Here is a 70,388-nt window from a genome sequence, read left to right on the forward strand (position 1 = left end):
ATGACTGTATTATTTTAATCACCTAGAGTATAGAATCAAAAACTAAGAAAATTAAGAGATTGGATAAAAGAAATAAAGCAATCGAAAGAGAATAATTCTACCTTCTATAATAATTAATGTTAGTGGTCATTACATCAAAGATTAAAAACAAAAATATATAATTATCAATATATTAAAAGTTTGTAATATATAAGCTTTTGAGGCACTTTCATATTGCCACAAAATAGAAGCTTCTTCACTTTTAAGCCTCCAAATCAAACCACTGCTTTAAAAAAACAAAAAGAAAAGAAATTTCAACAACATTCTTTGCACTTGTATTCATGAGAAACCAAGTTTGAATTGCTAACTAAAATTTAAATAATTTTTGTTTTCAATTTTATCATGAATAATTCGTGTAAAATGTTTTCTTATTGTATGGCAAATTTTAATTATTTTCCTATTATATTGTCAATGGGTTCAATTATATGTATATATATATATATATATTATTCTAGTGATTTACCACCAACAAAATATCTTTCTTATAAAAAAATGTATATATATATGTGTGTGATCAGGATTGATTTCCGGTTTATTTTCAGGTTTATTTTCAGACATTCAACCATCTAATTATATATATTTTTTATTATGTGAAGTTAAAACCAGCCATGGCAGCATTAAAATAAATCAATATAAGAGATAAAATAGTTGTAACTAGGATATTTAATCCCGGTTTATTCTGACAAAAATTCAACTATCTAATTATATGATTTTTTTTTTCTCACGTGAAGTTAAAACCGACCAAGATAGAATTAAAACAAATAAATACAAAAGATTAAAAAAGAAAACTTCAAACAAAACATGGTTAAGTTTATAGGATGTGTTTTTTTTGGGGGATGGCTAAGCATGAAGTTAAAATAAAGAAAACTTCAAAGATTACAAAAAGAAAAACAAACAAACAAACAAAACATGTAGTTTCACCATTGGTTTTATGTTGAAATGAAAAGCAAGACAATTTATATTTATATCTTCTTATTTATTGCTACCTCCACAAGGACCACAACCATTTAATTTACTCATAAAATAATTCATGCGATGTCAAGCAGCCGCATCTCACCAACCTATTTTATCTATACTCATTATATAAACAACAGGCTAAGCACAAAGTTTTAGACTATATATATATATATATATTATATAATTCATATGACTCGATTTTGATTTAATTAATATTAATTAAAATAATATAAATATTATTAATTTAAGAAAGATATATGATTATTTTATGAAGTTCGAATCGATCCTATATCGATTATATTTTGCAATTATTTTTTTTATTAATAATTAACATTTTTAGAATTAATTATAAGAAAAGCTGATGAGGGTTACTAAATTAACCCTGATGTAAAAAATTATAAAGATGATTATTAAACTAGGTAAGATTAATTAAATAAAACACTAACATGCTAATGTAACTTTTTTTTTAAAAAAAGGCGATATTTATTTGAATATATTTGGAATTTAACTACGGTTGATGAATTTATATTAAATGAATTATAGATCAAAAATAATTTATTTATTGCATAATAATATCATCAGAAAATATCACATGTTTAAAAATTGGTTAAATATAAACACTAGTAAATCTTGTATAAATATTAAGAAATTATAGAAATTTTTTATTTTAATAAATTATAGAGTTTGTGGTAAAATTAATAATATATATATATATATATATAACGAAGCATTATGTAATTTTTAAAAAATATATATATATTAAATTTGTTTGTTTAGATAACTTTTGGATGGACTTGTTTTTATCCCTGGCCTTTTATGCTATTTATTGTTGTTTATAAAAAAAATCAAATTATACTATATTTTGAATAAAGATAATGTTATGAGAATATTTTCAAAGTATAACTATTATTAAAAAAATTGATTTAATAAAACTATGTTTTCAAAAAATACTACAAAAGAAGGATCTTCATGCAAAATAATAGTTTGGCTTATTCCGATATTTATTCATGCGAAAAATTTAAAATATATATAATTATGCCAATTAATTATTTAAATTTTTAAAAAATAATCATGAATGAAGTTACTCTTAATTAATAATGGATTTTTCAATATTTAACCTAAAATTAAAATGCATATATTTATTAAAATTTCTCTCTTTTTCTACCACATGAAAATTATGTTTTGATTTAAAGGATTTTTTATAAAATTTTAATTATATCAATATAGTGCTCCGTTTGATCAGCCTATCTTGAGCTTGACTTAAAATTAACTCAAACTTAAAAATTCTTTTTTTCTCAGCTCAATTTTTAATTTTTAAAAAATTGAGAACCAAAAAAAAAAAAATTTTTTTTGAAAAATGGCAATTTATCTTATGCTTCAATTCTAATAACACCATCATATGTAACTTAACATTATAAAAAAAAAAATCACCCTAACATTAAAATAAAAATATTTGTGTTTAATGGAGCTATAGATGCAAAATTTTATATATATGTTTTTCAAGTGTTGTTTGTACAGTACATCATTTTAGCCCAAAAATTTTGGGCTGGAAAATTTTAAAGGGCCTTGAGGAATAAACCTTTTGTAAAAAGGGCCAATGATTGTTTAGTTGGATGAATATATTAGAGTTAAAATACAATATTTCCTTTCTTGTATTATTAAGAGTTTGTTTCATTTGTTACATGATTAATTAAGCGGATTTGATGGAGGTGTGAAGTAATTTTCTTATTTTTGAGATTTAAAGTTATTTTTAATTATTTGATGGGAGTAAACTTAAAAGATCTCTGAATTTATTGATTAATGTATAATTTTATTAAATCGCAAATTATTTAAGAAGATTGTTATTGCCAAAATGAGTTGATTAATTGAAAATTACTTTGAAGATAATTGAAAACACTTTTGCATAATTGAAGGAACTCCAAGTGTGAATGTTTAGTTATATGCGATGTTTGAATCTAGCTAATGTGTTTGGTAAATATAAATTTGTTTATGTTTTGACCATGATTGATTAGAGATTTAATTGAGTATAAATACTAGATAACTGGGAGCATTGGTGTGTGTGATGTGCATGTTGCAATCTGAAATTAACTCAACCATTTTCAATAGGTGTTTGGGTCAAATTATAACTTAATTATATCATCACATGAGTTATAAACTAGATTCGAAGTTAGTTAAGAATCAAGATGAATGAGGAATAATTAAAGGAACTCCAAGTGTGAACGTTTAATTGTAAGCAATGTTTGAATCTAGTTAATGTGTTTGGTAAATATAGATTTTTGGGGCTTTTACAGGTGTACTCCTAAAAAATTTTGAAATTACATATTTGCCCCTGAATAAAAGTTAATTGCATACATACCCTTGAATAATATACATAATTGCGTATATATCCTTGGGGTTCAAATTAGTTGAAAAACCATCCATTAACAAACAACAAATTTATAAAATTACCATTATACCATTGCATATATACCCTTGAAAAGTTTTTTTTAAGTTGTACAAAGGTTATTTTGGACTTTTTGTATATCTTAATCCAAGTTATAACCATAGTTAATCAAGTTTGATTACCGGAATCTAACAGTAGGGGCATATCCGTAATTGCCTATATTTTTCAGTAGTATATATATAACTATGTTTTTTCTGATTGTAAATATGCAATTATAAAACTTTTGAGGGGGTTATAACCAATTCTCCAGAGATTTGGTTGAATATAAATGCCAGGCAAATGGGAGCATTGGTGTGTGTGTGCTACATATGTTGTAATATGAAATTAACTTAACCATTTTCAATAGGCGTTTGGATCAAATTATAAATTATATCATCACACGGGTTATAAACTAGATTCGAAGTTAGTGAAAAATCAATATAAAAGAAGAATATTCAAGAGGTGGTTTGTGTGGATGACTATATAAATCTTTTTTCAAAGGTTCATTATTGTGAGAGGCTTGATTGAAAAGGTGTGAAAACATTGCCTAATCTTGAAAAGAAAGCTTTTTTTTTTTTAATCATTATCATGTCAAATTATTTAATATATAAAAAATGTGTTTGAATTTAAATATATTATTGTCAAATTTTAATTTTCCATAATAAATAATTGACTTTGAATATTTGAACAGTTACATTTTTTTTTTTTATTAATTAGCTATTAATTGAGAGGCAAATTTAAGATTGCTAAATTATGAACCTTAATAAAATATTGATCAATAGCGATTAACTATTATATTTGACATTTTCTAATGTTGATGACTCTTCAAATAAAAATAAATAAATAAAATGTAAAGAATTGTGGACTGAATCACTGAAATGTGTTGAAAGGTCTCACATTTCTTACTCGTAAAGATTTTTCAAACATTTTGTCAAACACGCATGTCAAGAATATTATCCAGGTCTCCTTGATATGGATGGTGAAATGACTTTTTTTTCTACTTAATTTATAAAAACATTAATTAAAATAATTAATTAAAATAAATAATAATTTTTGGTCAAGATTCATATTCTTTATCAACGGCCACTTTAGCGTCTATTGGTACCAGATTCTTTACGTAAGTTGTTTGTTTTGGGTATAACCTGAGATTACACTTAAAGCTCACTTAAAGTAAGGGCATAGATGATTGTCAAACTTGTGATTATACTCCACATATTCCTAACTTTTTTAAATGAGTTTTTGTCGCCTATTTGCCATCATATTTTTTTAAGGGTGAAACATCACATATAGGATTAAATTAGGATGGATAAAATAAATGGGAGCCTTTGGAGTTTTATATAATCTTAGATTGAAAGATAAGTTTTATAGAACAATTATTAAGTTAACTATAATATACAGGTCAGAATATTGACTAGTTAAAAAACAACATATATATTAAAGGATGATGAAATTAATTTGTCCAAAATAAATTAAGGGTAAAGTCTATTAGTAATATATTAAGAAAAAATCGGTTAAGATGATGTGGGTATGCTTGTAGATGACTAGTAGATGACTCCGTAAAGATGGTGGAAGCCTTATAAGTAGATGGTTGTAAAAGAGGTAGAGATAGAATGAAAATTATGTAATTAAAATTTTAATGTAATTCTTTGTCTTTTGATAGAACAACATGAAAGAGAAAGATTGATGTAGCAGATAATAAATAATTGGGGCTAACATTATTTTTTTATTGTTGTAAAATGAATAATAATCAATATGAATTGTTCTGTTTTAACTATTTAATTATAATAATTATTTTAAATAATAATATTCAAAATATTTTATAAATAAAAAAATCATTTATCATTAAACATCACTCATTATTTATCATTTATTTATTTTAAAAACATAATGGTTGTCACGCCCCCAACCTAGCATGCCAAGCCCGGCACACTGACAAACAGTCACATACCCATAAGACCAAGACTAAGTGAGCATGCAAGGCCTCAGAATCTGTCTCAAAATAGCATATATATATATATATATATATATCTAACAAAAGTGCCAATTTAAAGTAAAACTACAACATCTGGACACAAGACAAAATGAAACTAACAAGGTTCACAAAAAACAACAGAAAATACAACGCAAGTGTTTAGGTCTACTTGAATACAAAGCAGTATTAACTTGAAAGAAAGCTAGACGCGCTTCACTCAACACCCTTCTAAGCTATTCGCCAACAGGCCCTACGCCTAATCTGAAAAATGATGAAAACACATTTATGAGCTCAAAAGCCCAGTAAATGACCACTAAAAATATTGAGATCACAACAGTTTAAAAAAAACTCAGAATTTAAGTACAAATACTATAACATATCACAATACTTGTCTGAATACAATTCAAAACAAATCAAAAACATCCAACAGAGTCTGATTTTCAGATAAATACAGTATATGTCTCCCAATAACTATGGTCAAAACAGAATATCAGAATTCATTTGTTTACCTTCGGTGACCTGAGCCAGAATATCAAAGTTCATTGTTTACCCTCTGTGACCTTAGCTAGAATATCAGAGGCTGTTATTCTTCACCGATGAAACGATGCAAAACTATAGTTTCTTAACAGAATTACATGTCGACACTGTCAATGTTTAACCCCAACTGATAGAGTTAGTGCATAGTTAATTGGAGACTATAATTGTTATGACAAAATACCTCATGTCAGCAAAACAGTAATTAACAAAGTCCAGACAAAGCAAATACGGAATAAACTAAAAAGTAAAAATGCTACCAATTAGATGATCCCATTTTTATAATATCAAAATAATCAATTATTTAAACTAGAAGCAATAATTCAAAATTATAATTAATTAGAAAACTATATATATATAATTTTCAAGCAACTCAGAGAAATATAAATAATCAAAAATTAAATAAAATATCTGATAATTCAGAAATTAAATAATGAGAAATTAAATAAATTATCTGATAATTCAGAAATTTAAATAATACAAGTTAAATAAATATTTAAATATTTCAGATAATTATAATTCCGAAAAATGACATTAATTTAAATTTTAAATAATTTTAGAGATAATTTTGAAAATAATAATAATTAAACAAGTAATTTAATTATCCAAACTAAATAAATAAAATCATTAAATTCACAAATTTAGCTAGTGTCAAAAGATGTATATCCATAGTATAATTTATATGTGGTTACTTACCTGATTAGAGCCTAAAAAAATACTCCCAAACTTTACAACGTTGCCACATTGGCATGCCCTATATTTGGAAAGAGATCTATTAGCTTTCAATAACAATATGGAGGCTAATAAACAATAGTATTAAAACAAAAAGATTTTTAGAAGGGTACAAATGTAAAAATTTTAAGCTATTATTCTAGGCTGCCAAATATTGATTTTTGGGAGGGTACAATAGCAATTACCCACTCTAGAGGCCATATCAATAATTCCAACATGATCATTGAATACTAAAACCCTCATAACTTCACATACATTTTTCCAAATCACAAATGTCAAGATTTTGGGAATAATAGACACCTAAGACTATGACATATCCGAAATTCACACAACTTAGAGTACGACACAATTTATAACATTCAATTGAATCTCCAACTATTTCTGTAAGCTTGTAATTCAGACATATCCCTTTCAAATATGAATATCTCTCAATATAAAAGTTCAAAAGCAATAATATTTTACGTGCAGTCAGATAACCCAGTAATGCATCACTTTCTTATTTTATGCTTTACCAGATAGAACATCTAATACCATGAAAAACACCAAACAAACTTCAGATTCTGCACAATAATATCATTGGCCACAACTACACTAATAATGCTATAACTTTTAAAATACTCATCCAAAGAATCTAAATTTTGATAGGTATCTAGAAAACATCAAACTCTATAACTTTGTTATATTACTCTTCTCCAAACTCCATGTACAAGACCATCAAATTGTCTAAGCAATTTTTATGTTTTCTGCGGAAATATTATTTGAGTACAAGTATAGTAATAAGGCCATAACTCAACCATTACAAAGGCATCAATTCTGAAATTTCTCAAATCCATAGATACTGCTGACTTCTACAACTTTAATATATTACTATATCTAATTCAAACTCCTAAGTCATGGGAAAAAAATAAAAAAACTCCTCAAGGTCTACACAGAAGTCTTATTCGAGGCTATTGATTTTAAGGTCTATAACTTACAGAATACACATGTAGAAAATCTGAAGTTTTGCAGTAAACTAGATAAGGATAAGATCTACATATTCTGTATTTTTATCTACTCCAAATTTGGTCTCTAGGTCTTCCAAAATTAAAGAGGGATCTCTGCTATGATAACAATAATTTCTTAATTTTATCCTCAAATAAATCCAATCCTTATCATAAGAAAGAAAAGACAAAAGAGTAAATCAGAACCTTACCTCAACCATTCGCAATTAAGCACCCACAGAGGTGAGTTCCTTGCCTTCATCGCCAAAACCACGTTGAACCAATGAGAGATGTTAGATCTCACTTTTTCTTAAACAACACTATCAAAACATGAGGAGGCAAAAAGTGTGGAGCTGTCGAAGGAGATGTGGGTAGGGTTTCCAATAAAAGGTAACTAAAAAGTTACAATAAAAAAAAAATCTAAGTTTAAATCTAGCTGCTAGGATCTAATCAAGGAGTGGGGTCCACAATGGTAATATGACCACATTCACTCTTTCTGCCCAACCCAATTTTTAAACACATTTTTCATTTTCATTGAAACAACGCATATATATATATATATATATATGACAAATGCAATAAGCGAAATCAAAAAAACATGCAAGTATAAAAGTGTACTAGTTAGAGTGGCTTAACGACTACTACCGATTTATTATATGGGACGGTAAACACATAGGGCAATGAAGGTCTGCCATGTGGCCCAAAATGATATATTAAGGATCTCCCTATAATGATAAATCCTTTCTACTATACAATTTTGGATTGATGGAGAATACGACTTCTCCGACAAAAGACCCATATTAGGACCCACTATATAGTGAATATATAGTACTCTATAATATTGTGCTCATAGTGAATAATTAATACATAGTTCTCTATAGTATGAGACGCGAGATTTCGAACCTATGCTTGCCCATTCATGGCTACGGTGCTGAAGTCCCTTTCTCTGATTCTAAAATTAGGGAATTCCTTTTCACCGAGTCATAGTGCCTTATTACTAGACCATACTATTGCCCCCAATTGAGGGGATATATGAATTCAAAACATTATTAGTTTATATGGAAATTATTGGTCCCTTGAATATTCAGAGAAAAAATTTCCACAGAAATATATATATTTATATTCTTTCTAGAAGTTATTCCATGTGGAAGTTATTTGGTAGATCATAAGTAGGGTTTGAAGTTCCATGGTCAAAACTCAATTTTGATTATTGGAAGACTAGTCAAAGTTAATGAATTAGAAGCCATCACATCCATCTTGGAAAAATTTTAAAACTACTATTTTTTTTTAATTTTAATAAAAAAATGTCATTTAAAAAAAGAAAACGCAATATCTGGTCACATTCCTTAATCAGACCATTCAAACTTTACACAAGACTAGGAATTCAAAAAAGGTTGTACAGATCTCTTCCAACTAATAATAATAATAATAATAATAATAATAATAATAATAATAATAATAATATCTTTTATATTTTAACAGTGCCTATTTCAAAAAACTTATAGATTTAATTTATTAATTTATTAATTTAATTTAATATATATAAAATTACTATGTTACCTTGTCTTTATCATTTTCGCCTTTAAGTTTCTTTTTATTTCTCTGAGGAATATTAATTTATGTGCCTTAAGTTTTGATGGGGCATTAGTTTCAGATATTTGCATAATATTTATCAAAAATTACTTATATACCTTTTGAAAAATATAAAATTACTCCATCAGTGAAAATTACTTTTTTTTTTTGTAAAAAGATACACTTGTCATTCCCCTTTAATTATGTTTACACATGAGAGACCAAGAGAATTTTTAATATATATATATATATATGACCCAAATTTTGATTTTTTATTAATATTTATATAATTTTAAAGATAAGGGCTTTTCCTTAGAATGGCCTTCCGTATTTACTTACATATTTTTAAATAATTGATATTTGCTCATATATTTCAGGAATCAACCAAATAAGTTGACAAAAAGAACCAATCTCTATCTTATCATTTGTTTTTTATTCATCTCTGTTTGAGAGAATAAAAATAAAATATAAAAAGTAATTAGTATTTTTTTATATAAATAGATATTTATATTGATAGATATAAGTAATTTTGTCCATGCAAAAATAAAATCACAAATGATGCTCTTTTATTAAGATTATAAATGAACCAATGTGTTTATTAAGGTAAACAAGTGATTACTGAGCTCACAAGATAAATGAGCCAAACCTGAACATGACCAAACTCGGTTTAGTAAGACTTATGAACAACTCATTTATAACATCATTAAAAACTCGTTTATAAAAATCCTTAAGTGACTTATTTATAGTATTATCAACAAGCTTATTTATATGAATTCTTTATAAGTATTATTAATAGAATCATTTATAATGTCATATATAAATTCAATCGATAAGGTCTTTTATCTTAAATGATATGTGAATTTTAATGGAGCCGAGTCTAGCCTAGCCTTATAATGATTCATTAAACAAACTTCAAATGGCACTTTAGTGAATTAACAAAAGTAAAAAAAAAATTATCAAGCTAACAAGCCGGGATCAAACCTAATAAATAAAGCTTAAAATAAACTGGAGCTCCACTCAATCAGACCCAATTAAAATAGTATTGAGCTAAGCTTAGCTTGAATATAGCCAACTTGGCTCGACCTGGCTCATTTCATTTCTAGCCCCACATGTTGTGGGTTTTTTTTATTATTGAAATCCCTTATAAATTTTTAACTATCCAAAAAAAAAATATTCCACTCTTAGAAAAACCTCATAAGTCTTTTTTTTTAAATAAAAAATAAAAATAAAACTACTTTCTTAACTAATATTCAAGTAAATATATTTTTTTTAATTACCAATATATCCTTCCAATGCCCTCTTCTTAACAAATAATGTGATAACCCAAGAAGAAAAGGAAGGGGCAAAAATGGAATTTGTTCACAATAAAAATTGATTGTGTATTTAAAAAAACTTTTTTTTTCACTCTTTATATAATTCATATATATATATATATATTATATAAATAAAAAATTAATATTTATTTTCTACACTGTTGGCAGCTTTCAATGGCAAGCTTTTTTCTGTATATATTTTTCAACATCTCTGTGAAGCCATGAGCATGGCTTTGCCATCCTTTCTCTTTTGCCTGCCCTTCTTGATTCCAAATTGAATCCCTTTTTGCTCCTTTTTTCTCTTTTCAATCATTGATCTTGTTCTTGTTCTTAATTTCTCAATTCAATCCATTTCCTTGTTATGAGTTTCATGGATTTGTTGTCATCTGTGGATTGGGAGGCTGAATCATATCCAGATTATGTGGATTTTCTTGGTCTCCCTTTCATGGTGATGTTCTTCCCAATTGTGCGCTTCTTGCTCGATAGATTCATCTTTGAGGTGCGTTCTTTTGTTGTTTCTTTTGGTTTTTCTGGTCAAAGGTTGCAGCTTTTTTGTTGAATTCTTGTTTTCATGTTGTTTGTGGGTGGATTGTTAGGTTTTTATATGTTTTTCTGTGGTTTTTCATTGTTTGGTTTTGGAAAAATGTGAGCTTTAGATCCTTTGAGATCTTCCTTGATGGTGAAAACTTATTGGAAAAAAAAAAGCTACTGAATTTTAAATGCAATTAATCCAATTGAAGGCTTTGATTGTTAAGAATAGCAAGTGACCTTTCCCTTTCTTTTCCATTGATTTTTCTGTGAGTCTTTTGGTGTTTGTTGGGATTTCTTCTGCTCTTTGGTTTTCAGTTTAGTTTATCTACTTTTTGCTTTTTGCTCTTTGTTGTTTGTTGGAATTGATTCTTAGATCTGGGTTTGCTCTCTGATGTGCTAATTTGACTTTGACCTTGTGATCATTGTTGTTATCACAAGTTTTTGTTCAGGACATGTAAATGATTTGATGAGAAAGCTTGCTTTAGCCATCTTTTATATAGTATTGAACAATTGCATAAACTTCAAGTCTTTGTTGGCTTTTCTAATGTTTCCTTGGTCATTCAAAATCTATGCCAAGATAACTTATGTTGTAAATTTGCAAAAGCATAATCTAAATTGGAAGCAGATGTGTATATGATTTCTGTAGAAAGTAGCACGGCGCCTTATTTTTGGACAAGGGCATGAAAAGCTTGATGTTGAGACAAAACAAAGAAGGAAAAAGATCAATAAGTTCAAAGAATCAGCTTGGAAATGTGTTTACTTTCTTTCGGCAGAGTTCATAACCCTTTGTGTTACATATAACGAACCATGGTTTAAAAATACGCGCTACTTTTGGGTAGGACCAGGAGATCAAATATGGCCTGATCAAAAATACAAGTAAGTCGTTCTAGGCGATTGGTCATTATTCTTGTGAAACTACATTCTCCACGATACGTGTTAATCTAGAGTTCGTTTATCTTTCAGATTGAAACTTAAGGTTGCATATATGTATTCTGCTGGATTTTACACATACTCCATATTTGCTCTGATCTTTTGGGAAACAAAGCGTGCTGATTGGGGAGTTTCGATGTCCCATCATTTATCAACTGCTATTCTCATAATCTTGTCTTACTTGTTCAGGTATTTCTCTGACTGACATTGTGCTCATATCGTCCTTCATATTCTTTCCATATACCTGTATATTTTTGGTGTATTCTCACAAGTAAAATTTTCTTTCTTCATTTTGTAATGTTAGTGACCTTGTCATGATATTGATTTGTCTCACAATATCAACAAAGTTTATTGTTGTAGCTAATGCTGTGTTTATAAATATGCTTTATTTTTGCTCAATATAAACAAGAAAGTGCTTCTTATAGAATGCCATGAAAGCAGGACACCATCGTCTATTGCTGATAATGGGAGTACTTGCTTCTGTTTACTTTCCTACACAAGGATTAGATATAATGGAATAACAATGGGCCTTTGTATTTAATGTTGTGCTTGCTTTTAAAGTCCACACTTTTGAGGTAATTCTAGTAAGTTGAGCAAATACTAAGAGAACCACATCCCATCATTCATGGGTGGCTTTGAGATTATTAAACTACTAGATGAGTTTCAAAATTTTTTTTTATTTTGCATTAAATTATACACTTGGACACAATATGAAGTAAAAACATTGCAGTCCCTCTCACCTTCAAAACTTATAAGGTGTAGAATGTAGATGGATTTGATAATGGTTCACATTTTTTAAATGTATTCTTATTTGTTCTTAATCAATTATTAAAGTTTGTTTATGGCAATTGGAAATACTGTTCTTTTTTTAGTATTCTAACAAATTTCATCATCTTCACAGATTTGCTCGTGTCGGCTCCATTGTTCTAGCTCTTCACGATGCATGTGATGTGTTTTTAGAGACGGGAAAGATGTCCAAGTACAGTGGCAAGGAGCGGGTCGCTGTTGTTATGTTCTTTCTTTTTGTTTGCTCATGGGTTATATTTCGCCTCCTAATCTTCCCCTTTTGGGTTATTCGAAGTACAAGGTGAATAATTTATCATTTTTATTGCTTCCATTACAAAAATCACGCGTATCTTCAAATGTGAGGCACATAATGAGAAGTGTCATTGGTTTCATTAGTTTACAACAATGTTCATTATCTCGTATAACCCTTTTGATTAAGTGATACTTTAGAGTTGAACTAGCTATTAGAAAATTCATTCAAGTCCTCGGAACATCAACGTATATGAGTTTGATATTTACTGTCTTTTACCTCCTCTTGTAACAGCTATGAAGTGGTCTTCACTTTGGACAAGGATAAGCTCAAGATGAAAGGACCCATATATTACTATATTTTCAATTCTCTTTTGATATCTTTGCTTGTCCTTCACATATATTGGTGGGTTTTAATGTTCCGAATGCTTGTGAAGCAAATCCAAAACGGAGGCCGGGTAGGCGATGATGTTCGATCTGGTATATTCTACTCTATACTGTACTCGAGGCTTTTTCATTATATCGGTTGAGTTATAACTGGTTGGTTATTGATATGTTTTGCCTTTTGATCCAGATTCTGAAGATGAGGAACATGAGGACTGAGATGATCAGATTTACGTGTCTTGTGTTACCGGCTGAAATATGTATCGAAGACTGTTGAAGATTCGATCACCACCTCTAATGTAGTCATCGGAGATCTGCTTAGCAAAGAGTTCATCAGTTCGGACTCGCACCGTTATGCCAAGCTTATCTCCTTTGTGATTCTAATTTGATGAAAATTTTATCTTCTTTTTGTTTGAGATCATCATTCCATAGTGTTAGTGTATTTTTGTATTTGTATATTCATTCAGAATCAAAAGCAAAATTAGGGTTACTGCCATTGTTCAAGATTTTCAATTGATTATGTTTTGATCAGCTCTCCATTTTCACAGTTAGATATGATACCTGTACCTGTTCATTTGATTTAATCTCAGAATAATTTGCCATTCAACAGATTATGGACCAAATTTTATCAATAACGATAAGAGATTAAAAAAAAAAAAAAAAATTCCTCATATTTCATAACCTGTTAATGTATAAACATAAGCCGAGTACAATCGACATCAGTTGCAACATGGTGAAGAAAAATACAGAAAAAAGGCTAATGCTAAAAAACAATGGCAAGTTATCATGAATAGACATTGGATTGAATCCAATTGATGTTGAGCTTAAGATGAGAACTTGGAAATGAGCTTGTCGACATGGATGATAACATCGTCAATATGAGGTCGAACGGCAGGCTGGGGCTGGAGCATCCAAACAACAAACTGGTGAAGAGCTTCGGGATAGGGTGGGTTAGGCCCGGGTGGCCATTTTATTTGTGCATTCAAAATTGCTAACTGTAAGCTTCCCCCTGATTCCCCAAGCACGTACTCGAAAGGAGATACACCATACCTGTAATGTACAGCAAATTTATTTTTAAATTAAGAATTCTTGGATTCTCATTTCATGGATTGCTAATCGGTTATACGATCTCCGAACAAAACATCAGGGTTTTCATTGTTGACTAGCTCCAAAGTGACATTTTCTTAGAATAGCTGGAAATCCGGGATTCTCATTGTGCTTTAATGTGCCAAGATGTAAGTCTATATGTCCAGGGGTTTTTTGGTCATACCATAGAAACTATGTTCATGAAGCATATAAGCAATTGTATCAGGAAGGGAATAATGTATTTAAAATAGCCCTTCAAAAATGGTGAACAAACTACAGAGATAAGGAATACAGAAGTTAGAAAGTAAAAAAGGCAAGAGATGGAGGCCAAGAACCTTACATTATGGCATACAAAGTACATCCGAGAGACCAAATATCTGTCCTCTCATCAATCTTAGTGTTGCTTGGGCAATCCCACAATTCAGGAGCTCGAAAAGGCGCAGAACAATGTTCGGCTGCCCATTCCTAAACAAGGATTGAAAAAGATCTAATTAAATGATAATGCCATTGATGCATCTAAAAAGCGAGGCTTTTCTGAAACTCACCAGGAATTAGCCTCATCCATAAATAAATGTACAAGAAAAAAATGATGCAGTCCAAGACACATCTTTCACTGACTAATTACATCAACTTTCTCGCAGATAAACACAAGATGATCTTAATTTTACATCACAGAAACTTCTTAATAAAAAAAATGGTTTATGAAGAACAAAACAGTGTTAATGCAGCTGATTGAGGATGTGACCACTAATTAAATAATTATATTAGCTAAGAGCAGCAAGCTGCGCTTACTAAAAGGAAGCACCTGAAGTAAAGTAAACTTTGAACAAACAAATAAAGGGAACTAAAGAATCTGATAGTAATATTAAGACAGTCAAAGGAACCACATGTTGCCCTTCAAAGTTCAAGCAAGTAAAACAATGAAGTTGATTAGCAAAGAATTTCTAGTAATCTTCCTCAGATACACTTTGCAGGCACTTCAAAATATGAAATCACATAACTCTGGTTTTTCCCTGACTACTTAAGGATAAATGTGCCAAGAGGTCAACTTCACTAAACAATTATAAATTAGAATATGCTCAACTTAAAATATTTATTGTTTTAGAATGTTAGGAGTTAGGACATGGCCAGGCCATCAGTCTAGTGAGAAAATGCAAAACAAATGTAACACACAGTAGATGATGTCATTGACCATGAAAAAAATGATACAGTTAGCAGAGAAAAATATATGCAAAGCAAAAAACCCATACCTGCAGCTGCAGTGCTTCAGAACGAGAATAAATTTCCTTCCTTGCAGGTCGAGCACTTCCAAAATCCATTAAAATAGCAAGAGGTGGCTGCCCCTTTCTATGAGTTATGAGGACATTACCAGGTTTGACATCATTATGAGCATATGGAGGCTCAAAGCTATGCATATGCTTAAGTCCTGCACAAAGCTGTAAAAACTTTTGCCTTCAGTAAAGTGCTATTCCACTGCAGATCAGCTTTAATGCGGGAAAGGCCACATATGGATAATTAGAAACATAGATCATGTCATTTGAAATGTGAACACATTGTGGTCTTGTCAGATTGCACAGAGTCCATCTCAGCATCTTCAATTTAACTAATTTCGAATGCAAATATGTTGTAAATGCAGCTTAATAGGTCAACTGTGAATTTCAAATTTATAGATGATAAAGTTTTATGGCTCAGGATATTGGTGTTCAACAAAGAAATGATTCCATAATTTAATCAGCAAATCTAGTTATAATGATCCAAGAAAATAGCACCAAAATTATTATTTCAAAGTGGCATACGTAGAAGTAATAACCTGTCGAAAAATTTCAAGAACAGTGATTGTTGGAAAGAACTCCTTTTTCTCTTGCATGGTTTTCGCATTGTCCAGCAAAGTTCCATCCAAATGCACCGGGAATAACAAGTAAGCCTCATGATTCATTGATTCATTCTGTTTACCCTACATGAATATCAACAAGTTATCAGATCTAAAGTAAAGCAACAAACGTACAATATGGTGACATTTACAAGCAAGAAGTTTCTCTCTTGGGCCGTACTTTGTGTTAATCATAGTAAAGAAGATCCTTATGAAGCCAGTGCTGATAAAGACGAGAGAACATTACAAATATTACTGGAATTTTCTCTAACCATACACAGAACAAAAGACTTGCATTTGAGATTAATCACTGATTTTTCTAAGTAGTTAGTGATTGCTTGATGAGCAATTAAATGAAATCCATCATCATCTATGGGCAGGCAACGAGGACCCTTCTGTGATTGCAAGAAAAGAATTCGCCACTATACTGTCAGTTTGCTTAATACTTGATAATGCTTAGCAAACATAAGTTACCACTTTAAACACCTAACCGCTATATAAACCCATCCGCATCCGGATTAAACAAATATCATTGGTTAAGATCATTGGTAATTTGGTATTGAGTAAGCTATTTCTTTGCAGGAATACCATAGAAATTAAATAAATAAAAAAAAATACAAGATTAAAAGATATAAAGGGGAAAAATAAAAAAGAGGGTATTACTTTCGTTTTTTACATGATAAATAGGAAATCTCTTAAAATAATGGAATCTTCTCAAGTATGGTCACTCTTCCATTCAATTTCAAGTGTTAGGTTTGTTTAGAATATGCCGGTGGCACAAGCATGGTTGGTAAATTCAAAAATTAAAGTTATTTTACTAGTTGTCGAGCTCAACGAAAAATAATTAGCCATAAAAGAAAGGCATTCATTCATTAGGTATTATTAGCAGTAGCATCATTGATACCGCTAGCTTATGGGATTATGTTGGGAAAGGCACCTCTAATGTATTAAGTATATTTTGACAGATATTCATAAACCCAAAAAATTTATACAGCCAAGGTTATTAGCAACTATATCACAAGCCTGCTTACCATTGGCAGGAACATAGGAAAGTTAATGCATACCACATAATTTACTAAATAAAGAGCCACAGCATTTTCATCATGAAGACAAGATTTCTGAAAGCATTACCTTGACTGCAATAATTGCATGATCAAGAAGAGGGAGCAGATTAGGATGACTAAATAGAGAGGAGACACTAATCTCGTGTCTCACTAGCTCCAACTGCTCATCACTTTGGATGATGACTTTCTTCATAGCATATACCCCATCACCTAAAGCAATAGAGAACTATGGATGTGACTTCTTTGACATTCACAAGTTCATAAGTATGAAAGCTAATCCAAGTCTCACCATCTTTGTGATTCATGAAAAGTAAACCAAACATAAAAGAACCGTCAAGTAAAGAATGAAACAACCATGAATGGCTTTCGATGAGCCAAAAAAATATTTCAAAGTTCTTGTCTTTACAATGCAAAACAGTTTATTAGGTCAAGTTGACATTCCAAAAAGCCACTAACCCTGGTTGGATATGACAAAACAACGGATTTTTGTCACTAACCAAAGTGCATGCAAGTCTGATATGCAAAAAGTTCATCCCAATAATTCAAGTTCCGCTTCATAAACCCTAAAAGTGTCACCTTTAACAAGCTCAACCCAATCTCAATCCTACTCGCTAAACTCATAAATTACTTGTAAACTTCCGTTGCTCTTCAACTGGCTTCAAGATGGATAGATTTCATCATAAATATTATGAATCATTTCTCACGCGAATTTAATTTGGAAAAACGATCTTCAGCAATCAACAACCATATCAACAGAGATCACAGCACGCATTACATAAAACAAACGAATCACAATCCGGAAAGAACAAACCTTCAAAACCCCATCAAACAGCGCATCAAATCCGACGGAATTCAAGAGCTAGACACCAACAACCAATCAAAAAGGCCAAGGAACACAAACCTGAGATATGCGCAGGGTTGATGGACTTATTGCGGGCGAGGCCACTGGAGGAGCCATCGGCAGTGGCGGTGACCTCCTTGACGAGATAAACAAAGGCGAACCCACCCTCACCGAGCTGGCGGACGATGCGGAAGCGGTTCTGGTTGATCCAGACATCGCCGCCCCCATTGACAGCGTCGTAGAGAGCGTTGAGGCCCGAGAACGAGCAACCCATTGAGGCCTCCTCCTTCAATCCCTCTTCTCCTCTCGATCTCTTCTTCTTCTTCTTCTTCTTCGATTACGAGCAAGACGAAGTACGAACAGTGAAAGAAGAGATCTTGACGCAAAGCATTGAGATCTCATGACTTTGTATATAGACCTTTTTTTTATAAATAAACCCTTGCAAATGCAGATAATTAAGTTATAGTAATTAAAATTATTTTTATATTTATAAAGTCAAATGATATTTCCTTATTCAAAATTTATTCATTCAATTTCAGAATAATGAGGAGTTAATTCTGAGTAAATATTTTAAGGTTTCTATGTCTAATTATTATTAGAAAATTTAAAATTTCATCATACTAATCTTTACCAATGGACTAAACTCATATAGTTAAAAGATCAAGGGTATATCTGCACATACAATACTTGAAAAAAAAAAAATTCCAATTAATGGCATGAATAAGAATAAAAGTTCAAATGTTCCATTGTGATTTAAGATATAAGTCCATACCATTCACTGCCAAATATCATTACACTAGAAGTTAAAGATGATTTTCGGACATACTTCAGCTTCTGTAGTCTTATGTGTTTACAAAAATACTTAAAATCGATAGCTCAATCGAAAATGAGAAAAAAGATAGCAGCATTGCATTGTAGTTCAAGCATGGACTACGGGATGATCTGGTGATTTTCGATATAGTTATCAGAAAAGGGAGGATGTAACTTCTACTACATCAGCTACAACCTGTTGGTATTCTTTCTGCAGCTTCTCCTGAACATCTTGATCCAGTTCGCCCTTTGTCGGTTTTGTTTGGACCAACACGCAGCATGTCGGTCTTTTTGTTGTGCCGGCCGTTGCGAGATCCTGGTGAAAAAGCAACACGAAAACACTGAGCATTATCGAAGGATAAAATTAGAGGGTAGTGTTTGACATATTGATGTTTGCTCGTCTAACCTCCTAGATTTTATTATGTTCAATCCTTAGCTAGTAATGTAGTAATAATAATATCAATGGTTTTGAGATTCCACATGATGGGTAATTCAATGCTTGGGAGGGCAAAAATGAAGAGCTTGCAAACTGTGTGCAAGACTTGGTAAAATTTTTGTCTTTGTTACTTATTTGAAATGACAGCATGGAGGATTTTATCAAGTTCTTTCAAGACAATTGAAATGAAACAGAGAATGCCAAGAGGATATGACTGACCTCCTTTGAAGGAACATATATGTAGGGAATATCTGATTCTTCACATAAGATTGGTACATGTGTGATCACATCAATTGGGGAGATATTTCCTGCTATCACACACAATCTGCACCCACAAATGTATGGAATATTTATGGAACAAATCCAAGGATGAAAAGAGCATTTTGTCTACTTATAAAGCATCAAGTCAAATAAATTTCAATGCCTATAACTCCAAAAATTTGAAAAAAGAAGCAATCAAAGCTGTGTGAAATGCAAAAGAGATAAATTGATCAGCATGATATCCAGAAGCTGGGAGCTCATGAAACACTTACACTGATAAAAGATCATCCATGGCATTTCTTGCCATATGTCAATAATGTAACTTGAGTTAAAAACCAACAATCACAAAAAATACATATTTTTAAATTCTGAGACAAAATTTATATTGTTCATTTCATCATGCATTGCCACTACCTCAAATTTATTATGTCCAGATAGCTACATAACAGGATGGCACAGCGCACTACCAAGCATCAAAAATACGAGAATGAGTACAAGATCATGAGGAAGAGATAAGAAAGCCAACCCTTTGTTACCACGACGGATGCTCTTCACAACTTCCTTTACTCCTCTCTTCAAGCATTTAGACTCTGAAGCTGAAAACAAAAAAAAAAATCAAATTTTAAATTGTCTGCCAGAAAGCACAGGTAAAAACAGTCCATGGAGTCATGGACAATGATAAAGAAAAGGAAATTGTGAAGACCAAACAACCAAAAGCTCAATATGAGAAAATTCATCAACTAATCAAAAATAGATGGCTATCCAGTCTCCACCATGACATAGCTACCGAAAAACAAAATGGAAATGTGAATCAACATAGTTGTAACATTTGCCGATTTGATTAGAAGTAAAGCTAATTCATAAGATATTTCCCAAAACCAGACAATATATATTTGTTTACAAACAAATATATACAATAATAAGTAACCAGGAACAACATAATCAACAAGAAAAACAATAAAATGTAAAGAAAAAACATATTAGAAGTAAAAGGTAGACACTCAATTCCAAAAATCACAACCATATACCACATATGACAAAAATTACACCAAAATTATCAAGAAAATGGCATCCTAGCATCAAATTAAACTATAAAAAACAAACAAAATAAAACAAAAAACATTGTTTTTCAAGCATATGGAAACATGAAATCAAAGAAACAGAGACAGAGAGGCTAAATGAGATTAGAGAGTGATGATATATAAACCTTTTCGGACAAGCTTGAGTGTGCGCTTGCAGAGCTTCTTGCCGGCAAACGGCTTGGCGATCGGAGCCAGCGTGACGACCTTCTTCTTCTCCTTGATCGACTTCTCATTCTCGCTGTCGCTTCCCATCCTCAACCTCGATTAGGGTTTTGATTTTGGGGCGGGCTAGGGTTTTGAGGAGCCGCCGAGAAGAAGGGTTTAACCTTGAGAAAAGAGTCGTTTTGCATAAAACACCCTCAAAAAAGTTTATATTTTTTGAAATATGTAAACTTTCATTCATACCCTTAGAAAACTTCACAACTTTGTATGCACCCAAATTATAGTCCCCCGCCCCGGGTCTCTACTACTTATAAAATACTCAATAAATCTTAGATTGTTTTGAAAAATAGCTCATGCCTATTTTTTAAGATACTATTATAAAAACTTATTTTAATTCCTTGTGAAAAAAATTGAGGTAAAAAGAAAACATTAAAAAAAAATAATAGAAATAATTCTATAAACACAGCCACTGGATGGCCGGCTAAGAGTCACATAAATGGTGAGTGAGTGGTGTAGATCAAAACCCCGTGTTGAGGTACCATACAATATTATGCAAAAAAAACTGTAGAAATATTATACAATGTTAATTTATTATATACTGGGGTTTTTTTTATGAGAGGAGTCGTATTTTTCACTCTTTTAAGTCCAAGTTTACTGTGAGAGAAGTTGTATTCTCCACTATTTCAAAGTTGTCTTTCAAAGTTAAAAAGAGTTTATTATTGTGGAGTTAGCGTCCCTTATATGTTATTTTACGTGCATATCATACCATAGGACGTCATTATTCTACTTATTAACTCACCTCACATAATAAGTTTTTAGGGAGTCATTACATCAGGAGCTGAGACAAAGGGTTTGTGCAGCGAATCCACATCTATAACCAGCGACCAATTATCATTAATGATTCAAATGAGTTTTGAATTCGAGACTTTTAAATGTCTCATCATCATTTTCCACAATAAAATCAATTCTGCTAGACTATGAACCTTTTATTAACAACATTTTTTTTTTCCTCTAACCTTTATATGTATATATTAAAAAATTATAGTTAATTAGGATCGGTGGGATTTTTTTTAAAAGCCCTCAGCGGGTCATATTATAACTTTTATACGACTCATAACTCGTGTTTTCCTTCTAAAATGATGTTTCTAAGTATCACCTTGAAAAATAACAAATTTACTTGTTTAATTTGATTTTACTTGCCAGACTAATATAAATTTGGATTAAAATGATTTTTGATTTTTTTCATATAAAATCCGTTATATTATATAATTTAGAAAAAAAAAATTTGTTTACTTATATTTAGAAATAAGCATCACATAAGATATAAGAAAATAAAAACTCATTATAAGTTTTTTTTTTTTTACAATAAATGACAAGCGTCTCTTCTTAAAAAATTATCAAAAAATAGACATGTATAAAAACATACGAGTTACGGTGACTTATTAACTCACAAAGGACACCCACATAGGATAAAGAAAGTCTGTCACTTGCATATCTAAAAGATGTACATAAACAATATAAAATTAATAAATTCTCTAGTCATGTAACCCTGATGGAAAAAAATACAACTCCTCCCATAGCCTATAAAAGATTCACAGAGTCCACTTAAAATAGTACTATGAATAATATTTGGGCTCAGAAACAATGAATAAATAATACTGTTATAGTACCATGATGCTGAGATTTAACCATGCACCTATCCATCCACTACTAATTATAAAGAGTTAATCCGGGATGAAATAAAAATAAAAAGTAAAATAAAATAAATTTTGGGAAGTGAGGAGTAAAATGAAAATTTTAACTTCTCAGGGGGGTCAGTAGTAAAATTTCTCCACTTGTAGTTGAATCTACTACTGATTCGCTTGATCTTCATGACCCATCATCTTCCATTCTCGCCAAACCCTTCTTCGTCTTCGCTCGCTGCTCTTCTCGGGTTCGATCCTTCATCTCTTCTCTCTTTCAATCATGAATTTGTAAAAATCAAGACCTAAATCATCTCGATTTTGAGATTTTTCCCTGTTTTATTGATTCTTTTTGGTGGGTTTTTGGATTTGAATGCTTATCCCTATCTTTGATTCTAAGAACTTCAATGTTAGCAATCAATGAATGCCCTTAATTTGTTTTTTAGATGTTTAGTTGGCTTGTTCTGATTGATGGAATTAGGGATTTGGGTAATTGGGGATATCTAGATCGTTTGTGTTGGAAAATTAGATGGTAGCTGAAAGGATTGGTTTTTGGGCGGAAAATCTGTGTTTTGTGTTTTGAATGTATTGATTTTTTTTTTTTCTTTTTTATTTCATGATTTGTGTATGTTCTTCATCTAGATTTGTAGATAATATTGTAGTTTAAATTCTTCATTTTGGCTTTTAAAAGTATGATATCAAGCCCTATCTTGCCATTTCTGTGAAGCATTCTATGAGTTTTACCTTGAACTTTCCGAATTGAAGATAAGCACCATGAATCTCTAACTTGATATCCATGCTGTGGGCTTCTGTATCTATGAAATTCAGTCATTATATAATTTATGTTGATCATGTTGCCTTGTTTAATATTTTTTTTTCCTTGTTTCTGTTGGTTAATGATTCTGTTCATATCTATCTTTAGTTATCTAATGTAATGATTAAACATTCTTGCTAATCAGGTATAAAGTTTAACCAATGGCTTCAGCCTTCCGATCTTTCTGGAATAGCCCTGTGGGTCCTAAAACCACTCATTTTTGGGGACCTGTTGCGAACTGGGGCTTTGTTCTTGCAGTATGATTTATTATCCCTCTTGATAATTTCATTATTAATTTATATTGCTGAATTTATGGTGTCATGATAAACCATTGTGAATGTAGAATATAGGAGAATGAAAGAATATTCACTAATAAATAATTTTTCTTCCTAATTGTCACAGTCCATCTGTCATATTTTGGTTGTTATTTTCTTCATGTGCTTCAGAGATCTTAATTAGATCACAATACTGTCTTGATTACATTCTCTTGTTCTGCTGATATGGTGGAAATATTTTTGACTGATTTCTTCTAATAGTTTGGTCATAACTTTATGTCTGTGAGTGAATATTATATTGAAAGTTTGTATTGAACTTAGTTTTGTACAATGCCAAATGACTAATATTCAACTCTCAGTAATGATGGGAAAACTTTAATATGCTACCACATGAACATAAGCTTTTACTTCCTACCATTTATTTACTCTAAGGTTGTTTGTGTTGGAAGACCACTTTTTCGCTCAAGGCACAAAATTTTCTCTGTATGGTTAAAATGCATATTTTTGGGATTTGATTATACGGCTTGCTTTAACCATTAAAATATTTAATGGTACCTTCTTAGGGTTTGGTAGACATGCAAAAACCTCCAGAAATGATATCTGCCAACATGACAGCAGGTTAGCAATATGGCTTGCTTTGGGAGATAAATTAAATTTCCTTATAATGCTATACCCTAAAATAATCTTGACACCTTCTATTGCAGCCATGTGTGTGTATTCAGGACTCTTCATGAGGTTTGCATGGATGGTTCAGCCACGGAACTATCTCCTTCTAGTTTGCCATGCCTCTAATGAAACCGTTCAGCTTTATCATTTATCACGCGTTGCAAGAGCCCAAGGGTGAGTACATTCAACAATCAAACTTGTCCAGACATTTACCTTTCCTTACTGTTAAATTCTTGTTCATCACATCAGTGGACATATGATTGAGATCTTTAAATGTACACTAGTTAGTGCCTACCTCGATCATGATCTGTTTGACGGTTGTACATTTATGCTATCCATCTGACATCAGGAGGCCAAGTAGAAGCAAGATAATGAATATTGACATGGCTGCTTTTTTGCTTCATATTTTCTGTATTCTGTATATGGCTGTTTAAAACATTAAAATTTAAAATTAATGCAAGAAATAGTGTGTTGAAACATAGATATAATTGGAGAGGATCCAAGTATTGGTGCCTACTTACCAATTTAAATGATTGTTTGGTGCTAATATAACAAAGGGTGTCTTTCTCATACATGTTGTTAGCTATTCTTATAGATTTACTTCTACTGTCTGTTTTTGGATGTTTGAGAAATACAGACCAATAGCACAATATGGCATAACAAAACCAACACCATGTTGTATATACTATTAATATACAATGCTCTTCTATGCTTTCTTATTGTGCTTGGATTTACACATAATAAACCTATATGCAGCATGTTAATTTCCCGTAAATTTTTATAATGACATAATTCAGATTGGATGAACCACATTAATACTGTCTTGGTTATGCTATTTTGTAGTAGTTTTTACACTGTTAATTTTGTTGTTTTGAATTATATAAGTAATCAGTGTATCTTTGGTTTGTAAGGTACCTGCAGAAGAAAGAGACAGAGAAAGAGACAGAAAAAGAGAAGTGAATTACAGAAAAACTCCAAAATCAAGACTGGTTTCAGTGCAAATACAATCTTAATTGAACTACAATGCATCAATTTCCCCACTAAAACTATTGTTATCTTTCAAAAAAATTGTGCCATTTGCTTCTTTGTTATTTCAATCATTTTTTGTGATTGCAATGCAATGTTCACAGCAATTTAACAGTAATCTTTTTTATAGATTGCTATGTACTTTTGAAACAATTTTATTTGTGAATCAGTGGCATGATCATGATTTCATTTGTGGATTTATTGCTAAATAATTCACTCTAATTGCTTATTCTATATATTTTTTTTCCTTTTTTTTATAGGGGGATTTGTTCATACACCCCTCTAAATTGCATAATTAGTTTTTTTTTAAACAAAAGAAAAATAGAGAACATAAGAATGTATGTAGCTAAATGTCAGTGTTTTGTAAGGTATGCACCTAATATGATTTTTTATAATTACACATAATTATGCAATTATTATTTAGGAACAAAATATGTAAATTTCTCTTCATCAAATGAAGGTTTTTGTTTTAACATAAAACTCCTTACAAATATCTTAATTTCCTTCCATTGTATAGTTTCTCCTTTATATATATATATATATATATTTTGTTTTTGTTTTTCCTTTTGAACATGTGAGATATCTTTTTTCTCCTCTATAATGGATTTCTTCCAAAATTAATTTCAGTGGGAATATATATATATAAAAAAACCTGTTAATTAATACAATTTAAAAAGTGGAGAAGCTAATGCATTAGAAAAGTCATGTTTGGGTTCAAACTTATTTTAAACCGTACACGTGGTTATCCGACTTTTAAAGTACACGTGGCGTGCATAGGCCTCCGGTCTCAGCGATCTGATCCGCTTGTCTTCAAGCCTCTCTCCGACTTCGAGAGCTCGTTGGGGCGACGACGATGGCGAAACGTTCTTCGGTGCAGGCCCTCTACGAGCTCTGCAAGAAGACCTTCACGCCTTCTTCTGCTTGTCCTTCCCCCATTGCCATCCGAAAGCTCGCTGCTTTCTTGGGTACCCACCTCTTTCTCTCTGTGTGTCTGTGTTTTTCTTGTTCTTATTTGCTTTGATGCCTTGTGAATGGGATCTGGTTTTATGCTTTTTCTTGATTTGTGATGATAGAGGAATGAAAGATGGATTTTTTTCTTCTTTTTTTTTTTTGTTGATTTAGCAATGGATAGACTGTGATGATTTTCTATGTTGGATTTCTCTCTATACCTTGTTGATGGGATCAGTGTTGTGCATTTGCTTGAATCGTGTTGCTATTGTGGAAGAATGAAAATTCAGTTTTTTAGTGATGTAGAGAGTGTAATGATTTTCTATGTTAGGTTTCTGTCCATAACTTGTGAATGGGTTGTATTTTTAATTTAGCAATGGAGATAGTGTGAGGAACTTCTATGTTAGGTTTCTGTCTCTACCTTGTGAATGGATGTAGTTTTGTGTGTTTGCTTGAATTGTACTGATGTTGTGGGGGAATGCAAGTTCAATTTTTTTTCTTTTTTGATTTAATAATGAGAAAGGTGTGATGATCTTCTGTGCTTGGTTTCTATCTGTATTATTATTATTATGGTTGTCGAAATTCATTGAAATGACCCCATATGATTGAGTATTATCCAATCTAGCTGTGCCTTGTGCTAATTGATTTATCTGTAGAGCTTGTGCTGGGATTCTTTGGTTATGTAATGTCTTTTGAGTTCATAGGCTTTTTTTCCTGCTGTTTATGTATGTATATATATATATATATATTGTACAAGTAGGTGGGCTATAAAGAATGAACATAAGATAAATAGAGCTAATTCTATGAGATTTTTGGGTAGGCTTTGGGACTCTTTAACATGATCTCATGATCCTTCATTTAGAAGATCCGAGATGAATTGTCTAACTTTGGTGTTTTTATGGTTATTAGCTCATTTCATATTTTTAGAGATTTGTATCTGGATGACAAATGGCTACTAAATTTATCACAAACAATTCCTTTGATATTGGATAAGGCTTATATGATGATTATGACAAGCTAATGATCTAGAGTGTGGAGGCTCACTTTATATTGATTCCAACTTAACCAAATTGTATTTTAAACAAAAATAAGCTCATTCTGTAGTTAGAATGAAGTTTGCTTTTGCAAAACACAACTTTTATGATTGATATTTTCCCTGATTCATGGAAGACAATATTCTTCAAGTCATTCTGACAAGCAAATCTGTATGTTTTTCATGTTGTAAGTTTTCTGCAAATTTTACAATTATGATGAGTTCCTTTTGCAGAATTCAGGTTATAAAATAATTCTATAATATTTTTACAACACACTGTTTGTGTTATTCACTATTCAGATACAATGGGTCCTGAGGATGTTGGACTCAAACAAGATAATCTCGAGGATGACAGAGGACATGGTTTCTTTGGATCAAACCTGTCCAAGAGTACATCTAGACTAGCTCGCTGGGCGCAACCAATAACATACTTGAATATATACGAGTGTGAAAGCTTTACTGTGAGTTTTTCAACTCTATATTTTTTCCTTGCACCATCTAGGTGCTTCTATTCTAGAGTGTTTAATTCTGACAAACAATGACCATTATGCATCATGTTGGAGCTTATATATAATCTAAGTTAATACTGTTAGAACCATTATCTTTCTGAAAGGGGCACAACTTTATGAGTTCATAACATTGTTTATGCTAAGAGTTCATGATTCTGTCCTCACTCTAATGTATAATAGTATTGATATCCATCAGTGTAGCATTGCTTAAACGGGACTATTTTCTTATCTGTTTATGTACCTTCTGAATGTAATGACCAGATATTTCATCCTTTCCTTCTTGTGAGGAAAAAGTATCTTTTGAGTTTCTAATTGGCCACCTGCCCTTGTATAGAAGATAGGATGACTTTTTGATTGCTCCGTGTAGAAGTGCATTAGAACCCCCTCATGTACTTCCCAATATGATGTTTATTATAATTTTTATCAGAATTGAAAGTTCTGGGATCCTTTTGCTTTGTAAATTTCCAGAGTTGCTTGTTCATGAGCCATCAAAATGTTTGATTTGTTTATTGTTTTGAACACACAATCATCTGTCGTCTAAGTGTCACTGTGAGATTATGTTTACAACAATATCATTTTTGTATTATGTGAAACTATTTATCTACAACTCTTGCTTAATATGTATTTTGAATAAAATTTTTCTATAGGCTATGCCTGTTTAAAGTCTAGAAATGCTTAATTCTGAACTGTGCAAACTTCTGCACTTCTTTGGAGATTATTGCTATTATTAGATAAGTGCAAATATTTATGGAATTATTACTATTGTTTGCATGTACTTTTGCAGATTGTTGTTTTTTGCTTGCCAACTTCATCAGTTATTCCACTTCATGACCATCCTGGAATGATTGTTCTAAGCAAGATTCTTTACGGTTCCTTGCATGTAAAAGCATATGACTGGACTGAACCTCCATGCAAACCAATAAGTGGTGAACAAAATTACTTTCCAGGTCTGCTTTTGAGCTATGAACATGACTATTCCCACATTTTTGTGATGTAGCCACATGAAAGTTCCTGATTTATCATTTCAGTAACTACTTGACCCCATTGATTTATGAATTTTAGATGGCAAACCACATGATTCAGTGAATAATGTTGCATTTTCTGGAAATTAGAACAAATATACTTAATTATCTATACTTCGCTGAAAGAGAGGATCTTGTGGGATTCTCGGTTTTTCTTCTGTGTTTGCATTGAACGTAGGTTTGTTTTAAGGTTTGAAGGTCATTGTATGGATTTGAAGTTGCGCAACAGCCTAGTTAAGTGATATATTTGGCTTGTGTATGTAGACTCAACCGATTTCTGTGACATTATTAATATACCAGAACAGTCTTAGCAACACATGCAATGAGTCACTGATGTGTCTTCAAACTTCGCTAGATCAGTGTGGCATGCTAGAACAAGTATTTTTGCCTTATCATGCACTCCTTTGGACCTATACTGCCTATTGTCGGTATGACAATATTGCGTCCTTTTTAAGCTTACAAATATCCAATAATTTGTAGTGATTCTTTCCTGATTAAAGTGGAGACCTTATTTTCTTTTCATCTTAATTATGTTGCTTAGAATCATTCTCTATTTTCTTCTCCAGTGAGGTTGGCTAAGTTACATACAGACACTGTCCTCACCGCACCATGCCCAACAACAGTTCTCTACCCCACAACCGGAGGCAACTTACACTGCTTCACTGCCGTTGCTCCTTGCGCTGTGCTTGATGTTCTTGCACCTCCATATTCTGAAGCTTCTGGCCGGCTCTGTACATATTACCATGATTACCCTTTCTCCAGTTTCTGTAAGTATATCAGCGCATATCTACCATCAGTTCCAGTACTTTATTAAGAATAGAGAATATGAACTAAGTTGATGATCTTGCTTGATGTTGTAAGACGGCAGTGCCATGAACATATGGATGTTACAAGAGAGGATAATGGTTTATGTTAAACTACAGTTATGCGCAGCGAGGATTTAGAAAGTAACATTCTAATAATTTAGACTCTAGAGAACTCCAGTTCATTGTTGTGCCTATTTACTTCTGGTGGTTATTAACTATAAACTCGAGGTTCGTTATTAATACATTGAGCATAATACAATCAGATGAAAGGAATGCAACTTTTATGGATTTGGCTTTTGTTCGAATCAGCCTGTTAACTGAATACCAAATATATCTGCATATTGCACATCCTTACATATGTATATGATGTATAGTCACAGCATAAAAGTGATGTACTTGAAGTCTCTTGAATTTTTTGTGATGAAAACTTGTATGATAACAGCATCTGAAAAGAAACTAGATACCGATGAGAATGAAAATGATTACGCGTGGCTTCAAGCCATAGAAGCCCCAGACAATCTTCATATGCGTTCGGGTAAATACACTGGTCCGGCTGTACAGGTAAACTCGAATCACTTGATCCTATGTTCTTCTTTTCTCAGCAATCTTAACTCTTCTGACATGTTTATATCTTGTGCCGTCGAGTACCTAACAGGAAGAGTATTGCTTTCCAGGCTCATGCACAGTAGTTTAAATCGATTCGATTTCGGTTCTCATTGAATCTGCACTCCACTTGTTAATCAAAAGCATGGATTGAAAAAAGGCTTAACACGGCAAGTCGAAATGGATTCACCAGTGCAATATGCAGTTATTGCTTGTGACTTTAAGTTCATGTTGATACGGTGGAACGGGATTTTCTTCTTAATAGATTAATAGAACTTTTTTTTTTCTTTTTTAAAGTAATGTAAATTTATTCTTGAGAAATTATTGCTACTGTTGGTATAACTTGTATTTCTATCAATGAAGGCGATTTTTCGGGGCTTTGACAATCAGTATTTCTCGTGTTATTGCAATGTTAATCTTTTCGACAAAATATTCCAATGAGTTTCATTGATGCTACAGCTTTACAATTGCTTGTTCTTTAATAACACACTAATTTTGGCAATATTTTTTTTGTGTTTTTTGGAATATAAATATGTGTATATATATATGTATATGACCAATCAACAATTTAAAAAAAATATATAATAAAATGTGCATATATTTAGGACAAACAAAAATATTTATATGCATATATTTAGGCTAAGAATGATCTTTAATTGAATGTATAATAAATGTATTGGGATACTAAAATTATTTAATTTAGACAGAAAAAGCTATAAGCCTATAAATGTATAAGAATATTTTATTAATGTGAATATATACATAAGATATCAATTTTTTCAGGTGTTTATTCACAAAAATTAAAAAATTAATTTATATTACACATATTATATATCTTGCAATAATTTTCTCCATGACATTTTTTAAAAAAATAAATGCATTTAGATACTTCTGTTCTTAAAAAAAATATTTTTTTAACTTTATATTAAACAAATTTTCTATTTTTATTTTTTTTAAAAAAAACTTATTTTTAAAATGTATCAAAATAAACATTTTTTCTTAAAAAAATTAATGAAAATTTTCTACAAATAAATATTCCCTTGTTTTCTACTTTTATTTCTCCGAATAAATATTCACTGGTTCCTACTCCGCGCACTCTCGCCAACCTTCATCGAAGACGATCAAACTTTTACTAGATAAATTTCGAAGTACTTTTCGATTTCCAAGCAATTAGAGGTAATTCTTGTTCTCAATCCGTTGTTTTTGCTTCTTGTTGTCGATCTTTGAGTGATAAAAGTGCGATTTTTATGCGTAGTTTTTTTTTTTAAAAAAAAAAATCCTTTTGAGGAATATCAGATAGTGTTTGTGAAGTGATTCTTGTTATTGATCTGGGAAATTTATGGTTTTTATGGAGATTTAGATTGTGTTGTTTGAGGGCTTGAATTATATGCTTCTTTTTTTTAGTTATTTTGTGGAAAGATGATAACTTGATCGAGAATTGTTCCTTCATAGTTGTTTATTCTTATGCTTGAATTCAAAGCCCTTAGATTGGTTTTAGGAAGCACATTTGATGTTTTGGTGTACTTTTTTGGTAAAAATTTACTGAATCTAAATGGAATTGCTTTAGGTTTCCTGTTTTTGTGAAGATCTGGTTGAGAAAATGAATGTTGTTGTTCCAAATTTTCCCTGAAAAATTTCTGTTTCTCTGATCAAATGATCCATAGAAACTTTCTTAGCTACATGAATCATGCCAATGTTAGAAGTAAATTTCTTGATTGGTTCTTTTAAGATCTATCTGAGTGTTTAATGTTTTTAGGTAATCAATGAACCTGCCAAAAAATTTTTTTTTCCTCTTGTTATTTCAGGATTTTGTTTATATATTTGTTGTCTATCAAATTAAGTCCCAAACACAAAAGTATGGGTATCACTGAAAACACAAAAAGAAGAATTGCATTTGTGCTAATTGATGGTCTTGGAGATGTGTCGATTCCGAGGTTCCAGTACAAAACAGCTCTTGAAGTTGCCAATACCCCGAATTTGGACGCCATTGCTTTTGCTGGAGTCAATGGTCTCATGGACCCTGTTGAGGCGGGTTTGGGATGCGGCAGTGATACTGCACATCTTTCTCTACTTGGTTATGATCCAAGAATCTATTACCGAGGCCGGGGAGCTTTTGAGTCTATGGGTGCGGGATTAGCCATGGCTCCAGGAGACATCGCCTTCAAGGTTTGTATCTTCCCATGTTTAAGCGAGCATTTTGGGTGATATTTTTTCTTCGATTGCAATTTGCAAAGGAAATTGAATGCTTCTATTTTACTTGTTTTACTCAATCTAGATATCATGTTCTTATATGAAATCATGAAACTCTGAGATTAACTTGTACTTATCTTGAAATTCAATTCAGTCAAACTTTGCCACCTTGGATGAGAGCTCTGGTATTGTGACAAGTAGGAGAGCGGATCGGCATTTCGAGGAAGAGGGACCGATTCTTTGTGCAGCATTAGATGGCATGAAGCTTCCATCCTTTCCAGAATATGAAGTGAGAGTCAGGTGATCTTATCTCATCTTTATTCTAAATGAATTTGAGTGTGCACTTGAATCAGATCAATAATTTACTAATTACAATAGCATCAATTTTCATTGGAATGTCAATAGCAAATTATTTGTTGGACACTATAGATTGTCTTCTGGTATTTATATTTTGATTATACCAGCAACTGGGTTTTAGTAAATACAAAAAAGTTTGAGGTTTCCATAATGATGTGCACATATTTAGATGGTCCAATTAATGCATGTACGTTTGAGTGAACTTGGAAATCACTGAATCCATGAAAAATTACATTTGAATTGCTAAAGGAATAAGTCAATAGGAATCCTTCTCTATACATATGAGTTGATAATCAGCGTCTTTGGTGAACCTCGAAGGTTGTTATTTCTTTTAATGAGGATGACTCTTTCACTCATCAATTTTATTTGAGTAATTATACTTGTCCAAACTAAACTTCCAAAATGAGTTGTTGACAACATTGAGATGTGGTATTGAACATCTCAAGATAAAAACAATGGTTAGTATTCATTTGGGAAGTCTAGCTTGTATAAATAACATCGCTTTTTATGTTATATTTGGCTTTAGAAATGTTCATTTTTTACTTGGAAAAGAGCATAACAGTAATCATCCTTCATACAGATACGCCACCGAACACAGGTGCGGGGTGGTCGTCAAAGGGCCAAAATTGAGTGGAAATATCTCCGGGACAGACCCATTAAAAGACAACCGCTTACTTTTGGAAGCCAAACCTCTAGATGATACGGAGGAAGCGAAAAATACAGCTTCTGTTGTCAATGAACTTTCCAAAGAAATATCACGAATTTTGGTTGCTCACCCTTTGAATGCAAAACGGGCAACGGAAGGGAAAAACATCGCAAATGTTGTTCTTTTACGAGGTTGTGGAATTCGCATAGAGGTAAAAGCATAAAAGGTCAATAAATAACTGCTATGGTGTATTTCTGTTTTATTTCTGCACAATTTTGCATGGATGGTTGATTTGTCTGCATAAATTCATTGAAAATATGAACTCTAACATAGTACTAACAGGTTCCTGCATTCGAGAAACAGCATGGAATGTCTTCATGCATGGTGGCTCCTACCAAAATTATTGCAGGTTTAGGTTTATCGTTGGGAATCGACATCCTTGAAGCTCCTGGAGCCACTGGAGATTACCGAACTCTCTTAACATCAAAATCCACTGCTATTGCTACGGCACTTTCCGCTCCACTGCAGCCACCTCCATGTGTTTTTGTGCCCGGCGAGGATGAACACAAACCCGGTCAACCAGATGGATATGATTTCGGCTTCCTTCATATCAAGGTTAGGTTCTTAGTATTGTTATAATCTATCTGACACATCATGCCACTGATTCCCAGCTCATGTTATCAGGCAATCGATGATGCCGGCCACGATAAAGCCACGGTACTAAAAGTGCGTTGCTTGGAAGCAGTTGACAAAGCAATTAGTCAGCTGGCTCGACTACTATGGCAAGCTGAAAAGTCCGGCAAGTTCCAATATTATCTTTGCATTACCGGGGATCACTCGACACCAGTGGAGTACGGAGATCATAGTTTTGAACCTGTACCATTTGCATTGTGCCAATTGAAGGACTTTGTTGGTGTTGTTGGTGAGGCCAAGGTGTTAGAAGCCTCTCTTGATGCTTTCATACTCCCTTCAGTGGATGCCGGTGAAGACTTGATTGAAGATATCGTATTTCCCGGGAAAGTTGTGGAGTCGTCGAAAACTCCTTGCGGCGATTCGGTTTGTATTTTCAGTGAAATTGCAGCAGCCAAGGGGTGCCTCGGCCGGTTTCCGGGGAGCGAGATGATGGGTATAATCAAGAAGTTCATGAAGCTGAAGAATGATTAAATACTTCTGAGAAATTATAAAATGATGTAACCTGCTGGAAATAATTGTAAGAACGAAACTTATAAACGCTTCCGAAGGAATTCTGTACCTTTTCTGCAGTAATTTGTATGTGTTCCTGCACCGCATATATGAACCATATCATCTAGGGACATTTTCAGATTTTGCAAACACCTCTATCTCCCCCATTGTATTGGATGATGTTCTATCTCTCACGGTACGTTAGATCATCATCCAACAGCTTTCGCATCCCTCATTTAGCACCCACCCTGTGCTGGCGCACTCTTTCTCTTTCTATCCTAACTCTATCCATTTTTCTTATTTTTAATCTGTGTGAACGTCTATAGATGTTCGTCGCCCATTTTGATTACCATTTTGCACACACTCTCTCTCTCTCACTCTCAATCCTAACTCCATCCATCCAAATTAACCTCACTCTTATTTTTAATTTGTGCGGACATCTTATGGATGTTTGTAAATGATGTTTTATTTATATATACATATATCCATGAAATCATTGATATTTGCATGGATTTTTCATAAAATTACCATTTTATCCTCACTCCTATTTCAAAAAAGAATTTAATAGATATATATATATATATATATTACCATAAGGGTAGATATGCAAACATTGGTGCTTTTGAGAGGGTATATACATAAAAATAATTTTTACAAGGGCCATATAAAATTTTTATACACTTGAGCATACTTTGTAAAAAAAAACATCCAACCAAACAACCCCTATATATATATATATATATAGATATATAAAGAGAGTAACAAGTGAGGAATGAATGATATGTATATATATTTCACTGGTAGATCTGCATTGCAGGTCCTCTATTTCTCTGTAAACTGTAAATTATGGACTAATAAAACATTGTCAAAATGTACAACAATAAAACAATGAAAAATGACCGATTTGTCGTCATATTCCCTTCGCTAACCATTGTGGAAACGACAAAGAATCCTTCATCCCGAGTTTTGTAAGGAAGACGGCGTATAGAATATGCAACAAGAATACGAAAAATCCACAGTTGAGAAGAAGCTGTTGCATAAGAGATCCGAATAAACAATTCAATCAGGAAACTTGAGCACATGATAAACTCGGTAATGCTCATAAAATTATGATCATATCTTACCAGAGTTCCAAATATTCCATATATTGCATCCATGGATGGAATGGCATTCACTCCTACGGCCATTAGGATATATGTGAGTGAAGCATGAATGTTAATGGTGATCTGCAGGTAAACGAGTGTCAAAAAACCGATTTTTATTTTTACAGAGTAAATCAATGTATTTGAGAGTACTAACCAACTCAAGAATGTTTTCTCGTATTAAGAATGAGGATACTAAGACATAGCCGATAGCACCCAATGCACGAACCTGTGAAGTTAGAAATCTTCATAATACAAATAGAGATGCAGAAATGTATCAACAATGTTTGATGAATAGGGTTTGAACAGGGGGAACTTACAATTGTGCAGAGTACAATCGAAAGACCCCAATTTGCACCCAATCTGCAAAAACAAGAGTAATGCATTGAGTGACCAATGTCTGAACCATTAACAGTCATTTAATCCTTTGAGAAATAGAAATGAGATTGTTTATGATTGTCGGTTCCTCACCTCCATAGAGAACCCATGGCAAGACCAACTAATCCATGCATAAGCTGCAGAGTAAAATAAGCACAGAAAAGGCTAAATATTTTGGCAAAATATCATTCTTGGAATAAATAAAGACATTGGCAAAGCAATAACAAATGCATGGAATAAAATGATTGTCTTCCATTTTACATGTTTGTTACTACTTATCCACCGAAGAGATAAACTAGAATGGATCATGGACTGTTTCAAAGGAATTAACTCACAAAAGTATTAATCTGAATGATAAATCATTAGACAAATTGATCTAAAATTGTAGTTTAGTTTCAGTACTGAAAGTGTCTCAATTTCTCGAATAACATCAAGAAATTATAAGCAAGTTCCCTGTCAAATAAAGAATCAAAAGAATTCTTGTATTTCTCACCATATAGGTAGACGCCTTAACTGGACCAGATAAAGTGAACAATAGCATGGTTGTAGCCACCTAAAAAAGAGAAGGCATTGTTAACAAGTCTACAATTGACAGTCTTGAAAGGGTTTAATTGCAAGCGTAGAGACTAACCATGGTCTTTCTGCCAGCCGCCAAACCCCACCTCATTGAAGAAATGACTATTGGCAATGAGAAGAAACAACCGAAGTAATTCTGCAAGAATAAGAATCTATTTATAAAGTTATTAACTTCAGGAATTGGATTGCAAGTGAAACATAAAACATAGTCAGAGGTATGATTAGCAAGAGCCAAAGTAGGCTCTAAGCATTCATACATTTGTGAAAAGAATAACAGAAGTCCAATCGAAAATATAAGAACCTGATCATATTTGCATTAGTAGAGAAACATAATTCGATTACGAACAACTGAACTTCGAACTTCAATTATATTCCTAGATGGAAGGACAAGGTGTCCTCTTACATTAAGAAAAACAGGAACCCCAACAACTTTAATTTAGCTTTGAGTACAACTAACTTGCCATTCTTCAAACGCAATCAAACATCTCAAGCAATATGAAGTTTTTACACTAAAGAAAACGAGTTTCACAATAACCATGAATACAAATCAAGAAAATTCATAACCAACCTCAATAACAATCTACCACATAACTCATTCTGAGTAAAGTTCATATCTTTATCAAGAACTAATTACTCCTTCACTGCTAATACATCACAATATTCGAAAGAAACAATAGTTCATTCACAGTAAAGGTCGCATCTTTCTGTACCACAACAACTCCAGCATCACTAAAACATCAAATTATGGATTTTTTATGCTAAAGAAAACAAAATAACACCATATAATAACAGATGAATTAAATAACAGATAAATTTACTCAGTCCTCGTAAAGTTCAAATCTTTATTCAACTCCTACATCTTCAACACATCACAGTATAAAAAAGAAACCAAATTTCACACTAAACATGAACCAAACTCAAGAAGAAAAAAAAAAGTGAATTCAAAACTAACCTCAATGGCGAGTGAATTGCTCAACAAATAAGCAAGCCCAGCAACAGAGGCAAACATGGCGCATTCAACAAGCCGCAAGGTCTTCCTGTAAACATCCCCATCTTCTCCCAAGTCCTCCACCACCGACTCCTTCTCTGCTTCATGGGCATGCTTTTCAGCTCTACTAATAGAAGCCCTGGTGGTTAGGGTTCTCAATCTGGGCAATTTTGGAGCAGAAATTGGAGGTGATGAGGAGACTCTGAGGAGGAGATAAGGGTGAGATTTGGAGTGAGAGAAGAGATGAAGAGAATGTGGAGAAAGGGAAGAGGAATAGAGATTTGAGAGACTAGAGATTGACATGGAGAATGTTTTTGGAGAGAAAGAGGACTCCAAGGTCATATTTTTAGGGTTTCCCAAAAAAATTTCTACTATTTATTATTATTAAAAAAAAAAATCTCTACTATTTTTTATTATTATTATTTTATTTATTAATTTATTAATTTATTTATTACAAAAATAGATAGAAGAGATCTTTGGTTCAGTGAGTAGGAATGGGGGTGGGGGGCGGGGCGGGGGCGGGGAATGGGATCCCCAGTCCCCATTCCCGCTCTCCACGAGCGAGGGATTCCGGTTAAAATTCCCGTGAGGGAAAAATCCTCCCTGTTCACTCCCATGGGGATCCCCGCCACTCAAAAACATTAATATAAAAATTTTACATAAATAACTATAATATTTCTAATGCGTTTATATTCTAGCACGTCTTAAAGATCTATATATCTGATTGAAAATAAAAAAATATAATGTATGATGAAAAAAATCTAGACGAATAGATATTTGAATAAAAAAATATAATGCTTATATGTAGAACACACTGGATATTTGAATAAAAAAATCTAGATAAATTACGATTCTACCTAATTATTCAATTCATTTAAATTAAATAAATAATTAGTTTTTTTATAAATATTAGAAATTTGAAAAATTAGAAGTTTGAATTTTTAATTTTGTAGATATATTATATAATAATTTTATTAAAATAATTTAAGATTTTATTAAATAAATATGTTTTAATGAAATATATAAATTTAAATAGATAATAAGTTGTATGAAATAATTGTGAGTTCTATAATAATAACTAAAAATATTAACAAATAAATATTTATTGATTATATATATATAATATTATGTTAATGTTGAAATAATTTTTAATAAATATATTAAAAATATATAATATATTCTTTTGGGGATTCCCCACGGGGTTCCCCACTGGTTCCACGGGGAGCGGGCGGGATCCCCGTGAGGGCGGGAGACCATTCCCCCGCCCTCCCGCCCCGCCCGCCCCGCCTGCTAGGCGGGAGGAATTTTTTCCCTCTCCCGCCCAATGGGATGTTTCGGGAATCCTCGCCCTGTCAGGGCGGGCCCTCAGGGAACGGGATTCCCCGCCCCACCCCCATTCCTATGACAGCGAGTTGGAATTAATTACAGTTCACAAGTGGAAAACACCGGAGTTGTAAAAGTTATTTTTGTCTCTAATATGTGACTTGTCTATATTTGTCAAAAAAAAAATATATAGACAAATCATCTGTATAATAAATTACTAATTATTTTTATGTGGAAATCTCGATTCTTTTGCTGAGAGTTAATAAGTGCACTACCACTCATCCATTGCGGTGATGGTTATTTTTTATTTTTTGTTTTTATATTTGTTGTGATTATTATTTTATTTTATTTATTTGAATGAATATAAGGGGTTGATTCTTTTTATTTTGGGAAATTGGGGAATAAAGAGGAAAAGTTTTAAACAAAATAATAAAGTTGTTTATCCTTTTGTTACGTTTTTTTGGCTATATTTTTTTATTATTTTATTTTATTTAAGTGAGCATAAAAAAATGATTTTTTATATGAGATAATGGAGAGTAAAAAAAGAAAATTTTTAATAAGAAAATACTATTTAATTTTTGTGTAAATATATATAAACTAAAAAGAAACTTATCTCTCTTATCTCATAATGTAAATTGCTATTTTTGTTAAGAAAGGGGTTAAGGCCCTATAAAGGGGTTGATCTCTGCTATTTAGATTTTTTTTTTTAAATGCGTAAGAATTTAAATTAAAAACACTTAATTAAGTAACCCAAACCTCTATTAAACCTCTATTACTTAGATCTTGCTGGTTGAAACATGTATATATATTATATTATGTTACTATATATAAAAGACAAAGAAATTTATATCAAACAATTTTCACCGCCATCCAAATAAACATTATCCCAATCAAACGTATTTTTAAATTGGATTTCAAATAATAATAATAATATATACATACATATATATATATATATATGCATGCATACATATATCTATATATATATATATATATATGGGCCGTTTGGTGGATATGATTAGAACGATAGGATATGATATAATAGGCTATCATATTCTACTACTATCTTTTATTTGGTGTGCCAATAAAATATTATAGTCTTATCCTATTGGCCACATGATAACGAATCCTATGATGGAGTCATGATAGAAACAAAGAGGATATGATAAAAAATAAATTTACTTTTTTGCCCTATCATTTGTTTCTCTCCCTTATCTAGGGTTTCATTGTATCTCTTATTTTGATCTTTAAAATACAATGCTTGGGACAAAGAAGCTTGTCAATAACTAAATATGACACTAATTTCACTGTTTTTAGAAGGATTTTACACATTTAGAGTGGTTAAAGGATTTCTCCGTCAATCTCGTGCTTGAGCAAATTATTTTTTATCTAAATCTCTTTTTTTAATCATGTCTTATTTTCAGTTTCTCCAGATAATTTCTTTTCAAATTGATTTTGATGTGATCTATTTATTTTCTATTAATGAGTTTGTTACTCTAGCTTTATGCCATATTGACGACTTTATGTATGATTTTCTCCAAAAAAAAAAAAGTAGGTATTAACTATAATTTTTGCAAGTTAGTGGTATTGCAATCTATATATTTGTGGATACTATTTATTGATTATTTATTTTTTAAAATTCAAAATATACTGATAAGTAAATCATTAAGGAAAAAAACTAAGAAAGTCTATTTTAAAAATAAATTTGTATAACTATATTATAAAGGGTAATTTTGTCTATTTACTTATCATTCATATCATATCCTATCATTATCTGGTCCACTTCAAACATAAAATAGGATAACAAAATGCTATCTAATGGTTTATCCAGTGCTCATTAAACATACAATAGAATATGAGCTTATCATGCCCATATCCAACCCTCATATCATATCCGTCTATATCCTATCCTATCATATCCTGACTACCTTCAATCAAAATAATGATGTTATATTTCTTGTCCTCCCTTTTCTTATCTAAGGTACTTTATTTTTTATTTTTATTTTTATTTTTCTTGAATTGAACATCAATATTACTATTCATTGATTGAGATGTAAAACTATAGTTATCGGACCCAACCCAGACATTGACCAGGTCGAGGCTCTAGGTTTCAGGCCAATTGTTTCAATTGTCAGGTCATTCGTGTCAATGCTGGGTTAATAAAAATATTTTAAAATATTATTTTCAAAATTATAAATTATTTTTAATTATATAATGATATATAATAATTTTCATGAATTTTTTGTTATCAAATAAATAATTTGATGGAAAAAATAAAAAAAACAATTGTTAATCCCTTATTTGGAAGTAGTAGAAAAGAGGGGAAAACTCAAATTTGACAAATTTACATATATGCCCTTCAACTTATTAGAAAAAAAATCATAGCAAAAAATGAAAATGTGATTTAAAAAAAAAAACATTAACCCGGTCAGGTTATAGAAACCCAATCGGATCACCGGGTTTGACCGGGTTAAAACGGGTTGTTGCATAAATGGTCTAATTAGAGATCTGGACCGGTTTAAACACTGGGTCACAGGGTCAACCAGTCCGACCATCAGGCAGATTAGGGTTCAATAACTATGTGTTAAACACTATCGCTTTCTCTTATTTTTTTTACTAAATTAAAAAAAATGAAGAATCAACCTATATTTTTATAAATTTATAATTTCACTTTTAACAATCGAGTACATAAGCAAATAAAAATGTTTTTCAAAGGTACGGTAGTAAATATTTCTTTTAAAAACACATATCAATAATTAATTACCCACTTTGATAGGAGTATGCCAGCAATGCATATATTAGGATCATTTCTCTATGTACATAGATAAAAAAATCTATAAATATCCATTATCAGTATCTCTATCCAACGGCCAACATTGATGAACAGTAGTTATTACAGTAATTACTGTTTAAAACAGTAATTACTATCCATCAATGTCGATCGTTGGATCATGATGCAACGACTGATAATTGGGCGTCCATAGATTTCTTATCTATGGACATCTATAGAAAATGTATTCTATATATATATATCCCAAAATAATTATAAAAGGGATAAGAATAAGAAAACAAATGGTCTTTATATATATACCTGATAAGTGGACATCATATTCATGTCCATAATTAGTGGATGTGAATGATCATTGAACATAAGAAAATAAACTAGCCATTAATTAATTACAACCACCATTAATGATCATGAAACAAATCAAATCAATATACTTATTATATATATATATATGGGATAAGAGAATAACGGTGGTTAGAGTGCTCTAAGTTAATCACTAGATTCACTAGTAAAAAAAAAAAGTTTATGTTGATTCTTTGAGTTCAAGTCTATAAAATACTCAAAAATGAAGGAATTCTATATATTCTTAAATTAAAAATATAACTGATAATAACTTCAAAATATTTAATTCACAAAGTTAAAACACACCATGCCCTTCTTTTCTTGTCGATTCTTTGAGCCCAAATCTATCTAATATTCAGAAAGAAGAATTTTATTTATATGCAAGTTTAAAATATAATAGAAAATTCTTATATTTGATCAATTAGCATAAAAAAGAAAGATTTGTTTATATGCTTGAATTGCACCCAATTTAAACTGGAGTTTTGCATGGATTTTGTAAGATTAATATATTTATAGAATTTGAAATTACTAATATACCTCAATAATTAAAATTTGAGTTTTATTTTAACATTTTTTTTCTACTTTAAATAGATTATTACACTAATCAATATTGGAGTATATTAAAAGAATTAATATTTTACTTCTCACCTAAATTTTTTTTTTATGAAAACATTTATATGAGAAATATAAATATATTTTCCAAGTACAAATTTATCTTATAAATAACTATATCTTCAACCTCTCTCTATCACACACACACACACATGTAACACATACAAAATAAAAATAAAAATAAATAAACATATAACACATTAAGTTACATATCAATATAGTTAAATTGGCTCAAGAGCACATTATATAAATATGTGTGTGTACATAGATGTAATAAGAAATATATTTGCACAATATATATATATATATATAGATGAAGAAAATACAAGAAGCAATGTAATATTGTTATGATGTGGTGGTCTTAAACTTAGGAGACATTAATGATATGATTACAAGCAAAACATGGACATCTAAATATTGCATGTTTATGAGGCCCCATTAGACAGAGAAGAGAACATAATCTCCAACACAAAACCTTATTCTACCTATATATCTATACTTCATTCTTTTCTTTGTGATCAATGAATCCCACTAAATTCCAATTTCACAACTTGTGGGTTGTTATTATTTGATGATTAGCATGCAAACCAACATGACATGATGTACAATCTTGACATATTATTAACATCCTCATTTTTTTTCCTTTTTTCTTTTGTACATATCCAAGGACATTGATGGTACCACAAACATAACATAAGGGGAGAAGATTTGGTCATATACTTTATAAATATGCTTTATATATAGAACAATCTCTATGGGACCCTTGTTTTGGATCATGCTTCTATAATTAATGTCTATTCTCCAATCATATCTCCATCATCTTCATCTTTATATATATATATATATATATATTCTCACATAGGTCATGCTATTTAAATATATATATGAACTACAGTTTCATTTGGATATGTTTATAAAAATAAGTGATCAACTTATCTCTTTAGTAGTGTTCCATATTAAAGTAGTTCTTTATTAATCTATCCATCTATGATTATATCTATGTATCTATCTATCTATCTATATATATATATATATATATTAAGTGCTTCTACCGTTTAGATGGCTTTTCAATTCATTCCCCTATACTCTTATTAATTTTCATGTGTTTTGATACAAAAACCTAACTTGAATCACATGCTTTTAGAGCATATTACTTAACAGAGACATATTCTTATTGTGACTAGCACTAGTGTGTAGTACTATTCCCAAATGCATAATGTGATGTGCATGCATGTACTTAATTTCCAACATATAACCAGACAACACCACATCAAGCCACTACAAAGTGCATGTTACTAAAGTTATATATTTACATATAACATGGTGATGTCTGCATGGATATATATATGTATATATTCTATGATGCCACAATACTGTACACATGCATGTGCATGCATGGGATGTAACAATAGTCTTGGAATAATTAAAGCTGCAATGTAAGCATATATAGGTATTTGGAGATGAAACAATGGTGGAGTACCTGTATATGTACTTGCCATCATCTATAAAACAACATTCACTAGAGTACACGTGTACCTAGCTAGCTAGACTTATTATACATTTATATATATATATATATATTCAATGGATTCCATGAATTAATGCATGCATGGGAAGTGAATATATAACAATTAATTGTCATATGGAATAACAAGTAAGGCTGCAATGAATAGGTGTTTGGAAATGGAGCAATGGTGGTGGGAGTGCATGTACTCTTTTTTTTTTTTAAGTGGAATCTAAAGGGAGAGCCATTGGTGGGGTTGTGGGAGCACATGAAGGAACTTAAAAGAAAAAGTTGGAGAAGATGATCAAAAGTTGATGTCTTTCCGTGCATGGAGCCTTCTCATCCATCCATGCAAATCCATGCAGAGCTATCATGCATGTACGTACGTAGATGATGATTGAACCTTTACTATCATGTGTCTCTATTATTGTGACAGTGACAATATAGCATAGGTCCACTTGGATGCTTCATGTTTCATATTATATTAATTAGTTTTGCATGATCAAGACAAATGAGGAACAGTGCATGCTTAAACTTAATTTGTTATGTTTTGGTTTTATTAGACCATGCATGCATGTATGAATGCATGGCTTGAATCCATGATTAGTGTTTCTTGTTATATTGAAAGCTATTGTTTTGGGTGATAAGTTTGGAGAAGAGTAATTAAATTGAGTTTGTTAGAGCATATACATGCATGATTAGAATAAAGGTTAAGAGAAGAGACTCTAGACTCTAGTGTTAGTGAAAACTAGGTAATGATGAGTTGGATAAAAGAATAAAGGTTAATGTAATAATAAAGAGTGTTTTTTTTTAATGATACTAATTATGAGAAAGTAAAGGAAAAGGGGGGGAGAGGTTTGTAAAGCTTTACTTTTGTTTTGTTTCTTAGTAAGTAATGAAAGCATGTATGAGTTGGAAGGAGAATAAAGCTAGTCATGTAAGTTAACTAGCTTAATTAGGCTTTTAATAATGATTATTAAGAAAAAAGAAACTAAAGTGATTATTAGATTTTAAACAATGAATTAATGATAAGGAAATGTTGTTAAAGATTGGCCTTTCTTTTTGTCTCAACTTAATAGAGAATGAATGCATGAGATGGACACAAGAATAAAGTTTGTAAATAAAGCGAGTGATCTTGTGACAATCCAGAGAAAGAAAATGAAAGTGATTAAAGATAATAAGAAAATCTAAGAGATGATGACCATGAGTTCATCTTTGAGTTAATTTGAAGAATTAATGAAAAAAAAAAGAAAGAAGTAAACAAATTGAGGAGAAATTGTCTAAAAGTGAGCTTTATTTTGGCTCAACTTATTAGATCAAAAAATGAGTGGGATCTCCATGATTAGAGACACCATACCTTAGACAAGAATAAAGGTTTTTGCATTGCTAGCTAGCTTGCACTCACTTACAATATTTAAGACAAGTTAGGGGGCACATATATATATATATATATATATACATATATCCAATTAAATTCCCTATATACCATTTTAATTATTTTCCCACCTTAATTAATTAGAGAGATGACAACAATGGTTAAAAATAAATATCAATTAGGTGTTAGATAATTGTACTTCGTGAAAAATAATTTAAATATCAGAACCTTACCTTATATATTTTATGTTGAGTTTTAAAAATTTTTATTAGTATATTCCTAAAATTATATATGTCACTTAAGTACCAAAATCTAACTCTGGATATTTTAATTTTGTGTCAAGTTTAATTTTTTCTTGTTTATAAATTTTTAAAAATAAGTACATTTGCTTTTTGTTGACCAAAAATACTTTGCAATTGTCTAATTTTAGATAGTGAAGCCTAAACGTACATACACATATATTCAAAACATTTAAATTCATTATTTTATAATGGCTCTGTTGAAACACAAACTTTTGAAGGTTTTACGTAATTAATTAGCCATATTTTTGGAGATTAAAAATTTAAAACAACTTTTTTAATGGTTAAAATAGAATTTAAGATTCAAAAAGTGTCTAAGCATGAATAAATGAAAGAATGGACCTTTTTCTTTCCACCATTATTTTTCAAGGGAATCTCATAATCAAACTAATAATCTTATAAAGTGCAAGGTTTGATCCAATTGAATTCTTACATGAAATGAAGACAAATGCATGCATAGAATCATACACAAAAAATAATGAAGTAATGAAGAAGCTAAGAATATATCTATATAAATACATGTAATTAATTTTGAATTAATATTAATGGTGTAGTGTTTTAAGCAACAAAAGAAAAGGGTAGTGGGACATGGTGGAGAGGAAGTTGGGAGGAAAAGAGAAGCAAAAGTGACAAGAAAGAAAGAATTCAATGGACAAAGGAGGACCTTTCTTTGGTAGGTAAAATTCCTGAAAGAAGGTTACAACATTGAATATATATATAAATATATATATATATACTTTCATAATAATTGAAAAGAAAAGAAAAGTTGAAGAGATTGATGGCACATAAGTTTAGTGAAAAGAGTATCCATATTTTGTGATTGTCATTAATTGTGGAATCCTGCCAAACTCTATTTTTCTTCTCTTAATTTTATTTTCTTTTCGAACCAATTAATATATGTATATATTTAAGTTCATTGGATTAATCTTATTATCGATCGATGAACCGGTTAATTTCGTATTTAGAACTCAAAATGAAAATAAAATTTAGCCTTCTTGATTCAATCAAATCTAATTCAAAGTTAAAACATTGCAAGTTCTTTGTTGTATTTAATTGATAATAGAAATTAAAGGAATTAAACATTATTAATATCATCATTCTTCATAAACTCAATCAAGACTAAAGCATCATTCAAAGAAGAAAACTCTACAATCATTTTAATAATAATCAAATAAAATTCAAAGTTAAAACATTGAAAGTTTTTTGTTGTATTTAATTTGTAAAAGAACAATTAATAGTGCTATATATTATAATATGATCATTCAAGTAAGAAGTGGTTTATATATAATCAAGACTTAAACATCATTCAAAGAAGAAAACTCTACACTATAAGATCATGAGAGAATAATATCACAACTCAATACCAAATCATGATGAAAACATCAATTCCTTATACAATATACATAGCACTCAAACTCAAACACCAAAGCAAATCAATGCTACACTTAATAATGCATGAAATAAACATCTTCATGTTATTCCCTCCAACATATATAATTCTAGTAACTACAACAAGCACTTCTCATTACATTGACAATGAACAATAGCATATATAGATATTTATATATAAAGATATATATATATATATAATAAAAGATATAAGAGGAAATTATTACAAAGGAAGTAGGCAAGGATTGTTAGACAGCATGGCTCTCAGGGTTGGAGAGATGGCTCTCATGGAACTTAGCAATGAAGTCAGTAGTCATCATATCGACACGAGGATCGCCAATCAAATTATTAATTCCATCCTCATCGCTTGGTCGAACTTTGCTGGTGTACCTCGGCGGCTCGCAATCGAAATCATCGTATCCATTGGAGCTAAAACAAGAGAAAAAGGATGAAGACTTTGATGATGATGATTGGCTTCCTCCCATTCTTCTCTTCTTCACAAGAACTCTAAACAAGTATGTATATGAATATATGAAAAGGTGTTGCTTGTTGGTTATGGTAATGTATGTAGAGAACTTGGCTTGAAGTTGGAGTGGAGGGGGAGGAATTATGATGTATTTATAGGGGAGTTTCAGGGCATGATAGATTCTATAATATGATGGAGAGAGCATATGGAAGGTAGAGATTGGATGTAAAATTATATTCCCATTCAATAATAATAATAACAATAATAATAATAATGATAATAATAATAATAATAATAATAATAATAATAATAAGCAACATAATTTTGAGTCCTCTGCTTTTCAACTTTGACCCAAACATGTTCCTTTGAGCACATATGATGATAGTCTCTTCTTGTTCCTTCTTCTCCTTAGGTCTCTTTTGTTCTTTTAATTAAGGGGAGTTAGTGGAAGAATTAGGGTTTTGTTTGTTAGGGTTGTTAGATTTTTGCTTATGTTAGTATTTGGATATTATTTGACGTAGATATAGGAAAAGAAAATTGAGATATTTTTCTGTTTGGTTAATTAGACTTGTAGAATATGTTTCAATTTTGAGTTACTGATTAGTCTTATCTCTATTTTTTTTTTATGTGCATCTTTATGGTATTGTTAATCATTAAGTTAGAAAGAATTAGGGTTTAAAAATTTTCTTTTTAAAATTTTTGAGAATTTTTTGTTTTTGTTTTTTATGTTATTTATCTTTTTCCACGTGCTTGATGTAGACTTTAGAGAAAAAAAATCAATAAATATTTTTATGTTTGCTTAGAATTGTAGAATATGTTCAAATATCGATTACTAATTGATCTTATCTTAATGAATATTTTCCGATACGTATCTTTACAATATGGTTAATCATTGATTTAGAAAGAAGTAAACCTTCCAATATAAATGATCAAAATTTTAAAAAAAAAATATCTCATTATAAATATTCCAAGTAAATGTTTTTAATTATACTTCCTTTCGTGCAAGACTAATTCAATTTTATTTGACAACTTCACGAAAATTTTAAAAAATTAGATATGCTTTCGATAATTTTGACCGTAAAATACCTTCACATCCGTAACAAATATTTCTTATTTATTTTAATATATGCGCCGCAAAATAAGTACAAACAAAAATAGTAATGTGAAAAACAAATGCAAATAATAAACAATTAAAGCATGAACAGCCACACTAATTTAAGCAAACACTTTTTTATAAACAAATACATAAAGAAAAATACTCTAAATCACAGCTAGAGCTTTAAGTGGAAAAAGGTTAGGGCATGGTCAAAAGAGAACTTTTAGGGTTCCTTTTGAATTGGTGCTCTTGAGCACTAATTGGTTAGGGTTAGGGTTTCCAATATAGTATATAATGCTAGCTGTTTTTAAGCTTTCTGGTTATATTGGAAACCAGCTAGCTGCTAAGTCCATGCCATGGTTTGGCATGCCATTATACCTAATCTTAGAAGAATTCAATCCAAATATTATATATTTTATTAATCTTTGTTTTTTCTTTTGCTTTCTTCGATTTGTTAATTAATTAAAGTTCAAAGTTTGTCGGGATAGTTTGACAAAATACAAAATTGTTCTTATCTGATATTAACATCTTAGTTTAAAAAAAAAAAAAATCTGCAATAGAATTAGCAAGAACAAAATCGTCTGAATTTTTTTAATAAAATAGATAAACCAATAATTTGCTAAAAAAAAACGGAGACAATAACAATCAGATAAAACAATAAGAAAGAGAACATGTCTGAAATTTTTATTTTGTAACAAATATGTATTTTTATTTAATAAAATTTTACAAGTGAAAAAAATAAAGAAAATCATGTTTCAATGGGGAAAAAATAAATATGAAATTAAATGATTTAAATGATAAAAGTGAAATTTCAGGGGAAAAATACTAGAGGGTTAAAATTGTAGTTTCCCCACAAAGGCTTATTTTTTTTTTTTTTTAAGTACAATAGACATGGCTAACTACAAGGTTCATTGAATGGTTTGGTATTATACCCAAACTTAGTAGAGAAAATCAAGGCAAAGATTTTATTTTAATATTTATTTCATTAGCTTTTGACAATGTATTAATTAATGAAAGCTTGGTGCTTGCTCGCTGTAATCACAATGCTTAGAATCTTAATCATGAAAAAGCCTTATGTGGTTTAGTTTGGTAGGAAGTTCTACAAATGTGGGTTCTCTTGAGATTCTTCCTTTCTATAGTACATGTACTTGCATTTGAAAATGTTAATTAGGGTTTGTTTTTTAGGGCATAATTAGGGTTAGGGTTGGGTTTTGGCTCTGGGTTGAACTAAATTGGCTTTCAAAATCAAACATGCATGCCATAACCATGTGCTAATAATTGAAATTTAATTAGGCTTAAGGTTTCTAATTAACTATTAATCAAAACCCTTTATGGTAATTGTGTTTGGCTAACTCATCATTTGATGTGAAATTTTGTATGAGCAAATAAAATATCATATTTTTATTCTGGATAAATAACCTTTACAAAGTTATACTCCTTTAGTCCTTCCCACTTCTTAAAAACTTTTCATGCTCTAAATTATCTATCCACATATCTAATTTAAATGTTAATTTTCAAATTTAATCACTAGTATCTATTTAAATACTTTGATATGTCACACTAAATGCATAATTTTAGTGGATTTAAAAAAATAAAAAATAAATAAATAAAATGCTCATAAAATTTTTAATTATAATTATTTTTTTAGTAAACAATTTAAATAGTTCTTTATTTTTATTTTGTTAACCGCGACCAAATTATAACAAAAATTAAAAATAAAAGACCAAATCATAACTTTTGAACGTTAGATGATCCAAATAAAAACACAAAATAATAATAATAATAATAATAATAAATCATTTAGATTATTTACTTTTTTTTTGGGTGAAATGGTTCAAGTAGACACTTATATTGGGAGGAAGGCCACAAGCCTTAAATTGTGATTCTAATCGATTAAAACAATATTTTCTTTTTAAAAAAAAAAAATTATAGCAATGTGCATCTTTTATCTCATTTATCATCAACTAAATGAGATTTACACAAGACATTCCACAAAGAATAAGACAGAAAAAAAAATCATCAAATAGAAAAATTGTTTGTTCAAACCAATTAGATTACTTGAAGGAATACTTTAAGCTATAAATTAAAAGAAAAAAAAATGACAATTTTGAATTTATTCCATACCAGATGATGAGCAGAGAATTCAAGTTACCATCTGAAAAGTATATAGTTCAAATTGACAAAATAAAATTAAAAAAAAATGGATTAAAAAATCAAGGCTAAATTATAGGGAAAGAAAAACATAACTTAGCCATTCATTCATTCATTCATTCATTCAAAACATATGTTACTTTAAGTAGAGGGTAAGAAGGAATTAGAATCATTCATTCATTAATTCAAGGAGAAAAAGGAAAGGGCCTAGACATTAATAAGATAAAGTAAATAATGCTTTAATTTTGAGTGTTCTCATCAAACCTTTTTGGTAGTCCAGATATTGGATATTTTGTTGGCAATATGAATTGTCCAATCTGATCTAAATGAATCTCTCAATCTTTGGATACATCGATATTTTTACGGTGGACCGAGCATGACCGAAAAATATTCGAGTTAATCCTGAAATGCAATCATCAAAGGATAATAAAGAATTTAGTATATCATAAAAATGGGTTTTAACAGCCTAATTTTTGCATAATAGAGTTTTCAAGAAAGTTTAAGGGGACAAAAAGGAGGTTAGTAGACTAGAAACTTTTGTGCTAATACTAACCAACTTTGTACCAAATAATTGTTCTGAAAGGACTTGGTGGTATTGTGTCAATATATAGTTTGAAAAACTAAGATGTGATTGGTATCTAGTCAGAAACCACAAAAAATCTAAAAAAAAAAAAAAACATAAAAATGACAAGCGGGCATCGATAATTTTATGTAGAAATTGTGATGAACAAGACATCAAAAATAAATAAATAAATAAATAAGCACATTCCTCAATTAATTTTGTGTCAATTCTATGTCTTTCTTTCTTTCTTTCTTTCTTGTTGAGCTTGATCAGGAAATAAAAGGTCCTCATGAAGCTAACAGTAATGTTTTTTTCCATGGAAATTAGCAGACAAAACTTCAGTATAAGTTCTAATTGCAGGTGTATCTTCCAAAAAGATCAAGATTCTTCCAGACAAATGCCCTTTCTCATCATATGACAATGACAAAAGTGTTGTTCAACAATGATTAAGCATAGTACCTACCTTGTTTTTCTTAATAAAACAGTTGATACATGTAACTACTATACCTTCTACAAAGAGAAGAAAAAGCAAACAAAAATCAATTTGTTTTTCTTAATAAAACAGTTGATACATGTAACTACTATACCTTCTACAAAGAGAAGAAAAAGCAAACAAAAAATCAATTTGTTTTTCTTAATAAAACAGTTGATACATGTAACTATTATACCTTCTACAAAGAGAAGAAAAAGCAAACAAAAAATCAATTTGTTTTTCTTAATAAAACAGTTGATACATGTAACTACTATACCTTCTACAAAGAGAAGAAAAAGCAAACAAAAATCAATTTGCAATTGCTGAGGAAAAGCTAAGATCAATCAATATTATTAAAAACATGAAAAACGTAACTAGGAATTCACGTTCTAGTGATGAAAACGAAGAAAACATTAATACAATATTTGTTCATTACTGGTCCGATTTGTTGCAATGTGGTTGTCAATCAAGTCTAGGATCGTATGCTTGGGACCCCCACACACTGGTTCATGCCATGCTCGGAGGAACACCCATAGTGCATCAGGATCAAAGCAAACAATAAACTTCCTAGATTTCCATTTGAAAGGCTGCTAAGGAATACATAGGTGGGAATCACTTAGACTGCTAGCATGAATAGATTCTTCTAAACAAAGATCACACTACGTGAGTTGGTATGCATACTAATAATGGTCCAAAATTTGGCCAAGTGTTATTCTCCACTGTTACCAATCACTTCAGAGCTAGAATGTGATCAAATAAGCAAGGAATGCAAACAGCAAATCAGCTATGTGTTATCCTGTACTGTTACAAATCACTTCAGAGCAAGAATGTGATCAAATAAGCATGGAATATGAACAGCAAATCAGCTATGTGTTATCCTGTACTGTTACCAATCAATAGGGAGCAATTCAATGAACAAATATAGATGTGATTGTTGTTTGTTTGTGTTTGTGTATGAGATATCAATTGAACACCAAAAAAACATTAAATATACCGCAATAAAGCTGCTTCGATCAGGCAAAAGTTTATCAGCAAATTTCCCCAGCCCTTGTCCTTGTGGTCATTCCCTGATAGTAAAATATCAGCAATACAGAATTCAAAAAGAGAGAGATAGGATATTATGTCACATTTGATCTTAAAAGGTAGTGGCTTAAAATTAAGTTCTTGATGCACATCTATAAGTTCTAGAGGGGTAAAGCAACAGATCTGCAGCCCCAAAGTGGCTATCTATGACTGCTAATAGGAGGTAACATGCTGCCTATAGGTCAAAGATACCCTGCGGTTCTAGCATCAGAAAAAGGGAAACCAAATTGGCAATCTCAATGGATCCCAATCAATGGAAATCCCATTGAAACTAATTCTCTTCTCTTGTAGAAGGATCCATTCCAGTTGAGGGGTTGTCAGCAAAGTACTCTTGATGCTTCACATTCACACCATGCTGCGCAAGAAACAATGGATGGGCATCAGTTTTCATTTCAAGATTAGTCGGTAACTGTTTTGAGTGCACAATAAAAGCAAATAAGCCAGAAAACCAATTGCTGGAAACTTAAATTAGGTATTACATTCACACAAAACAACAAAATATTTAAAAAAATTGCTTATAAATAAACAGATCTTGATTATAAAGAAAACCAAAGGCAGCTTAAGCAAAAAGCTGAAATGGAATGTAACTGCAATAGGCAGATTTTTATTTTGAACTGAACCAAAGAAGCTAAGCTTGTAGTGGAAAAATTGATAGAGTTGACCGGGTAAGGGTACGGATACCCCTGGTTAAATGAAGTAGGAGCCAGAGTGGTTAAACAACTGAATTATCAGCTTCTTTTGTTTATAAATAAACTTGAAAGATCCTTTGAACCTCAAAATGTTTCTCTTAAACAGGTGACATTAGATCTTTTAGAGCCCAAGTCAAGGCTGCCATCAAAATAAGTTCCCTTTATCACACAATTCAATTGATCATGGTTTCAACCTGGAGCATAGCCTATTGATTCCAACCAAAATGTATGGTTTGGTTTAAATCATGAACTACATGAATGTGGGAAGATCAGCTGAAGATGACAATTAAAAGGATTATAGTAATTTACAGTCTTGATAACTACATTCATTATTCAAGCAGCAAAACTCTTTTCCTCTGATTTTATTTCCTCACATAAACCTGAGCAGGAAGGTCAGATTAGAAGCTCATGAATGAAAGGATTTAGTGACTACTTATTACGTAACAATTATAACTGTTTGAGTAACCAACAGGAAGAAATAAGACAGCCTATAATTATTACCTCACGAAGAGCTTTAGAAAGATCATCCATTGTCAAGATCAAACGCTTCTCCTGCAGCATAGAAAAATAGTTATTAGGATATATACACCCTTCAGCAATAATATTTAGTCCCATGTATTGTACCTTCGGCTGCTTGCTTTTGTCTTTGACTGGTGCAGAAAGCCTTGCTTTGCAGTGTCTAATTCAGGAAAACAAAAAGGGAATGAGATGAATACATGAAAAAAGGCATCAATTGGAAACTATCTCAGAACTTTCAAAATCATCTCTGAAGCCTTGGCTACGAACAGACGGTTGCTAATGAACACATTCAAAAAGCAGACTCTACAAAGTACGCAAGCACACATTAGACACAAAGTTTAATGATTTCATTTCAGAACATTGAAATTTATCTAATAATTCTTGTGGAAGTAGAAAGGTCCAACACTATAACAAATCTAGGCCAACTATTTTCCCCATCCAGAATCCTTACAGAAAGAGGAGGTTCCCATTCACTGTAAAAATGTGACAATGTCCTCCGGAGAGATATAATGAAAACTAGTAAGGCTCTGTAGATATAAACCTAAGTACTCCTAATATCACTGAATACTATCAAACATAATATTATCTCCTAACATCATTGAATACTATCAAACATAATCTTATCTGCGGTTGCAAAAAATCTGCAGATGAAGAATTCTATTAAAGGGAACAGTTTTATGAGGATAAACTTCAGCTAGATATTATCTGCATTCAAACAGTTACAATGTAAGCAATAATATTTAATTCCATGATGTATTGTTCGTGCATACATATAAAAGGACCCTAAACAATTGACAGACTAGTGACAAGCAATTGATTAATTCCCAAGCCTCAATAGTTTGAGATCTAGAGAACAAATAGCTTGAAAAGCACTAAGGTTCTAATATGTTGTTAAGTAAACATAATTAAATGGAATGGAATCTTTAGGTTTAGACTCTCATTCCCATGTTTGGTTGCAAATTTAGAAGTGACAATGATCATTCCCATTCTCAAATTATTTGCATTTGAAGTGAGAAGTTGATGGATTTTATTTTGTTTAGTTTTCTAATTATTCCCAATAACTTATTTTCTTGCTTTCATTATACTCATGTCTCCAACAATTTCACTCTCACTCTTTAATTTTATTTTATATTTTTATCTCTCTGGACACAATTTTCCTCCAACATTATATCTTTATCAAGATCGAAACCATAAAATTTAACTATATTCTCTTTCTATAAAGGGAAAACCAATGTATAGTCCTTGAAAACTTACAAAGTGGCCAAAAGAAAATTAAATATCCAAAATACCTCTTACCCCACCTATGGCGGAAAAGTAGTGCCATCCTTAGAATTCTTTAGCAACTGTTTAGTTATCTAGTCACAGTGTTTTTATTGGCTTAAATTGATTGCTTCGATTTCCAACTGCTAGGATTTCTTCTTGATTTTTAACTGCTCTGATTTCCCTTTTCCTTCTCCTTGACTTTAAGAAGTTTAGATTTCCAACTTCTTAGATCCTTTCTTGTTTTTTATGATTTCCAAAACCTATCTAAATGTTCTTTAGCACCAACCCAATTGTGCAGATTTCTTCTGACTAACAGTCAATTTCTTTTATCTAGCCCAACTCTTTTCACGCATTTTAATTTGTACCAAATTTTTTAAACCAACATTTTTTATCAACCATGTTATCTGTACATATATATATATATAACTTTTAAAATTGCACAAACATTAGAATAGCATGATGGGTTGTGTGTTGGAATTTCATCCAACCAACAATAGTTAGAGTCTCCACTCTCACTATAAATCCAATGGAGAAAAGGGAAAAATTGTGTTTTCCAAATTCCCACTTCCACTCTACATTTATGCTGTTGTGACCTCCCACTCCATGCTCATACACCAAATGCCTACTCCATTCTATTCCCACAAACAACTGCCCACAACCTTTGATATAAAATTAAACTATTTTTCAAGCATTCTCTGATTTTATCACAGTAGGCAAGGACATCACATCATATGGAGTAACAACTCCCATAGATCACAACTATGCATTCTTTCATTCTCAAGGCAATGACATTAGGGTTACATTCATTTTACACCTATATAGTTTGGGCCATTAGGGATAGCTGCCAATTTAGTGCCTAAACATTTCGTTCCTCAAAGTTTTAGTTAGGTTGCATTTCTTGCAGTACTGTTAAGTCAATGCACATGCAAATGATCAAAACTCAGCTAGAACCCACATTCTTAAAAACTAGAATTGGGCGTTGATGTGGTATTATGTCACATCAGCATGCACACATGGAGCAATTTTTTGATGGCGCACTTTCCTTGTTAACAACTATTGCATGGCACAGGGTGTAGACGTCAAACCTGCCACACCAGCAAGTATCATATGAACCGATACATGAACAGTGGTGTAGTTTGACAATTTTTTTGAAGTTAAGGGACTGAAATAAACATAATATATAAGTTGAGGTTGGTATACATTGACAGTACCATACAACTATAGGGGACTCTTTTGACTTAATATTTGTAATGCACTTATTTTACCATTAAAAGCACACTATAATGGCAATATCTACTACTGAGTTCTCTATATTTGACATAAAAAAAAATATGTGTCACCAATTTAGCCGACTATAATTGTTTCTAGTTATTATTCTAGACAATTCAATTTAGAACTTATGAACATAGTTTCTTTTTTACAAGATTTGTAATTGTACTCCTTCATAATTACTATATTTTCTTGTCATTATTGACATCTCAATCTATATCTTTTGATTGAGTTTACCAATAAAATATGTGGTTAATGCAGTCTCCAAGTATTAGCGGGTATCCGGCGCTTGAATTTAACAAAAATCGGATACATGGACACAATGTTATATAAATATATATATATATATATATATAGTCATGTGGATTTAAAACAGAAAAACAAAATTAAGATGAACTGACTGAAAAGGAAATGAAAAAAATCAGAATTTTTTCAACTAAACTAGGTTCATGAGGGGAACATGTGATCCAAACATGTTCCCTAGTGCATCATAGCATATACAAAAAATAAGTAACATGTTCCCATGTGGATGCATAATTTTTCTTTAAATACTCCCAATCTGAGGAAATTAAACGAATTAAATCCATGAAAAAAATAAACAAGGATACCATTAAATTATGTTTTTCTGGCAAGCATTGTTAATTTTGGTAGGCTCCACCAAATTATGGAGATGGCAATGAACAACCAAATGGCTACACGTGATTTTCATTTCCACTAGGAGTTTGTTAATTTGGACAAAGCAATTCTATTCACATTTGAAATGTAATCCAGTAGCTGCATTGAAAAATGGTGTAGAAAAAGAGGAAAAAGAACTTTGTACATACTGAAGAGCATCACTTGCAACATCTGTGATGAACTTCTGAGAAGCTACAGCTACCAGCCTTGTTCTGTCAAGAGGAAAACATAAGACAAGTCCAAATGAGCTTCAGGGAAGAAAAACTAAAGTTATAGTAAATGCATTTTCATTGTGGAAAAATACAAGCTAAACATCTTGGAACACAAGTAGATATTAAATGGTTTTGTTTAATAACTTCTAATGATATAAGCACGTTCAACTGCTTCACATGAAGAATTTAGCAAAAGTTCCACAGCATGATTTGCAGTGGTTTATCAATATTATAAACATATTCAATCCAGAAGCAGAACTAAGACACTGAAGTGATTGTGAATCTTCACTTTTTGTTGCTGACGAAATGCATGATCATTCACAATTTGTAAAAATACACTTATCATCAATAAAAATTAGCATCTGCCACTAATCTTGGGAACCTAAGCTCATTTGCCTACTCCAGATTGATATGCGTCAACACTTTCTCTAGAGCATGCATCTCCTCTAATTTCACATAAAAGCACATTCAATTCCCAGAATGAAACACCGCCCAATAAATTTCCACAAACTCCCAATTTCTTCAATTACTGAAGAAATAGAAGAAGAGCGCCTCAAAACAGCCCAAAACCTTCAAACTCACCATTAATTCAATCACAATAACAACAGAATTTAAATTTCTTCTCTAAATCCAAGATTAAATCAAATCCTAACAAAGAAACACCAAAAAGAGAGAAAGAGTACCTACAATCGGAGATCGGGGCATTGAAACCCACTGCGCGCCAGGTAATGCTCCACCAGCTCGTCCGGGATCTTCACCGTGAAACAAAACAGACAATGAATTTCACTTTATTGATCAAAATTGGAGAAAAAACAGGAAAACCACAGAGATCCATCAATCGAGAGACGGACAGGGAGAGAGGAGAGATTACCGTGGGCGTGTAGTCCATGAGGGATGAGAGAAACTCCGCTAGGGCGGACTCGTCGTCGTGCTTCCCGTCGCCGCCGGCCGCCGACGAGTTCATCGTTCCCGAAAGCGAGAGAGAAAGAGAGAGAGAGAGAGAGAGAGAGAGAGAGCTTGTGGAGAGAGAGGAGGAGTAGGATGGGTTATCGGGTCTATCAGGTTAATGGATTCGGATCCAATACAACATCAAACCCGATAATGAGGGAGAAATTATCACAAGCGGACGGTTGGATTTGGCTCGTTCCCTTTATAATGGATCAGGTCTGATAGGATCCGTGTAGATCTGACCACGGTTCGGTTCTAAACCTATGGTTCCGGTTAAATGAACTTTAGAACTATAACCGAACCATAATCATAGTTAAAGTTTCGGTTCCAGGTCATGTTCCTAGGTTCCGATTAATTAAAATATATCAAAATTTTATATTATATATCATGTGGTCACCGTCTTATGACCGATTTTTATTTTGGTTATTATATTTCAATTTGAATATTTTTGGTCATTGGATATTGATTTGTTTTCACCGGTAGATCACTTGGGGTTTCTGATCAATTTTAAATAACGTGGCAGCTGGAAATGCCACGTCATACTATTTTAATGTTTTCTCCCATCCCAACTGGAGAGAACACATCAACCCGATGCTGACTCAACTTACTTAAAATAGTGTGACGTGACATTTCCGGCTGCAACGTCATTTAAAATTTGCTGGAAATCCCCAAGTGACCTCCTGATGAAAACAAATCAATCCAATGATCAAAAAGATATAAATTGAAACATAATTACCAAAATGAAAATCGCTCATAACACGGTGACCACATGAAAATTTTACCCTATTCTTTTATTTATAAAATAAAAATATAATCTGAACTGATGGTTTGGTTCCGATTCAGTTCGGGTTTCGGTTTTCAACTCATAAGAACCTTAATCATAACCTTGTAGTTCTGGTTCAAAATTTCGGTTAGGTTCTTGCGGTTATGGTTCGGTTCTAATAATGCTGATTCAGTTTAATTTTATGATTCGAATCGAACCGAGGACGGTCTAATCCGTTGCAACTCGATAAAAGAGATCGGATATATTAAATTAACTGGTTCAAATTCGTTACGATAAAAAAAAACCCGATAAAAGGGGACAACATCATGAATGAACGGCTAATTGGGCTCATTGCGTTGGTAATAGATCGAGTGGATCAACGATTCTGATTGGATCAAACATGCCAGCAAATTAAAAAGGTTCGTAAAATTATCTTTTGACCCTTAGTTTGGTTTTAATTCAATAATAATAGCCAATAGCCCCTAAATCCCGACTGAAGGTGCATAGATTGAATGATTAATTTCCAACCCTTACGTACGCCTTCATATATATATATATATATATATATAGCTTTTGTTGTTTTTATTAAAAAAAAAAACCCCCACAAATCCAGATAATTATTTAATGCATTTTTTTAAACAAGAAATTACCAAAAACACCCCCTAAATTTGCAATATGCACAAAAACACCCCTTAAATTTGAGTATTCTAAAACACCCCTTCCTTTTAAATACAATGATTTTCAAACCTTCGAAGCATGTAATGGTGGTTAAGAGAGTTAGTTTTGAATTTTCTGGATGAAATTGCCCCTTACATGGGAAGTTGTGGTTGTGCGACATGATTTGACCATAATGCCCTTGGCAGCAATGATTTTTCCGCTTTGAGAGGAAGTGGGGGTTTTTTTGGGTAATCCCAAGAGATAACAATTACTGGGGTCATTCAAGCTTTTCTCTTTTCGCCTCTCCCTTTCCAAAGTTGTCACTACTTGGGCATCCTCTGTAGAACCGGAATTTAGTTCAACCACTGTCTCGAAGGAGAACTCTCACTCAAGTATTTGGCATTTCATCAGTTTGCACTTTAAGGTATTGAGCCGAGGTGGGCGCCGTTGAAAAAGTTATGCAGTTTCCTTTTGTTTTTACAATATGTGAATTTTTTTTCCGTTTGATTTGTAAACTATTCTGTTAGGAAAAGAGATTTTTCGATTTTATGGTGTGGTTATTTTACGATATTGAAGTTTGTAGGGAGATTTTCCGGTTAGGGTTTTGTTTTGTTTTTCATATTTGTCTGTATACACGATCGAAAGAGATTTTTCGATTGTTATGCTGTGTAATGTTTATAATGTATGTTTCCCCTTTAATTTGATATGGTTGTAGTATGTAGTGTTTCATAGTATCAATCTAACAAAAGAGTTTTCCATTTAAAATTATAGCTTTCTGTTTAAGATTTCTGAATAGATTTTTTATATGGTTTCATTATATAGTGTTTAATATGTTCAGTTTTAGAAACTAGGTTTCCTTTTAAGATTTGAGTTTACCATTTACAATCATAGCTTTCCACTTAATATTTATGAATATTACTTAATGTATTGTTATTGTCACAAGCTTGTAATTATGCCGGCCAACCTAGTTAATGAGCGATGCTACTTGGTACCGATAGTGGAGACTGTGGCTGAATTGAAACTTCACATGAGTGTACGACACTGGGAGATCATCCGAAGGACACCGTTTGCAGCACTCATTGAACTGGAACCTGTATTCCAAGAGAAGGCCCTTCTTGATTCTCTGTTGCAAAGGTATGATGACCGCACCAATAAATTCAAGATCGGAGCAAGCCTGTTGAGTTTATAGCCTGAAGATGTGGCTCTCATTCTTGTTTTGCGGTGTGATGGAGACGTAGTCGTATTTTAGAAGAAAAAAACATACTCATTTTTTAAGAGAAGTATTTATCGAAAACCTACGAAAGACACAAAGACTCCATCAAGAGAACACTTGACCAAATTGTTCAGCAAAGTGGAGAAGAAGAAACTTTTGTAAAACTCCTTATGGTGTACCTCATGGGTACTATCCTCTTCCCGAACACCTCATGCTCGGTTCCAAATTGGATCGTTAATTATGTCGATGACTTACCTATCATTGGACGATACGCATGGGTGCAGGCAATGTACAAGTGGCTTATAGAGGACGTTCCACAAGCGGCCGCTCGAATGCAACCAAGATGCGCTGAGAAGAAGACCAACACGGGGTACCTTAAAAAGGTTGATCAGTTGCACTGAACATATGGTTTTACGAGCTCACCGGCAATGGCAAGAAGCTACGTTTTGGCAAGAACCCAAGGATGCTGTTTTATGGGAAAAATAGTTATCAGAAGCAAGCTTCGATAGGAACCATGTTGTCATCTCTTGAACGAAAGGAGATAATAAATACCATTATCATGTAACAATAGTAGTTTATGTTTAATTTTACTCGTTATCGTTTAATAATAGTAGTTTCTGTTTAAATATATGTTTTAGTGTTTAACATTGTTGCTTGTTGTTTAAGTTTATGGAATACCGTTTAAATACATGAGTTTACTGTTTAAAACATTTGTTATTATTTAAGTTGAATGGTTTCATTGAGATTGTGTTGTTTACAAATGTTAGTGTCCTGAACTGGTCGCCGCGAATACGGATGAAGAAGTCTTTGTTCGGGCCACCCGTCGTGGAGATGCTATTGCTCCCGCACCACTGGCTCGAAGAAAGGATGAGAGGTCAACCTTTTCAAGGTGCGCTCAACGTCATTCCCATTCTTCCAGCCAAAAAAGGCCATGCACTTCTCATTACCTGATAAGCCGCCCTACCCATCCCTTCCCCGACGGCAACAGCTACTAGGAATACTGATAACAGAGTTCCCCCGACTTGTTGCTCGTGTCGAGGCGTTGGAAGGACAGTCATAGTCGAATACTACGTCCCTACCAACAAATGAAGTACCCAGCACGGACGCTACTAGGAATAGCCCTGATACTAGCGAGGTAGCCCCGGTGCTTGTCGACGACATTGTTGGGATGGCCCTGGATTTTGATGACGCCGACGTAATTGGGATAGCCATCCGAAAAGGCCCACATTTGAAGAGGCTTGGGACGAGAAGAAAATCAATAATGTCACTCCCTCCACCGGCTGACATTGAAACAATAGCAGCACCACCCGCGGTTAATCGGCCGGCTATAAGGGTAGCGTCTGAGGAAATTATCCCAACAGAAGCTTTGCCTGTAATGGACCAACCTTCAATGGATGTGTCTCCGGTTGATGATGTCGTCATAGCCGATGTTGACAGGATCGTTGAATCTATTGGCAATGAAATCCCTATCTCAGTGGAACTGCAGACGGCAGTGTCACATCGAAGGAAGACACAATCCCACAACAACACGAAGCAGCAACTACTGGCGGTGAACCATTGTTGGTCGAACAGGAAATAACTCATGCACCAAGCACAGAACACCAACAACCGTCAATAACATCACTTGGAAATGAACCCAAAGATGCTATTAACGAAGGGCAAGGAAACGTTAATGAAAAACCAATCATTGCTGCTAACGTTGATAGTATAGTCCTTGCCAGCCAACAATTCAACGATGTGCTGAAGAACTTTCTTCCCAAGAAGAAAAGATACCCCAGATGTACGTGCCTTGACAAAATCGAACAGGAGATAATAAAGATCTTCCTCAACTGCTGGATAGGCTCGTAAGTATGAAGTATTTATGTTATAATTTAAATATATGTGTTACCATTTAAGAGAAGTAGTTTCCGTTTAAATATGAAAGGTATCATTTAAAACTATGACTTATTGTTTAACATTATTAGTTTCCACTTAAGTATTTGTGTTTCTATCTAAATATATGTATTACCGTTTAACCTCAGGATTGTCGTCTGGAAGAATGACGATCTTAGCACTACAAGAGCCAGCCTGTTCACAATGGTGGTGGGAAGGAAATGGTCATCGACAATGTCATGGACGCATTTGCATGCATAATTCAGAAAGTTTTTGAAAAGAGTACCATATCCATATAAGAAGCGCGCCTCTATCACGCGACCTTTGGCGCTATTTATGTCCAAGCAGGAAAACGTGCATGACACGATTCTCAATATGATCGGAGATGCCACGCGTAACTTGCATGATGTTGATATAGTCATCCTCCCAATAATCCTGAATGGCCACTTCCATGTCTTGTTCTGGATAACGACAAACAAGAATACAGCCATTATTCTTCATGCGAGAGTGAGGAGTATGAGAGAGACACCAAAGATATGGTAAATACTTTGCTAAATAGAGCACACACATAGTAGTTTCTTAATCGGAATTCTAACTTCAAATTGTATATCTTGACAACGGAGACTATTCGACTATTGTGTCGATATGGAGTTTGGTGATACGGCGATGATATGGACTTCCGCAAGAAGTTCCTTTACCTTTTTATGTATGTCGGGGTATAAATAGGTCTCCCATTTGTTCGCTTGCTCACGGCGGGTGAATAACATGCGCATCAGCTTGAATCTGTAGGACGTAGGACACTTATAAAGTAAGCGAAAATCCTAAACAGAAACAAACATATTTAAACGATAACAACTAATATTAAGCTTAAGAGAGTGAAATTTAAATGAAAAGAAACCATTTTCAAAAGAAACAATACAAAGTAAGAGAAAATCGTGGAATTTAAACAAAAACAAACATATTTAAACGATAATAACCAATATTAAGCGTTAAATAAAAAACAACAGTTAAATACCGTATGGAGTCGACCATTTTCGTCACCGGTAAATGCCGAGTTTCTTTGATCCACGCATTGAACGATGCTGTGACATTTAAATACATCTCACACCAATGTTCACCTCTGAACAAATAATTCGACCAATGGGGCATCTGACTTATGAAGCAACCAGTGATAGGCTTCGGGTGATGTGACCTGCAGTTCATTCACCGAATCTTGAAATTCTTTAGGCGTGGATGCATGTGCAATACGAAAGTATACGGACCAACACTACTCCTTCAACGCTTTCCCAAGTCTAACATTGTCTTTTATAAAATTGGTCTCCAAGTATCGAAGGCAGTATGCATGTGGGGAAAAATGGAAGATCTGTGCAATAACGTTTACAAGGCCCTTAGACTCGTCCGACACAAATGCAATAGTCTCTTCATAATCTCCGTCATCATATAAAGAATCACCTAATTTGGAAATGAACCATGTCCAGTTGGCATCGGTCTTGTTATTGACAATACCGAAGGCCACGTGGAAAAACCATTGTTTCCATCTTTGCCTATGGTACCCAATAGAGTACCTCGATATTTTCTAAGAAAGTGGGTACCATCGACAAACAACAGTGGCCTGCAACCCCTCTTTGAATCCCATGATACACGCACGGGAAAAAAGAATGCACGTTTAAAACGATCACTGTCTTTTTCCACAATCGCGATGCTGCTAGGGTTTGTCTCAACCATCTTATCAATGTACCAAAGCAACAAATCATAGCTGGAGACCTCGCTGCCGTCGAGGATCACCCGGGCATACTCTTTACAACCAAATTTGCTTGTATGGAACGTGGACACCATGTTCCGTAACATGTACTTCTGAATGTTGATGGCCTTGTACAGGGGATGGTCCTTAAGCTTCTGAATAACACATTCGCTTACCTATTTTTTTGATGGTTTGGGATGTGACACCGAGCCAATTCCACCACCACAATTGTGTGACGGGTACATTGTCTTGATTTTGAAGGTATTTTTATTATATTCTTTTGATGCATGAAGGCGCCATTGATAACTAATGCAAGCACATTCTACAGTCACCCCGGTGTTTTTCATTCTTTATGAATTTGAAGTCAAAAGTATGCTTGATTACAAAATTTTGAAGTGCCTCTGTGAAATGATCAACGCTTAGAAAACGTTGTCCGATATCCAACGACAAAACTTCAGATTGATCTAAAGAGGAAGGAAGGCCTGCCATACTGTCAGGGTCGCCCTGATGTTGAACAGATGTGCTCGCACCATCCGAATACCTGAAATTTTAAGTGAAAACTCAATAAGTTTAAGTGGAAACTGAATAAGTTTAAGCGAAAACTGTTTAAGAGGAAACAAAATGTTTTAAACGGAAATTGGATAATTTTAAGCGAAAAACAAGGACACCATTGATAACTAGGCAAAAACATAAGGTTTAAGCGGAAATTAGTAAAATTAAGCGAAAACTTATAATTTTAAGAGGAAACTAGGATAATTAATCAATCATTAACTTGTACAAGTATGTAAACATAAAGGAGAACTTTACAATGAGAAGAAATCATTCTCAGTAGAAGAAGTCTCAACCACGAGATTGACTGCAGCGCATTTGAAGAGGGAGTACACAAGACACATGCGCTGGAAGTCAACCTCGTTTTCTATTGGACAAACCGTTTTATGTGCATCCGGTGTGATAAACTTCACCATAACACTGGAAACATCGACACTCTATCGCTCACATATCTTCGCCAACATTGATTCCCAAGAAGTCAGTGCCGAGAACACTAGCACTCGTCTCTCCCCTTTTTATCTAGCAATACCACAAAAGCTCTCCATAGTAAACCTACAAAAATAATAAATTGTTACTCTCTCTCACAAGGTGATCAAGATGAGGTGAGGGCAACGTAACCGGCAGAACTCCAACACACCAATTGGATATGAATTCAAAGTGATGGAAGTTTTCCACATTTTTTTAAGAAAAATTAATGCAAAAATAGATGGACAAAATAATATATATCAGGCGGGTTTTTTCCCACTATTTTCAAGGGCAATGATGGAATTTCACAACATGGACCCAGTGGGAGTGATATGTAGGAGCAAAAGAGAAGTGAAACAATAACGGAAAGGCTATTCGGGGTATTTAGAATTTACAGGGGTTGTTTCGGAAGTTTTGAAATATCTGGTGGGTGAATAGTAATTTACCCTTTTCTAAAAATTAAAATTATTTATTTTAATTTTTAAAATTATTATGGATTTGTTCATAAGTGAGCTCGCATGTGAGAGAAACATTTAAGATGAATTCATGCAATTTAGAACATAAAATAAATAATTCCTATATTTTTATAATCATCCAGAGATACTAGTTATTTAGTACATTTTTTATCTTTTAGCAGTACAAAGTAGTATTAAGCCTAATGTACTAAAAACCACTAATTAAAGTACCTAATCACATGCTAGTTCATAACTTGGTATCTGTGAGAAACAAGTGGATCAAAAGCACATGTCATATCAAGAAATAAAATGGCAACAAAATCATGGCAAAGCACCTTGCATAAATTGATAATATGAAATTTTTATTTTTCTGCATTTAAATTTTTTCTGTTATAATATAGTGGTAACAAATATTTTATGTGAGCTCAAACTTGTAGTCTGAGTTTTGCATCATTGGATAAAAATACAAAGCTAAATGATCAACTCTTGACTCATATCTAAGTGAGAGCACAGAATTGGATGATCAATCTTTGACTTTAAACATATTTATAAACTGTAATAATAAAATATTTAAATAATTTATATCAAAGTAAATGTTAAAGTTATTGCAATATTATTTTTAAATAATATATATAAGATTTTATATTATTCTTATTATTATTATATTACATTAAAATTTTCAAGCTGTAAATATCAAAATGGTCATTTTATTTTTCATTTTTCGTCTTTTTAGTCCTTTTAATATAAAATCCATCCTTTTGGTCCTTGTATTTATACATTTTTGTCCTTTAGTTGTAAAATATGCCCTTTTGATCCTTGTATTTACACATTTTTATTTTTTTTTGGTCTCTTTAATTCATCAACCGGAAGGACCAAAAGGGCAAATTCATCAATTAGAGGGACCAAGAAGATAAAAATATGAAAATATGAGGGCAAAAAAGACGGATTTTATATTAGAGGGACTAAAAAAACAGAAAACATAAATAGAAAGACTATTTTGATATTTTGATCTTAAATAGATGCCGTGTGTTGACCAGTCTACTATTCATTAAGAGTTTTGGTTGTTGTGATGTCTATGCTTTCTTTGGTTGGAGACTTGGAAGGACCAATTAGTGGCTTTTTCAACTTCATCATGGCGCAGGCACTTGCATCTTCTCCCAACAAGCCATGCTCCAAAAATGGTTAGCTTTTCTCAATGTTTTTCCTTTTTTTTTTTTTCCCCTTTTTAATTTCATATCTCCATTGTTGTCTCCATTGTTGTTGTTGTTGCTGTTGTTATTGTTGTTGGTTTTGTTTCCAAATTATTATGTGAATGAGCTTATGCTTTAATTAAAGAAATGGAATGGTTAGGAACTTAGGGTAAGCTGAAAAAAATTTTAACTTGTTTTTTTTCACCCAAACTTTATTGTTGTTCATGAGTAATGTTGTTATATGGATTTATGAACTTTGATTCAAGAAATGATAAGATTTTGGTGATCTCAACTTTGTTGTTTTTTAATTGTGTTGTACTATGGATTTAATATCAGTTAAATGGAGTAAGATTTATATATCATGATAATCTCCAAATGAATGCTTATGTTAAAGTTAATACAGTGAAAATCAGTATGAATTTTATTGTGATCAAAACTCTATGTCTGTGTGGCATGGTTTAATTCGATGAATTTATTAGGAATTGTTACCTGACCATAGCCTTGGTTTTACCAGTGTAACTTAGAACAAAGAAACTGTGAGCATCACCATTTAGCGTTGCCGGCTCACCCAAAAAATTTTAATAAAATTAATGCTTGACACATGTAATGAACCTAAATGAGGGAACTTTTACTTCAAGCATTTTAGTTGATATTTTGATCGGTGATATAAAATTTTGTTTAAGTTTACATTTGACATCATAGATCCCCTGTTTCTTTTGAAATCTATGGTGGTCTCTATTTACTCATTCAATTGCCCAGACATCAATCGAGTTAAGTAAATATGGATATGAATATATAAGTTTGAGATTCGCATTTAGTTTGTGTTGAATGTGGTCTTCGTGTTGTTCGATTAATTGGTTAGTTTTTCTGCATTTAACAGGGTTTACTCTTAAGCGAAGTCTTCAGACGCATCAGAAATACTCTCTCAGTTGCAGATTACATTCTGGACGAAGCTCTAATGCTTTAACAGCTGATAACATCACAAAACAATGGTACAATCTTGTTGCGGACCTACCGATAAAGCCTCCCCCGGCTTTGCATCCGAAGACTCATAAGCCTCTTGAACCTCAAGATCTTTCAGCAATTTTCCCAGATGAGTTGATTATGCAAGAACTCAGCAATGAAAGATATATCGACATTCCAGATGAAGTCATCGACATCTATGGTCTCTGGCGTCCTACTCCATTGATCAGGTATTTATGGCTCTAACATCAAACATCATTTTTTTCATCATCCATCGAATGCATGAAGTTAAGGTACTTATAATTCTGGTTTTACAAACTAGAGCTAAGAGATTGGAGAAACTCCTTGGAACACCTGCCAGAATCTACTACAAATACGAAGGCACTAGTCCGGCCGGATCACATAAACCTAATACTGCAGTTCCGCAAGCTTGGTATAATGCTCAACAAGGCGTCAAAAAGGTTGTTACCGAAACTGGAGCTGGCCAATGGGGGAGTTCTTTGGCATTTGCATGTAGCCTCTTTGGTCTTGAATGCGAAGTAAGTAATTCAAGTTTCAACTTTAGAAATTTGTTGTGCAAGCTGATTAAGTTTATTGATCGATGTTGTGTTCAGGTCTGGCAAGTCCGAGCATCATACGATCAGAAGCCATATCGGAAATTAATGATGCAAACATGGGGAGCTAAAGTGCACCCATCACCGTCGAATGTGACAAATGCTGGCAAGAAAATTCTGCATGACAATCCTTCAAGCCCTGGTAGTTTAGGAATTGCAATTTCAGAGGCTGTAGAGATTGCTGTGACCAATGCCGATACTAAATACTGTTTAGGAAGTGTTTTGAATCATGTGCTGCTGCACCAAACTATCATTGGTGAAGAGTGTTTAAAACAAATGGAAGAAATAGGCGAGATGCCAGATATTATCATTGGATGCACTGGCGGAGGATCAAATTTTGGCGGCCTAACATTCCCGTTCATTAGAGAAAAACTGAATGGAAAACTGAACCCTGTTATAAGAGCTGTCGAGCCTGTTGCATGCCCTTCACTCACTAAAGGTGTTTACGCTTATGACTATGGTGATACGGTAGGGATGACGCCTCTAATGAAGATGCATACTCTTGGACATGACTTTGTTCCGGACCCAATTCATGCAGGTAGGTATAAATTAATCTCGTATCGAGCGAACTTGGCCACTTTTATCAATTTTGAGACCGATCTGTTACAGGTGGTCTTCGGTATCACGGAATGGCACCACTGATTTCGCATGTTTATGAGTTGGGTTTAATGGAAGCTATTGCAATACCTCAGACTGAATGCTTTCAAGGTAATACTTTCCATTTTGCATCCAAAGATGTATAAGATGTACATAATGTCTCATTTAGAATAACATTCAGAGTACCAAATTAGCTCTGAATTAGGAGTAATGTCATCTCAAAAAACCAATGTTTTCTGCAACCTTTCTTCGTTCTTTATGATACCGGCTTGCAATACCGTAGCAATAATTCTTCATCTTTATGATATTACTAGCCTCATAAGTAAATATAATTGATCATTTTAGAGTTAGCTCTGATTCAAAGTGCTGATAATTTCATCTACTTTGAAGATATCATATCAAAGTTAGCTCTGAAT

The 70,388-nt window shown here is 32.2% G+C and overlaps 9 protein-coding genes across 10 annotated transcripts in view; 5 read left to right on the forward strand and 4 right to left on the reverse strand.

Moving 5' to 3' along the window:
• Window positions 1-10,706: 10,706 nt before the first annotated feature.
• LOC120278738 (ASC1-like protein) lies at window positions 10,707-13,905 on the forward strand. The gene is made up of 6 exons (XM_039285465.1): window positions 10,707-11,020; window positions 11,699-11,928; window positions 12,016-12,171; window positions 12,884-13,069; window positions 13,313-13,497; window positions 13,592-13,905. The coding sequence occupies exons 1-6, from the start codon at window positions 10,883-10,885 to the stop codon at window positions 13,618-13,620; spliced, it is 924 nt and encodes a 307-aa protein (XP_039141399.1). The 5' UTR covers window positions 10,707-10,882; the 3' UTR covers window positions 13,621-13,905.
• Window positions 13,906-14,048: 143 nt separating this feature from the next.
• On the reverse strand, window positions 14,049-18,652 carry LOC120279595 (serine/threonine-protein kinase 16-like). Its single transcript, XM_039286524.1, has 6 exons — window positions 18,323-18,652; window positions 17,489-17,631; window positions 16,298-16,441; window positions 15,738-15,923; window positions 14,828-14,952; window positions 14,049-14,451 (listed from the first exon to the last, which is right to left on the reverse strand). Exons 1-6 carry the CDS (start codon window positions 18,534-18,536, stop codon window positions 14,226-14,228), a joined length of 1,038 nt encoding a protein of 345 aa, XP_039142458.1. The 5' UTR covers window positions 18,537-18,652; the 3' UTR covers window positions 14,049-14,225.
• A 331-nt stretch (window positions 18,653-18,983) lies between these two features.
• Window positions 18,984-21,173, reverse strand: LOC120278860 (H/ACA ribonucleoprotein complex subunit 2-like protein). Its single transcript, XM_039285602.1, has 4 exons — window positions 20,977-21,173; window positions 20,296-20,365; window positions 19,728-19,833; window positions 18,984-19,388 (listed from the first exon to the last, which is right to left on the reverse strand). Exons 1-4 carry the CDS (start codon window positions 21,101-21,103, stop codon window positions 19,227-19,229), a joined length of 465 nt encoding a protein of 154 aa, XP_039141536.1. The 5' UTR covers window positions 21,104-21,173; the 3' UTR covers window positions 18,984-19,226.
• A 1,687-nt stretch (window positions 21,174-22,860) lies between these two features.
• LOC120278827 (mitochondrial pyruvate carrier 1) lies at window positions 22,861-25,607 on the forward strand. Its single transcript, XM_039285564.1, has 5 exons — window positions 22,861-22,946; window positions 23,655-23,766; window positions 24,348-24,402; window positions 24,489-24,624; window positions 25,362-25,607. Exons 2-5 carry the CDS (start codon window positions 23,671-23,673, stop codon window positions 25,408-25,410), a joined length of 336 nt encoding a protein of 111 aa, XP_039141498.1. The 5' UTR covers window positions 22,861-22,946; window positions 23,655-23,670; the 3' UTR covers window positions 25,411-25,607.
• Window positions 25,608-26,261: 654 nt separating this feature from the next.
• Window positions 26,262-30,786, forward strand: LOC120278718 (plant cysteine oxidase 3). Of its 2 annotated transcripts, none has more exons than XM_039285444.1 (6): window positions 26,262-26,441; window positions 27,758-27,918; window positions 28,751-28,913; window positions 29,555-29,755; window positions 30,237-30,355; window positions 30,450-30,786. In XM_039285444.1, the coding sequence occupies exons 1-6, from the start codon at window positions 26,330-26,332 to the stop codon at window positions 30,486-30,488; spliced, it is 795 nt and encodes a 264-aa protein (XP_039141378.1). In that variant the 5' UTR covers window positions 26,262-26,329; the 3' UTR covers window positions 30,489-30,786. The 2 variants fall into 2 exon arrangements, with proteins under 2 accessions (XP_039141378.1, XP_039141379.1); XM_039285445.1 differs by having other exon boundaries at window positions 30,469-30,786.
• A 672-nt stretch (window positions 30,787-31,458) lies between these two features.
• LOC120279478 (probable 2,3-bisphosphoglycerate-independent phosphoglycerate mutase) lies at window positions 31,459-34,856 on the forward strand. The gene is made up of 6 exons (XM_039286412.1): window positions 31,459-31,573; window positions 32,203-32,563; window positions 32,742-32,887; window positions 33,525-33,801; window positions 33,933-34,205; window positions 34,275-34,856. The coding sequence occupies exons 2-6, from the start codon at window positions 32,255-32,257 to the stop codon at window positions 34,752-34,754; spliced, it is 1,485 nt and encodes a 494-aa protein (XP_039142346.1). The 5' UTR covers window positions 31,459-31,573; window positions 32,203-32,254; the 3' UTR covers window positions 34,755-34,856.
• Window positions 34,857-35,545: 689 nt separating this feature from the next.
• On the reverse strand, window positions 35,546-38,188 carry LOC120278874. Its single transcript, XM_039285621.1, has 8 exons — window positions 37,821-38,188; window positions 36,924-37,004; window positions 36,786-36,845; window positions 36,386-36,429; window positions 36,235-36,277; window positions 36,072-36,143; window positions 35,897-35,998; window positions 35,546-35,802 (listed from the first exon to the last, which is right to left on the reverse strand). Exons 1-8 carry the CDS (start codon window positions 38,157-38,159, stop codon window positions 35,683-35,685), a joined length of 861 nt encoding a protein of 286 aa, XP_039141555.1. The 5' UTR covers window positions 38,160-38,188; the 3' UTR covers window positions 35,546-35,682.
• Window positions 38,189-53,226: 15,038 nt separating this feature from the next.
• On the reverse strand, window positions 53,227-58,974 carry LOC120278715 (transcription initiation factor TFIID subunit 10). The gene is made up of 6 exons (XM_039285441.1): window positions 58,817-58,974; window positions 58,633-58,697; window positions 57,883-57,945; window positions 54,632-54,686; window positions 54,509-54,559; window positions 53,227-53,673 (listed from the first exon to the last, which is right to left on the reverse strand). Exons 1-6 carry the CDS (start codon window positions 58,907-58,909, stop codon window positions 53,590-53,592), a joined length of 411 nt encoding a protein of 136 aa, XP_039141375.1. The 5' UTR covers window positions 58,910-58,974; the 3' UTR covers window positions 53,227-53,589.
• Window positions 58,975-67,679: 8,705 nt separating this feature from the next.
• Window positions 67,680-70,388, forward strand: part of LOC120279652 (tryptophan synthase beta chain 2) — a 3,297-nt gene continuing 588 nt past the window's right edge. Inside the window, exons 1-5 of the mRNA XM_039286574.1 lie at window positions 67,680-67,789; window positions 68,679-68,991; window positions 69,084-69,300; window positions 69,376-69,913; window positions 69,985-70,083. Of these exons, the coding sequence (XP_039142508.1) occupies window positions 67,684-67,789; window positions 68,679-68,991; window positions 69,084-69,300; window positions 69,376-69,913; window positions 69,985-70,083 (1,273 nt within the window). The 5' untranslated portion in view covers window positions 67,680-67,683. The remainder of the gene's footprint in view (window positions 67,790-68,678; window positions 68,992-69,083; window positions 69,301-69,375; window positions 69,914-69,984; window positions 70,084-70,388) is intronic.

The sequence above is a fragment of the Dioscorea cayenensis genome, chromosome 16 (assembly GCF_009730915.1).
Source record: "Dioscorea cayenensis subsp. rotundata cultivar TDr96_F1 chromosome 16, TDr96_F1_v2_PseudoChromosome.rev07_lg8_w22 25.fasta, whole genome shotgun sequence".
Lineage (NCBI taxonomy): Eukaryota > Viridiplantae > Streptophyta > Magnoliopsida > Dioscoreales > Dioscoreaceae > Dioscorea > Dioscorea cayenensis.

Coding starts and splice junctions, on each gene's coding strand:
- LOC120279595 (XM_039286524.1), bottom strand. CDS start 18,536: ATGGGTTGCTCGTTCTCGGGCCTCAACGCTCTCTACGACGCTGTCAAT. Junction 16,442..17,488: donor ATGCAATTATTGCAGTCAAG/GTAATGCTTTCA, acceptor ATATTCATGTAG/GGTAAACAGAATGAATCAAT. Junction 15,924..16,297: donor TTCTTGAAATTTTTCGACAG/GTTATTACTTCT, acceptor AAGTTTTTACAG/CTTTGTGCAGGACTTAAGCA.
- LOC120278874 (XM_039285621.1), bottom strand. CDS start 38,159: ATGTCAATCTCTAGTCTCTCAAATCTCTATTCCTCTTCCCTTTCTCCA. Junction 37,005..37,820: donor GCAATTCACTCGCCATTGAG/GTTAGTTTTGAA, acceptor TTATTCTTGCAG/AATTACTTCGGTTGTTTCTT. Junction 36,846..36,923: donor CGGCTGGCAGAAAGACCATG/GTTAGTCTCTAC, acceptor TCTCTTTTTTAG/GTGGCTACAACCATGCTATT.
- LOC120278860 (XM_039285602.1), bottom strand. CDS start 21,103: ATGGGAAGCGACAGCGAGAATGAGAAGTCGATCAAGGAGAAGAAGAAG. Junction 19,834..20,295: donor ATCCGTCGTGGTAACAAAGG/GTTGGCTTTCTT, acceptor TTGTGGGTGCAG/ATTGTGTGTGATAGCAGGAA. Junction 19,389..19,727: donor TATATGTTCCTTCAAAGGAG/GTCAGTCATATC, acceptor CTTTTTCACCAG/GATCTCGCAACGGCCGGCAC.
- LOC120278715 (XM_039285441.1), bottom strand. CDS start 58,909: ATGAACTCGTCGGCGGCCGGCGGCGACGGGAAGCACGACGACGAGTCC. Junction 58,698..58,816: donor TCATGGACTACACGCCCACG/GTAATCTCTCCT, acceptor TTCACGGTGAAG/ATCCCGGACGAGCTGGTGGA. Junction 57,946..58,632: donor CAATGCCCCGATCTCCGATT/GTAGGTACTCTT, acceptor TCCTCTTGACAG/AACAAGGCTGGTAGCTGTAG.
- LOC120279478 (XM_039286412.1), top strand. CDS start 32,255: ATGGGTATCACTGAAAACACAAAAAGAAGAATTGCATTTGTGCTAATT. Junction 32,564..32,741: donor CAGGAGACATCGCCTTCAAG/GTTTGTATCTTC, acceptor AATTCAATTCAG/TCAAACTTTGCCACCTTGGA. Junction 34,206..34,274: donor TCGGCTTCCTTCATATCAAG/GTTAGGTTCTTA, acceptor TCATGTTATCAG/GCAATCGATGATGCCGGCCA.
- LOC120278827 (XM_039285564.1), top strand. CDS start 23,671: ATGGCTTCAGCCTTCCGATCTTTCTGGAATAGCCCTGTGGGTCCTAAA. Junction 23,767..24,347: donor ACTGGGGCTTTGTTCTTGCA/GTATGATTTATT, acceptor GTACCTTCTTAG/GGTTTGGTAGACATGCAAAA. Junction 24,403..24,488: donor ATCTGCCAACATGACAGCAG/GTTAGCAATATG, acceptor CTTCTATTGCAG/CCATGTGTGTGTATTCAGGA.
- LOC120278718 (XM_039285444.1), top strand. CDS start 26,330: ATGGCGAAACGTTCTTCGGTGCAGGCCCTCTACGAGCTCTGCAAGAAG. Junction 26,442..27,757: donor AAAGCTCGCTGCTTTCTTGG/GTACCCACCTCT, acceptor TTCACTATTCAG/ATACAATGGGTCCTGAGGAT. Junction 28,914..29,554: donor TGAACAAAATTACTTTCCAG/GTCTGCTTTTGA, acceptor TTTCTTCTCCAG/TGAGGTTGGCTAAGTTACAT.
- LOC120278738 (XM_039285465.1), top strand. CDS start 10,883: ATGAGTTTCATGGATTTGTTGTCATCTGTGGATTGGGAGGCTGAATCA. Junction 11,929..12,015: donor TGGCCTGATCAAAAATACAA/GTAAGTCGTTCT, acceptor TTTATCTTTCAG/ATTGAAACTTAAGGTTGCAT. Junction 12,172..12,883: donor ATCTTGTCTTACTTGTTCAG/GTATTTCTCTGA, acceptor TCATCTTCACAG/ATTTGCTCGTGTCGGCTCCA.